Source organism: Malania oleifera, chromosome 12 (genome assembly GCF_029873635.1).
Source record: "Malania oleifera isolate guangnan ecotype guangnan chromosome 12, ASM2987363v1, whole genome shotgun sequence".
Classification (NCBI taxonomy): Eukaryota; Viridiplantae; Streptophyta; class Magnoliopsida; order Santalales; family Ximeniaceae; genus Malania; species Malania oleifera.
In genome coordinates, this window is record NC_080428.1 from 57,417,476 (window position 1) to 57,489,564 (window position 72,089).

At 35.4% G+C, this 72,089-nt stretch overlaps 5 protein-coding genes and 1 non-coding gene across 19 annotated transcripts in view; 4 read left to right on the forward strand and 2 right to left on the reverse strand.

Annotated features, from left to right (window-relative positions):
* Nucleotides 1-7,082, forward strand: part of LOC131144155 (uncharacterized) — a 91,236-nt gene extending 84,154 nt beyond the window's left edge. The window contains exons 14-22 of the mRNA XM_058092595.1: nucleotides 674-820; nucleotides 946-1,005; nucleotides 1,129-1,233; nucleotides 1,835-1,996; nucleotides 2,369-2,442; nucleotides 2,962-3,085; nucleotides 3,873-3,964; nucleotides 6,376-6,496; nucleotides 6,607-7,082. Coding sequence (XP_057948578.1) covers nucleotides 674-820; nucleotides 946-1,005; nucleotides 1,129-1,233; nucleotides 1,835-1,996; nucleotides 2,369-2,442; nucleotides 2,962-3,085; nucleotides 3,873-3,964; nucleotides 6,376-6,496; nucleotides 6,607-6,759 — 1,038 coding nt within the window. The 3' untranslated portion in view covers nucleotides 6,760-7,082. The remainder of the gene's footprint in view (nucleotides 1-673; nucleotides 821-945; nucleotides 1,006-1,128; nucleotides 1,234-1,834; nucleotides 1,997-2,368; nucleotides 2,443-2,961; nucleotides 3,086-3,872; nucleotides 3,965-6,375; nucleotides 6,497-6,606) is intronic.
* A 2,329-nt stretch (nucleotides 7,083-9,411) lies between these two features.
* Nucleotides 9,412-33,115, forward strand: LOC131144156 (protein EIN6 ENHANCER). Of its 14 annotated transcripts, none has more exons than XR_009133729.1 (10): nucleotides 9,458-9,683; nucleotides 12,149-12,323; nucleotides 12,780-12,847; nucleotides 14,755-14,914; nucleotides 15,278-16,026; nucleotides 16,694-16,788; nucleotides 27,123-27,303; nucleotides 30,833-31,150; nucleotides 32,336-32,408; nucleotides 32,543-33,115. XR_009133729.1 is itself a non-coding variant. In XM_058092596.1 (4 exons), exons 2-4 carry the CDS (start codon nucleotides 12,149-12,151, stop codon nucleotides 14,884-14,886), a joined length of 375 nt encoding a protein of 124 aa, XP_057948579.1. In that variant the 5' UTR covers nucleotides 9,412-9,683; the 3' UTR covers nucleotides 14,887-15,068. The 14 variants fall into 14 exon arrangements, 1 of the variants encoding a protein (XP_057948579.1); XR_009133731.1 differs by having other exon boundaries at nucleotides 32,828-33,115; XR_009133730.1 differs by having other exon boundaries at nucleotides 30,833-31,048.
* Nucleotides 33,116-34,688: 1,573 nt separating this feature from the next.
* On the reverse strand, nucleotides 34,689-34,760 carry TRNAT-UGU (transfer RNA threonine (anticodon UGU)). The gene has a single exon. It is a non-coding gene; the product is annotated as a tRNA-Thr (tRNA).
* On the forward strand, nucleotides 34,698-41,109 carry LOC131144157 (uncharacterized). The gene is made up of 9 exons (XM_058092598.1): nucleotides 34,698-35,048; nucleotides 35,184-35,311; nucleotides 35,884-35,931; nucleotides 36,068-36,181; nucleotides 38,631-38,699; nucleotides 38,811-38,867; nucleotides 39,451-39,606; nucleotides 40,533-40,613; nucleotides 40,751-41,109. The coding sequence occupies exons 1-9, from the start codon at nucleotides 34,871-34,873 to the stop codon at nucleotides 40,814-40,816; spliced, it is 897 nt and encodes a 298-aa protein (XP_057948581.1). The 5' UTR covers nucleotides 34,698-34,870; the 3' UTR covers nucleotides 40,817-41,109.
* A 279-nt stretch (nucleotides 41,110-41,388) lies between these two features.
* Nucleotides 41,389-42,090, forward strand: LOC131144158 (uncharacterized). Its single transcript, XM_058092599.1, has one exon. It carries the CDS (start codon nucleotides 41,540-41,542, stop codon nucleotides 41,993-41,995), a length of 456 nt encoding a protein of 151 aa, XP_057948582.1. The 5' UTR covers nucleotides 41,389-41,539; the 3' UTR covers nucleotides 41,996-42,090.
* Nucleotides 42,091-43,994: 1,904 nt separating this feature from the next.
* On the reverse strand, nucleotides 43,995-44,616 carry LOC131143940 (uncharacterized mitochondrial protein AtMg00820-like). The gene is made up of 2 exons (XM_058092294.1): nucleotides 44,521-44,616; nucleotides 43,995-44,288 (listed from the first exon to the last, which is right to left on the reverse strand). The coding sequence occupies exons 1-2, from the start codon at nucleotides 44,614-44,616 to the stop codon at nucleotides 43,995-43,997; spliced, it is 390 nt and encodes a 129-aa protein (XP_057948277.1).
* Between the last annotated feature and the right edge of the window lie 27,473 nt (nucleotides 44,617-72,089).

The window sequence follows — 72,089 nt, forward strand, 5'->3', positions numbered from 1 at the left end:
ATATACATGTCAACGGTATAATAATCATCTTTCTGAAATGCCTATCAGGATTCCAAGTTAAACCAGACATTGACATGGGAATGTTGTTTACATTCTTAGGAATCTTACAATGTGAACAAGCAAAAACTTGGGCAGGCATCCCATTCCTAGGTATGAGATTCCCGGAATGTCCATGGGAATATTTTTTATGCTGCAAACCAAATTCCTGCCCAGGTTTAGGTCAGATCATGTTCTAATACCATGTTGAAGTATTGTGTAAGTTTGGATAACCTAATCGCAAGGATAGTCTCTTTCTCTATTTATAATATGTGCCAAGTACCTTGCAATGACCATAATAGTGGTGCTAACTCATGCTTACCCATGCATCAATAATGCCTGAATATCAAAAGTAACTGGTAACAGACAAATAACTTGAATTCAATTTTTTCTTACCATGTACATGTTTATGTTTAATTCAACTTTGTGGTGTGATCTGTGTTGCTGCTATATTTATTTTTCATAAAAGACAAATAAATGGTGGATGGCACTGCATAAAATTTGAGTATTGTTTTTTTTTTTTTCTTTTATGCATTGATGTATTTGGAGGAAAATTTTTGAGTTATTGATAGTATACAATGTTGGCATTTGTATGCACATGCCGTGTTTTTAACTTTCTTAATGTGTGATTTCTCAGCGCCGCTGGATTGTGGTTAGCAATCCTAGTTTGTGTGCTTTCATCTCCAAATGGCTGGGAACAGAAGCATGGATCCGTGATGTGGACCTCTTGACAGGATTGCGAGATTATGTAGGGGATGCTAATTTTCAACAAGAATGGAAGATGGTATTTATTGTCTCCATATGCAATTAGGCATTGTCAAAGTGCCCTAGAAACAAAAATTATTCTGGTATTTCTTTTTCATACATTAACTGATTTAAACCATTAATGCGTTAAAAATTTTCTCATAGGTGAGGAGGGTTAACAAAATGAGGCTTGCTGAGTATATTGAAGCAATGAGTGGTGTGAAGGTTTGACTAACACTTCTGTTGAAGTTCAATCTTGTTCTTTTTTATTTGTCACATCATTTTACAAACTTTTAGTGGATGCTTTCTTGTCATTATATCTTGGCAGTGTATCACCTTTAATTGCAGGTCAGCTTGGATGCGATGTTTGATGTGCAAATCAAACGGATACATGAGTACAAAAGGCAATTGCTTAACATACTAGGCATTATTCATCGATACGACTGTATAAAGGTAAATGGAATTCTTCTGTGTGGAAGGATTTTTCCTGTTAATGTATTAGCTAAAAAATGGAAAAAAAAAACAGCTGCTGCAAATATAAAGGTTTATCTAGCTCCATTTTCTGGCGCATATACAAATAAAAAACCATGTGTTGTCTAGAGATGATTGTCCATCCTTAATGATCACGATGGTTCCTGCAAGTAATATGCGGTATAATTTTTCTCCATATTGCTTTGATTGAGACAGACCTAGAATTAGTCACTGTTAATAATGCACCAGTGAAGAGGTGTGAATTAGTTGTTGTTAGTGGCAATAGGAATGGGAGGGTAGACCATGAATAACTTGAACCAATACAGTAAGTATTTGGCAGCACCCCAACATCTTATTTGTGTTACCATGTGAGCATATAAGGGCTACAAACAAATTCATAGGTTCAACTAATTTCCGACACCTTATTTTTGTTTTATGTAAGTAGTTCAAATTTCTTATTGCTCAACTAATATATACAGATTGACATTAGAGTTGACATAGATTTGTTTCCAGAAGTCTCAAGTGAACTTGATTGGAAATTTTTGCTGAATATAGGACTGTTTCCATTGGTATTCTGCTGCAGAATATGGGGAAGGATGATAGGAAGAAGGTTGTACCTCGCGTTTGCATTATTGGAGGGAAAGCTGCACCTGGTTATGAGATTGCAAAGAAGATTATCAAACTTTGTCATGCTGTGGCAGAAAAAATTAATAATGATACAGATGTTGGAGACCTTCTAAAACTGGTAGATTGTTTGTATTATTATCTAGAATTGGAATGAGAATGCCTGAATGAACTATCTTGTAAACATGCAGAGAATGTAACTAGACAACTTGTAAATGTGGAGGATTGCCCAGATGATTTTTCCCCATCGTCCTTTAGTGTTCCTTTTTTAACATGCCTAAGTCTGATCAGTCGTTCATCTTAGTTATCCCCCATTAATTTGACTCAATATAAGATCAATACAAATATAAAAGCAGTTTTGAAAGGGTTTGGCACTAGGCTTAAATAGATTCTATGCATCATCAACTGGCTTAGTTTTGTTTCTATTGCAATTTGGATTTTTGTTTCTATTGCAATTTGGGTCATTTTTTTAACTTCTTTTCCCTATCCACAGGTTTTCATACCTGACTACAATGTCTCTGTGGCTGAATTAGTAATACCAGGGAGTGACCTTTCACAACACATAAGGTTGGATATAGCCCTTCCATTCTGTTGCAGGGACCTCTACTTTAATACTTAAATTTTTACCGATAGACTTCCTTCTTAATACACTCTTGTTTGGAAGATTGTGAAGAAATGTGAAATCAGCATGTTTCTTGATTTACACTAGTTCAGAATGGTTTACATTTTCTGCTTGTCATACATGTTTTTCCATAACAAAACTTAGCATGAAATGTGAGTAATAGAATTTAATTGCTACAAGGTTCTTGGATATTGATGTTTTTTTTTAACTGTGTTTATTTCACTTTATTACTTGTGATATATCAAATGCTTTCACTCATAACAGCAGTAATTATCCTAGAAAACCTTCTGCAGAATACTGGATTTAGTGGGCTTTTCCCCCATTCTTGTATTGTATGCCTTTTTTCTGCACTCTATTTATATGCTAATTTAGTTAAATAAAACTAAAAATTATATTGCGACATAATGGGTTCTCATCTGCTCAAAATCTTTACATATGCTGCATAATGTGTCATGACTTTGCAGCACTGCTGGACATGAGGCATCGGGAACTGGAAGCATGAAATTTTTGATGAATGGATGCTTGCTTTTAGCTACAGCAGATGGGTCTACTGTAGAAATTATTGAAGAAGTAGGAGCAGAAAACATGGTGAGTTCCATGTTAAATAAGATTTAAGGATAAATAACAACAGCTACAACCAAGCCCAAGTCCTATTAAGTGGGGTCAGTTATATGGATCCATTTGGTCATTTTGGGGCATGATCTAGGGCAATATTTTCTAAAAATTGAATTCCAGATGAGAGTTATGAGGACATCATTTGAAATTCAACTTCTATGGATTCTATAGAGAGTTAATATGGATTCTATACAGAGTTAATGACGTCAGAATGGTAACCAGGATTTCATTTAGCTGACCTCAAGTTGTCACCATAGACTTTGTTGAGGTGGACTTTGGTGTGTGTTCGTTTTCTCTTTTTAAGATTGACCAAAAAAATAATTAATAAAAAAAAATGAAAGAGAGTGGTGTGCCACTAGCTCCCTCGCTGTATCATTTATTTTTGTGAGCTCTAACCTAAAGCACTAAAAAAATTTAATGCAGAAAATTGGGTCCTTCATTCTTCAATGAACCCTTTAAGCATTTTAATGTTGTGCTAGAGTGCTGAGTATTGTTGCTTTAGATGGATTTGGTTTTCAAAAGAAGGATTTTTGTTGACAGACTTAATCTCTTGATGCTTCACATCCTTCCAATTTGCTTTCTTTTGTGATCTGCAACCCTATTTTAAAATCCCAAGTCCCAGAGACCTCCTTTTTGTTTTGTTTTTTTTTTTTTTTTTGATTTTTTGTTCTCTTTTCTGATAAACTGTAATTTAGGTTACGTACACACAAAACCTTTAAAGCATGTTAAATTTTTGATTGAATCTCTTCTGCTCCTCCAGTTTTTGTTTGGTGCTAAAGTGCATGAAGTTCCAGCGTTGCGTCAGAAAGGAGCTGCTGTTAAGGCATCACTTCAATTTGCACGTGTTGTAAGGTATAAATCTACCACCCCTACCCCCATCACCTCTTGTAATATCATGTGATTGTCAATGGTAAATATTACTATGTATGTAAACTTCCTCCCCTTTTCTCTCTTTCTTCATAGAGAATTAGGTTACTTTTGGTTTGTGGATCGTCTATTCCTAGGATTAGAATATTATAAGATGAAAGTGTTATAAAATTTGTATAGGGGTTAATAATTTAGAAAGGGAATCACTTATACAAAAGCTTGTGTTATCCCATCCAACATGAAATAGGACCCACTTTGTTTTGTGGTTGCCTTCAAGTTTTTCTTTTTAATTTTCTATTATGAGTATTTCTATTTGTTGTTCTCCCTTGATTTTAATTCCTTCTCTCTCATTATATCTTTTAAACTTAAAAAAAGTACAAATAGAAGGATAAGATATCTTCCCCAATAAAAAAAGGAGGAGAAAACGAAACAAAACAAGTTAACAAGTCTCCAATCACTCTGAATATATGGAAGGCGGACTTCCTTGAAGAAAACTAAAAGCATGATACTACATGGAAGAATATACTCTTTCCCAATGCAACTGCTAAAACAAAATTCTCTTATAATTTTGGGCATTCTTCTTCAGCTGAATACCAAACCACAGGCCAAAATAAAAAAAAAGAAAAAAGAAAAGAAACAGGAAACAGAGTAAAGCAAGCGAAACACTGCCTAACCACATCAAAAACAGCACACCACCATAAAGTCATTACCTCCTTTTTCCTCCTAACACCTTTAAACATTATAAGCAGGCAAGGCTCCCAACTTGTGGAAGCAAACTCTTCTCATGATCCCAAATACCCCAAGCCATGGAATAGTGCAAAAAAAGGTATTAGAGTAGATTAGAGTGAGCCTTTCCACTATAAAAGCACAAAATGTACACATCTGGAGAAACAGCTTTGTAGGCTCTTAATAGATTGTTGCTGTTAACTTTGTTGTGGATTGCCAACCAAATAAAAGCTCTCATCTTAGAAGCCAGTTTAACTTGCCAGTTTAGGCTTTTACCAAAGGTCATGGGAAGGAAAATGATTTAAATGAGAATAAGATACTTTACGAGAAAAACACTAGAATGGTGCAAGTATAAGTCCTTGTATCCCTTGAAGTATGATGAAACCCCTCAAGCAAACTAACAATAGAAGATAAATCCTCCATCTCCTTGTCATTGTAATTTTTGAAAATAAATAAATAAAAGTTCTATACATCACCAAAAAAAAAAAGAATAAATTGGAGTGTCATGAAGATCAGAGAGATATACAAATGAGGAAAAACAAAAGTAACAGAACCTCCACCACCCACAGTTTTTCCCAAAACTGCAGTGCCCTCTCCCTCTTCAATTCTGACAAAAAGAATAGATGGATACCTGTGAGGTAAACTTCCAGGGGATTACATGAATAGAATTTGTGCAGAATGTCACAGCCACATATTCTCTTGACGACCATACTTCCGACCACTCCACATCAACTGGAATCGGTCTCCCCTTTAAACGCCACAATCACCTCCATTCTAGAGAGGTTTTCAGACACCAAATTACCTGGGACCTAAAACCCCAACATCTGTAGACCTACCTTCCAATTAACTAAATAACCTCTCTATCCCTGCCTTTGGGACGAAAGAAAATCCTTCTTAAACCTCTCTAATCTAACAGCCACACCAACCAAAAAAAAAATGATCAAGGGGAATGGAGAATAGTGAAGCCCGAGCCGGAGTGACCTATGGACCAGAAACAAATGAGGCTTACTACGATCAAAACATTTGGAAACCTTAGTGAAACCAAATCCCGAAAAGTAGATGACAAAAGATTTAACACCGAGAACCTAAATGCAAGCCATGCACAAAACCTTCAACAAATGCTCTAGAAATCCTTCTAATCCAGGACAGTGATAAAGAAAAGCTGCAAAAGAAGATCACCCTACCTAGATCCTATAGGAGTTTTAAACTAACTTCTAGGCTCCCCTTGACAATGATAGAAAGAACTGTAGATGACAAACAGCCCCTCATTTTCCCCCTCCATTTGTGATAATAAAACCCTTCCTATCCATTGTTCTGCTTGATGTGACATTGTGCCAAATGTTGAAATGGATGTTTGCTGACACTTTTGAGGAATATTTAACTTAATAAATGCTTAATACTAATTAGTTGCTAGATCTTTCATTTTTCTATGAACAATTCCAAACAGCAGCAGTTTTTTTTGTGTGCTAAAATTTTATGTTTTAGAAGTTGGAGTAGAAAATATTCTTCCTTGGAAGTTATTCTATCCTGATATTCTTTCTGCATTGTGTGCTAGATTTTTATAATGAACTGCATGATGCAACTGTGATGTGTGCTGGTGAGCTAAGTGATGCCTCACATCGTGACTGTCTTTTCTACTGTACTTCCTTCTGATGTGATAACATGCATAGGATGGTGCGGGATGGCTATTTTGGCTTCAAAGACTACTTCAAGTCATTATGTGACAGTGTAGATGGTACACGTGACTACTATCTCCTGGGTTATGACTTCGCAAGCTATCTTGAGGCACAGGTAACTGTCTCACACTGGAATCATGGATCCAAGCACTTGGAATGTAATCTTAGGACCCAGCACTTGGGCTTTTATCATTTGGAGTGGTGTTTCTAATTTTAACTTCACAGGCTGCTGCTGATAAGGCATTTGTCGACCAAGCGAGGTGGACACAGATGAGCATCCTCAGCGCAGCTGGCTCTGGGAGATTCAGCAGTGATAGAACAATTAGAGATTATGCAGAGTGGACTTGGGGAATTGAACCATGTAAATGCCCCTTCTAAGATCTGGCTGCAGGGGTGCAACACCAGAACAGAGAGCAAGGCATCAACTGTGGATCACTTGCCTTTGCTTTGAAGCGCAATTATTGTGGCGCATGGCAGCTGTGATTTCTTATCTGTTAAGACGCAGCTTCTACTGCATCCTTTGCAATTCAATTTCTAATTCAGCTTGTGGTTCCAGGATTCTTGAGGTTATCTTACGTATATCGATAGGTTACTAGTGGCAGAGTGTTTATGCTGTTTCACAGATCAAATAAATTATGAGGAACAGTTCATTTTCAAAAAAAATAATGATAATAACAACAATGACGTTGGTAATAGAGCAATGTCCTTGTTATGTTTTGCAGAGAGAGAAATCATATCGAGAAATTTATGAAGGCATCAAAATGAAGACATGGTTGCCCAGATGCTCCACAAATGCTGACATAAAACAATATAAATGTTAGATTTGACTATCTATATTTTTTGATAGGTCTATGTCCCAGGAAGCCAAATGATAGACAAAGCTGTTGAAATTGAATGCCAGCCTATGCATCCAGAGATTGGCAAACATTAAAAACTAAAACCAACTTGAGATGAAATCTGCTAGGCAACAAATGAACGAATAACTAATAGTTCTAAATCCCAGTGGCATTGAATCATCCTGTACCCCAAGAATAAAAATGGCTTGTTACCTAAAAATAATTTTGCCCATAAGTTGGTAGAGAAAAAATGAGTAGAATTTGTCACTTGATTTCTGCATGCTCATCTGATTTTACTCAGTTTCATTCTTGTGTTATTCAATTTTGCAAATTAAATATAACATAAAGTTGCAGCGAAGAGGAAAAAAGAAATTGAAGGAAAAATAAAAGTAGCAAAGTTACATGCATATTCAAAGTTGCATATTGCGCGTTTCATTGAATAACTATATCATGCAATCAAACAAAATACTTTGATAATTTTAGATCTTGGACGTCCCAAAATGCAAGTTTGGTAGTGAAAGGAAAGTAGGTCTAGTAAAATGAAGGATTGCATTTGGTCTATATTATGTGATGTACTCTTAAAATTAAAAGAAAAAAAAAATAGAGCACTATTTATAAAGATAGAATGCAAAATGAATGTCTGTATTAAATGAGTAAGATCGTCAATGAGAAATAATAATTTAGTTGATGTTAGCTCTTGTATATTAAATGGGTATGATATCCCTAAAATAAATTATTGAGACGACACTTAGAAAACAAAATCAGCTTAATAAAAAATTTATACCTTTTACAAAAACCATAATATATAACATTATATCACTCTCTTTGAAATTTTGGGAGGGAGTTGCTTTGTATGAATATCCTTCTGATAGTGGTCTAAGTTTTAGTGTATTTGGTGGAGCTTCTTAGGCTATGTTAGCTTCAACAAATGTCAATTCATATAAATAGAAATGATATGAGATAAAAATGTTATAAAAATTATATAGATGTACGATAGTTTAAAATAAGTCCTAGCTACAAAACTTCGTCTAAATTTGAGAATAATTATTTATTGTCTATTCCATATTATGACTAGTTTTATAATCTATCACAATTTGTTACCTTTATATCACTGCCATTGTAATGTTAAGAATAGCTATTTCACTCGCTCTATTTAAGGTCCGATTCGATTAAGGGTTTCTTTTCTTTTTTTTTTTTTAACTTGAGAAAAGAAAAATAAAAGAAAATAAGGAAGAAACTCATTTTCTTTCTCTATTAAATACTATCAAAAATGAAAGTTTGTTTTAATATATCTAAAAATTAGAAAAAACTAAATATTAATTATGCATAAAATTAATTTTTTTTTATAGATTTGGTATATTTTTTACATAAATGACGATTCCTTTATATTTTTCTTTTTTTTTTTTTTTTTCATTGTTTTTTGAATTCTGAAGGGGGCCTTAAAATTTTTAAAAATGTTGCAATGCTTGTGCCATGTCTCATTTAACAGGTGTAAATCATATAAGATCCTTCATACAATTTTGCCAACAAGAAAAAAATTACATAACCCTTACAACTTCTAAGGGGGTGTTTGGTTTGCGACATATTTTAATATTTTTAAAAATGTGATGTCTATATTTGTTTTAAAGTTAAAATTTAATGTGACATAAAACTCATATTTCTTAATATAAAATATTTGTACGAAACAAATAAGTTTAAAAGAATCTCATTCTCATAAGAATTTTCTTTCTACACTAAATTATCCCGACTATTTTGACTAATTTAATGTTAATGCCTTTATATATAGTATTACTATATGTTACTATTATATTTATGATAGTAAGTTATTATGATATAAAAATTCAAATCAAGAAAAATCAAACTAATAGTATTATGTGTTAAATCAAATTGCTCTTTTTATTTTGATCAATTAAATCATTATGAGCAAAATGTTTTATTTGTGATTGTTGAAATTTGTAAAACATAGATTTAATTTTGTATATATTCCTGATAGCTTTTTGTATTTTTTTAATATATTATTTATGAACATATCAATACTATAATTGCCATATTTTAAAATGTTATTAGCTTCTTTTTTTTTTTTTTTTTTTTTATGTTAAATCAAGTTCCGAAAAAATATATATTTTAAAAAAAATAAATAAATTTTGTGTAAGTTCTGCATCTAATTTTTAAAAATGAGATTTTTGAAATTTTTATAAAATATATTTTTAACGAAAAGAGTAGATGAAGGAGAGCGGGTCTCAGCCGCTCGATCCTCTGATCCCATCACGTGAATCCGTGATGGTCAGAGTGGCGCACAATGGCATTACCCTATTTTTAATCATGCGAATCAAAACACCACGAATAAACAATTGATTCAATCATCTGTGTTCAGTGCTCGCGTGTGCAAGACGAACCAGCGCCTACACCGCCAACACCGATCGATCTCCTCCGGCGACTGCGAACCACCTTTCCTCTCTCCTACTGGTGGCTTCTCTTCTTCTTTGCTTTTATTTTATTTCTTCGATTTCCCCCCTTCACCATTTTCCCGTCCCCTTCCATATTTGCCTAATTATGCTGCAATTGCTCGAGCTGGTTTGTTTCACTGATTTAATAATAATCCCAAGCAATTAGTAGAATGCTTTGAGCACCACCCTGTGCTGTTTAGATTGCTGTAAACCTTGACCCGGTTGTTCATTGGCCTTGCGCTCTTTTTTTCTTGTTTTTTTATTTTTTTTTTGGTTTTTGTTTTTGTTTTTGTTTTTTTTTTTTTTTATGGGGTGGGGAATACCCTCTATGTTACAGGTTAGAAATGTTACTGTATTTAATAGATATTAATGTATTTGTCCATTGCAGTTAAAGGGATTTTCTGTAAACAGTTGCATAAACCCTTGTTGGGTTTTTCGTATATAGTTTCATTTTGGGTTAACATTTTTATTTTGGGGGTGTGGGGGGTTACATGTGTTTTAAATCTTGCTATGTATACAAGTATGGAATGGATGACAGTTCTATGACCCTAGATATCTTAAGTATCACAGTAATATAGTTGTAGCAACGTGTGGTTAATGGCACAACCACAACTAAATCCTTTATCTCAAGTTCTCAACTATTTGGGATTGGCTACAAATATGGATTCTTCATTCAATTCAGTCAAGGCTATTTCTTCTGTAGGTATAAGTTTCTGTGATATATTTTTTTTACTGCATTGACACGTCTTTTTTTTGTCTCCCCCTTATCCTAACACTGTCGCACTCAACGAAATCACTTTCAATAGACATTGTATTGCACATCCAAAATGGTTACATTGTAATAATAAGAGTCCTAATTCTTCTTAGAGAAAAAAAAAAAAACCTTTAGAAAATGAAATTTAAACTCAGAAACTTCATATAGGGGGAAAATTTATGTATTCTTTTTATTGATTTCTTAGCTGCTGACATTATTGTGAATTATTATGTTGTATTTGAAGCATTCTAACTTATGTAAATATCAACCCTCAATTTCTATGACCTGGATTGAGTTTTTGTGATTACAGTTCTTCATGGCTGTGTTTTCCTGCTCGATGAAATTTTAGCAACACCACATTTCATGAGCATCAATGACACAGTTGTGTTAATGGCTGTGGGTGGTGCTTCACTGAAAAGTGGGCATATTTTTTATCCATGATTTTAAAACACAGACTAGTGAAGCCATTGGGTCTATTGGACTGGATGGTGAGTCAAACCAGTGGTTGAATCGGTTATCTCAGCATGACATTATATGCAATATGTGTTATAATGACACAATATTACACTCATCAAAGATATTATTACAAATATGTTATAGGCATAGACTCATAGTTACCTATTATCTAATTAGAATATAAATAATATTAATACAAGCTATCTTAGATAAAAATGTATTTTTTATTTTGTTCTAAGATATTCTAGAAATTCATTATTATCATAATTATATTTTTATCATGATTCAATAAAAAATTATTGACGAAGTCAATTATTTCTTACTGATGTATAGGCATGATTCACGTGGAAAATTACCAAAGAACCATGTTTGTCTTAGTGGTAGTGCACTCCCCTTCCCTCTGTTCATCTGCTAGTTTCAGTCAAGTTACACCATTGAGCCTCCGATTTTTGTACAAGGGGATGGTTGATTCGCAATTGACCCCAGGTCTTGCTGGTTTTGACTGGGTCATTTGGGTCAACACTTGTTCATTGCAATTCAAGTTTCTTGGTTGTGACTGGATTGGCCTGGTCATGATTTCCAATTGGGTCAGACCGGCCGGCCCCTCTAGTTCTTAAAGCCATGTAATTGTCCATGCACATTTTGCTGGTTTGGCATTTTATCCTTATTTTGCTTTTCATTTATTTATTTATTGTTTATGCATATCAGTGTCAATTTTTGTTAATGGAGCAATCTATTGATAATCAACTGATTAGTTGGAGAAATCCAGAACATAAGTTCTTCTTAGGGCAATGCATCCAAGAAGTCAATCAATGTGGCAGACAAGGAATTAGAGTATTGCCAAATCTTGGACCAGAGTTGATGAAGCAACCCAACCTAATTTTCGGTTGCATATTCATCAAAATATTGTTGTCCTCTCTCTCAAATCCCCCCCCCCCCCCCCCAAAAAAAACAAACACACACACTTGCACAAGAAAAAAAGTTCTCAAAGATATGAGAAGAATGTACACCTCCAATCCTCTTCTTAAATCTCGACTTTAAACCATCATATCACTCATACGCTCTCTAGTCAACCACATCCTCCTAGGGAAAGAACTTTCAATAAGCTTTATTGTTTTTGTCCTTATTTTTCTCAAAAGCTTTTATCTGTTTGGAAATGAGCCAGCCAAGTTGTGTTCTAAACAGATATACCATGGTGAAATATATTTACTCTGGAAGAAGATATTCTATATATTGACGGGTTTTTTATTGTGTATTTACTTGTTTGGATGCAGATGGAGCCAGAGTTGATTGAAGCTGAGGTAGTGTTACCAATTCACCTCAGTTTTAAGAAGATCCAAATGTATGAAAAGTATCCAAAAGGGCAAGCAAGGGGTAGACACTGGAAACATCTCAAACAGATCATTCAAGCTGAAAATTATCAGAATTACCCCCCTGATGAGCCAAATTGTGAGTCAAAACAATAACAATGCTCTTTATTATTATTATTATTATTATTATTATTATTTTGCATGTAATTTTATGTCCCTACAGAAGAGAAGTTTCTCCAGTTTGGGATATGGAATCAGATTGTATAAATGATTGGAATTGGATTCTTAAAAGAATGGTGTTTATTTGTATACTGAGGTTTTCAATTACATGATGCATCTGTTATGCTTGCTTCATTAGTTGTGTCTGTTTGTTTGCATACAGTATAGCTGTTTAGGACGTTCCTGATTAAAGGAAGGGAGTGGTTCTACCAAGATAAGGTGGTATATGCATCAACATTTCATCATTTTTGTTTTTGTGTGACAATCCTTTCTTTAAGCTTATACTCATAGCTCACATTTTACTTTTCTTTTGCTATTATGATATCACTGTCTAGCTGGGTTTAATATTTTGACCCTATCTTGCATGGTTTTGCAGATGTTAATATTGAATCAGCACCTTCTATGAAACCAGGCAAGAGAATCTGTGATATAACAGGATACGAGGTATGTGATATTTTTGACTAGTTGTGGCTCTTTGTTTCTTTCAACATGTTGGCCCAATTTTATATAGCCACTGAGTAGGAAATTTAAGTTAGGATCCTTGCTCCCCGAGACAGAGCATAAATTTGTCATGATTTGTTTGCAAGCTGTTGTGAGTTATGTTTCTTATGTTGTTCTATGCATCCAGATTTTATTTAAAACAAGGAAGTTTCTAGTTTAAACGAAGTGCTGCAAATTGTTTTGTTCTTCTTCTTTTCCCTTTTTTTTTGGGGGGGTGGGGGTGCCGCCCCCCCCGGGGGGGGGGGGGGGGGGGGGGTTGGTGTTCAAACCTCTCAATAATAGATGGCTGCCACCTGCTCCCAGGCAATTTAAAATGCCATTGCATTATTTTCACAGTTAGGAAACCTGAGAGGAATCAAATTCAATGTTATATTTTGTCATCATTCATATGATTTAACTAAGCAAGGGCCTTAGGTATTAATATTGTGGAGGTGGTTTTTGAGAAGGGAGGAGAGCTTTGTTGTGCACAATTAATGGATGTTTTGTCGAGGGCCTACAGAGGAGAGCCAAGCAGTTCTTGAGAAGTTCAAGCATGGATTGTGGCAGGTGAAAATATTCCGATGGTTGTGGAGATTTCCTAAACTAGTGGGAATCCAGAGAGAGAGAGAGAGAAAGAGAGTGATCAATCTAGGCCCTCCCCAAAACATCAAGCATGGATTGTGGCAGGTGAAGATATAATGGATTCTCACTAGTTTAGGAAATCTCTACAACCATCGGAATATCTTTACCTGCCACAATCCATGCTTGAACTTCTCAAGAATTGCTTGGTTCTCCTCTCTAGGCCCTCCCCAAAACATCAAGCATGGATTGTGGCAGGTAAATATATTCCGATGGTTGTAGAGATTTCCTAAACTAGTGGGAATCCAGAGAGAGAGAGAGAGAGATTAGGGGGTATTTACATAGGGGAGGCAAGATGCTGCAAGGTGCCATCTTCTAATAATAGATTGGCATATCTCATCTCAATTAATAAAAAAGAAGATTTATTATTTGAAAGAATTTGGCAATGACACACCGTTCGAATGAGAAAGAAAGGAAGCACGTGTCTTTACTGACACCTGGACACTTGAGCAACTTAAGAAAAGGCTAAGGGGTTGGAACCTACTTTAGCCAATTCTGACTCAAGCCTAGCAAGCCAAAACTCTCTAGAAAATCCCAAGACCAGAATTGGTAGAGACCCTGTCATGTGTCTCTATGGTCAATCCCAGCATGTGCCATTGATATTGACCTCCTACAAGAATGCAAACATGATATAATTAACACTTAATTTAATTAATATGTAAATGCATCTTTGACATTGATCAATTTGATAATTTAGGGCAAAGTGGTAATTTTACACATTTACAAATACTTAATTGATTTATTATTTAGGAAAGTTTACTTTTTTACATAGTTAAGTCATCTACATTATGAATAAATTTAAGATAATTTAATTACAGTGAAAATTTAGGATTTTTGTGAAGCAATTTAATTACTGTGAAAATTCTGTGTTTAGTCCAAATTCTGCGGTTATATGGTTGTTTGTGAGCCCATTGGAGTCATGTTACTCAAACTTGGGCTTCTCTAGCATGGTATCAAACTGTTACCTTGGTTTGTTTGAGTGGGTCACTTGAGTTGAATGAGGTAATGAGCTGTACCCCTGTTCAAGAGAAGGTTATTCATTCTACTGCCTCTAATTTCTTGTTTCCAATAAGATGCTGTTTAATGTTATGCTTATTCTAAATGCTTTGTGAAACAATATGGAACAATGCAATTTCCATTGTTTTGCAAACCCTCTTTACTCGCGTTATAGGTAATTACTTTTCTAACATTGTTCCTATTTCTGAAGTGAAATTTTTATTTTTCATGTGCAGACTGCATACTTTGATCCAAGGACCAACATTCGTTATGCTAATGCTGATGTCTTTAAGCTTCTAAGATCACTTCCCAATGAGTATGTTCAGAGATACCTGGCTCTTAGAAATGCAGCAGTGGTTCTGAAGTAACTTCGGCAGTCCAGGGATAAAAAAAGGGGTGCTGCTTCTGTGTTTTGAACTAAATATTGTAGAAATGCCAATTAAGTTTATTTGAAGAGACTTGTCTGCAATTCGCTCATTGGGCTGTTTGGTGTAATATATATTAATTATTAACTAATGGAATGAATGGAGAAGATTGATTCTTCTGATCACACCAAGCCGCTCTGCGGTTTTAGTAAGATATTTGTTTGCTTTGCAGATAAATATGTGTTTGGCTGTTTGAGATGACTTCTAAAACCTGTGACTTTGACTAAAATGATTTTTTCTTGTTTAAGTTATTCAGAAAAAAATTAGTAATTTGAGTCATGAATGATAAATCATAAAAAAATCAATTTTGTAAGTCTTGTCAAATATCTTGTAGGTGTTTTGTGGCTTGCATTAATTATAAGCAATGGAAGTGTCTCATGGTGCAAGAGATGTATGGTGGGCTCAGACAATTGCCCGACTATCAGGCTGTTTATTTGAATCTTCTCATGTCGTTTCCTACTTTTCCCCATGTATGTACAAAGAAGTTTTTATGTTCAGTTATTTACTATTTCAGCTACTAATATACATTTTAGGTGGCATGGGTTCATTAATCTTTTTAGAAGAATGGATCATTGTTACTGAAGGAAAATGGGAGGAGTGGGAGGTAATGACCTACATTAGATTTGGTTCGGAATGGACTACAGTGAGAAGAGAATATTTTGTGTAGAAGTGTGATAGTTTACCAGAAAAAAATTGGTTCTAATCTAAAGAATTGCTATTTCACCATAAAATGTCTATTTCTATGCTATTTCATGTTGGTGCCAACTGCCAACATCTGCAGAGTTATTTTCCTGTGCTCATATGTGCACGTGCAATAGTTTTTTCGTTCCTACCTTATTTCATTGATAACTCACAATGCTTGGTATGTTAGAATGGAATGAAATGGAAAGTCGATTCAATCATTTTGTTTACATTCTTATGTTTCGGTTTATCTTTTAGAAGTGAGAATAGACATTCCCACAATAACAGAGAATGGCCATTCTCGCGAGAAGTCTGAATGGATCCACACAAAGATGTGAGGAATGTCATCTCTTGGCAGTTTTATCATCTTCTTGCTTACATCTTTGGCTAGATCCGGCCCAGGTATGCCATTGTGATCTTCTTCTTCTTTTTAGATCTCTCTCCCTCTTTTTCTCACATTTTGATATTTATTCTTGAAAATCATCTTCTTTGCAGGAGTCTGTGTGATCGGATAGAGGATAAAAGAATGGTCCCTGCCTAGTTTGGTTTAATAAGATAGAGTGTGGAGAGAAATATGTGGAAAGGAGATCAAAATCAATTGTCATTTACAAGAATGTTTCCTGCACTGTCACTTTTAAAATTTTCCAACGGTGTTTTAGTTTTTTTTCATAATTTTTCTTTAGTTCTCTCTGATTTAGGAGTGAAACAAAGTGGGTCCTTCTTCACCCTCCTTTTTTTTTTTAAAAAGAAATCTCCTTCTCTCTCCACTTTATGTCAAAGGCATCAAACAAGCAGGAGAAGTGGAGGCAAACTCATTTCTTTTCTCGTCTTTCCACTTCTCTCCATTCTAATGGACTCCTAATCACCATCATTATCTTTCCTTTTTGTTTTTGTTTTTTTTTTTTTTTTGGGGGGGGGGGGGGATGAATTTTACTACTGCATAGAATCCTAGATCGTAATTTCATTTTGCAATATCTATTACTGTTCTTTCATTGATCATGTTGGTACATGTTGATATATTGTAACATTTTTAAAATTTAATTCTGACATCTGTTTATTGGTAATTTAGGCAGTTGAAGGAAGAACAAGAATGTGTTGGGAGAAGGCTGTCAAGGAGGAAGCAGTTTTTATGGAATGATATCTGTTTTTAAGTTGTGTATTGAGGTATTTATTTTTAAGTTGTGTTTTTTCAGCATTCAATTGTGGATCTTGGGTGGTTACCAACTGGGCTTTCAACAATGAACAAATGTCATTTTTTTTCTTTTTCATTCTGTTTTCTACAGTTTGTGTAAAGATGTTATATTTCAATCCCTTTTCTTGCAGTTGTGTTTTGACTGTAATAACCCATACATACTGTAGGTTTTTTTTTTTTTTAATTGTTTTTTTTTTAATTTTTATATGAAACCTATTTCTGTCACATTTTCAGATTTTATTTAGCTTGGACTGTATCCATAACATGGTATTAAATAACGGCCGTTACGTAACGGAAAATCATCTCTCCAATTCTGTTACAGCCCGCATTAGCGGTGAGCAGAAAATTCATGTGCGTAACGGCCGTTACACTAACGTTACGACCCGTAACGTCCGTTACAACACATTACAGCCAACAGCCCCTTACACTACTGCGTACCTTTTGTGCGTCTCTCTCGATCATCTAGATCTCCTCATTTGAAGCCTCCAAATGAGGCTTCAAATGAAACCTCCAAAGAAACAAAAGAAACGAAAGCAGCTTCGAAGCCTCCAAAGGAAATCATCTAGATCTCCTCATTTGAAGCCTCCAAAGAAACGAAAGCAGCTTCGAAGCTTCGATTTGTTGTGTTGTTCCCTCTTTCACTCTTCGTCTCTTTCGTACAGCTTCAATCTACGGATCTGAAGCTTCAAAATCCCCAAAATCAGCTTCGATTTGTGCCTTGAAGATGTTCTTTGCAGTTCGCAGCCATCGCAGGTCAGCTGACTGGCAATTCATCTTGAAGGTGTTTGATTTTTCCCTTGAAGGTGTTTCGATTTTTCCCTCTTCGTCAGTTCGTCTCCTTTGTCCCGTGTAAGAACCCAAAAATCAGCTTCCAATCTTCGATTTGTCGCTTGAAGGAGCTGTGCTCTGCAGGTCGCCTCCATTCACAGGCTCGCAGTTGCAGCTCAAAAAATAAGTTTTGAAGCCTTCGATTCCCCCAAATTTTGGGGGCTTGCAGGTTGCAGCTCTCTTGCAACTTCGGTGGGGACTCGGGACTCGGGAGTGGGCATGTTTCTTCAGTTCTTCTACTTCATTGGTTAATGTAATTGTAAATTACCAATTTATTCTAAACTAATAATTTAGTTTATTTTATAATTTCAGTTTATATTTATTATTTAATTAGTATGCAAATTTATAAATGATTATATAAGTAGAATTTATTAATTAAAATAAAAAAATTAGTATAAAATTATTAAAACATAAAATTTATAAAGATAGAGAGTTAGAGTACAGATTTAGTAAAAAATTATTAATTAATATTCTACATAATTATTTTTTTAAATACCTTGACTATTAATAATTTAATATTAGATCTAAAATTTATAATAAATCCTAATTTCTACACAATTAGTCAAGTCTCAAGTGACTCAAGTACACTACCATTTAAATAATTAAATTGTAAGATTTACAATTCCATATTTATTTTTTTAAATTGTAAATTGTAATATAAATTATTGTATTGTAATATAAATTATTGGGTCTATTGACTCATTTTAAGTAACTTTATGTCTTTAATCATTTTAATTACATTTCTACATCTTTTTTACCCATTAAACTAATGCAAACTTTAAAAAAAATAAGCCTTTTTTTGTAAGCAGCGCACTAAAATTAATATAAAAATCATAATGCCTATTAAAAAGCATTTGTAGGTTGAATGAAGGTTGTCAAAATTCATTAAAAATCATGCATTAATGGATTTCATGCTTATTTTTCGATTTTGGCATGGTTGTGCATGCGTGAAAAAAATTCACAGCCGTTACGCCCGCTTCCCGTTACGTAACACCCGCGTCTCCCGCGTCCCTCGACACCCGCGACCGTTACGCGACGTTACCCGCTACCGCGATTTCGAACCATGATCCATAATTAACATTTTCTCATTTGATTGCCTCAGTGACTATGGATCTCTTCCGCCTTTCATCTGGTACATTTATCTATGGCAGTGTTCTCACCAGAATTTATTTTTGTGGGTGACAAGTACACAAAAAATGGTCAAGAAGACTCGTGGCCACTTTTAAAATTACCATTTTATTTCGTTAACATTTTGTGTTGCTTTTTATGAGTGTTGAAGCAGCGTGATGAGGTGTTCTGAGTGAGCTGTAAGGACAGGATGAATGCGTGTGTGTGCGCACATGCGTTTGTGTATGTGTATGTGTGTGTGTGAGAGAGAGAGAGAGATAGAGGTAACCATTGAATGTTATTTTGTCCCAATCTTTGTTGCATGGGTTTGTCCCAGAAACAAAATGTGAGACCTATAGTCAACTAATGGCCTTCTGATTGAGTTGTCAACACTTTTTTTTTGGAAGTCACTCTCTTGCCAGTTTCCAAACAAACAGAAGGGACATAATGCAAAGTTCTTACAGGTCTTGACCAGTATATCCCATAATTCCTCAATTATTATAATTCCTGGTGCAATTAGGCGGGATCCATTTTTCTAATTATAAATGCTAGAGCAACCTATGGCTCACTTCTTGATGTAGGACAAGAACCAAGACCTTGGGAAGATCCATGTTGGAGAATAATTAAGAAGAATTGGGTTAAGGAATTGTTGGGTTTAGTTAGTAGTTAATTGTGTGTTTAGTTTAGGACTTTAGGATTATGCGTATTTGGATGCTCATTTGTAATATTTGTGTATCTTAGGGTTGATTTGTAATTTCATGTTGTTTTAGGGCTATATGTGTAATTTAGTTGTTAGGGACTTCATTATCAATAGTGTGTGAAAAACATTGTAAGCAGTTATTAATGAATTTGAATTTGAGAAGTGAATGTGAGTTCCCCCTTGTATCTCCTCTCTCCTCCCTTCCTCTTCCTTCCTCTCTTCAAGTTCTTCTAATCTCTCCCATGGCTGCAGATCCTTGATGCTATCCCTGCATCATTTGGAATCAGAGCCCAATATCGATCTTCGTTTCCACTTCAATCCCCCATTTTCCCCTTCTTATCCTCTTCTTTTCTTCTGCCTCCTCTCTTCTTCTCTTCGGATCTTTCTCTGGTTCTGTTCCTAATCCTCTGGTGCCCAGCAGCATTCTTTCCTCTTTCTTCTCCTCCTCCTCCTTTTAAGTTGTGTCCCCAGTTTTTGAAACCCTAATTTACAGCACCACCACCATAAAAAACAGAACCCCTCAAACCCTTTTCCCTTGAATTTTGTCACCATTCAACCATGTGTGTGGTCTCACGCACCATCACTAGGTTGTTCAGCTGCCAACCCCTTCAAAATCAAGCTTTTCCAGAGTTATCCAGCCCCAAATCTACTTCGTCGGCGCTCCACATGCCAGAAACCTGCAAGTGGAGAACTCCCAGAATCTTCTGCTGCCAGAATAGTGAGAAATTTATCCAGCCATAATATTTTGGGTTTTCTCCGTGATATTTCAACAAGATATTTTGATTGTGGATACAGTATTTTGCAAGCAAGTGCGATAATTTGCTAGCAACAGCAAGAAATTGTCGCTGCCTGCATAAAAAATCAGGTTTTATTGCTGCAATTTGTGAGCTTTCTAAGTGAATTTGTTTTCCTTTGTACGTGATACTCAAGATTAAGGGTGACTTGAAAATTTTTCTTAAATAATTGAGAGTCAACTTGGTTTTACATGAATAGATTAAAAATTGTGGTCAAAATATGTTCACTTTTGGTGATATGTAGTTGCAGTGGGTACATGTATAAATCCAAAAATATGGGGTGACAAATTATTGGGAAAAGAAGAATGCCATTTACCATATCTTGGGCACACTATCAAGCTTTTCCACCTTTCTCAAGTGTGGAGAAAATGTCAAAATGTTTACAATCTCATCATTGATGGATGATTCCCTATGAATATGGTTTTTACAAATGGAGTCACTCATGTGCAACTTCATCCAAAATCTCACCTGGAGCCTTTTCAGATGTCTTGGATTGATAACACTACCTTACATGTTTGTGAAAGGTGTTTGATTCATATCAAAATGGGTGACTGTTTTGATAGTGTTTGGTTATGATATCATACCTTGGAAGATTGGCCATGTACTTCTTGGTTCTCCTTGGTTGGACGATTTGGGTGACACAAGGACATGAAAATACATGTCTTCCACTATAATGGGAAGAAAATCATTTTGAAGCTTGCTCTACCAACCAACCATGACAAAGAATTTAAGATTAGTGATCATGTCAAAGTTACTCAACTTGAAGACACTACAAGCAAGGCAATGAATGTATTTGAAGACATCCAAAGTCTTTTAGACATTCCTATTGTTGAGTTTGTCTTTCCCGATATGTTTATTGATGCTAACTCTCAATTCAAGTTGATGATGCTGCTAAGATTTTGGTTTCTTGTATCAGTCAAACAATGGCTTCGAAGAATATAAGTTTGCTTCTCACCTCTAATCCTCCAATATTTCAAAATTCGAGGCTGAATTTTTTCTAATTGGGCAAGAGTTGATTTAGGGTAAGAAGCAAGACTTTGGAAAGATCCATGGTGGAAAATAATTTAGAAGAATTGTGTTAAGGGACTCTTGGGTGTAATTAGTAGTTAATTGTGTGTTTAGTGTAGGATTATGCATATTTGGGCGCTTGTTTGTAATATTTGTGTATCTTAGGGTTGATTTGTAATTTCATGTTTTTTTAAGTGTATATGTGTAATTTTCTCATTGTCAGTGGCTTTCTTATAAATAGTGTGTGAAATCCATATAGTAAGCAGTTATGGTTGAATTTGAATTTGAAAAGTGAATGTGAGTTCCCCCTTGTATCTCCTCTCTCCTTCCTTTCCCTTCCTTTTCAATTTCTTCCAATCTCTTCCATGGCTGCAGATCCTTGATGCTGCCCCTGCATCATTTCTGCATATCATTTTTTCTTTTTCTTTTTTTTGAGGGGGGGGATGTTGGGGCTACACGTGCACACTGTATCATGGTTTTAAATCGCAGTAGCGGGTAGCGTAACGTAATGGTAACAGGTGTAACGGGAAGCGGGAGTAGCGGGTGTTACATAACGGGAAGCGGGTGTAACGGCCGTGAACTTTTTTGAAGCACGCACAACCTTGTGCATATTAGTGTACTTGCATGTTTTAAGCTTTTGGCCATTCTTAGAAAGGGTTTTAGTGTATTTTGGACCCTTTAGTTCGAGTAACTAAGTTATTTGGTAAGGGCAACAAGTTTACATTTGTTTTAAACCATCATTGATAGAAAATTACGTGTGTGTGCTTATTTATACTTCTCATTGTTCTTATCTGTGATAAATTCTTATGTGTGCTAAATGAATTAATAAAATAAAATACATTATACACTCCATTAATCTATTAGAAACATAAGACATACGAATAATATAAATATAAAATAGTTAGAAAAGAAAAAAGGTTGAAGTTGAAAAATAAAGAACATAAATATCACATTACTAATATTATTCAAAAAAAAATTCCTAACAAGTTAGTATTTTGAAATTGTTAATTAATGCATCAATTGTGAGTATTTAAAGAAAAAGTAAATTTTGTATCATTGTCATCCTCATTATAATTTTTTCCCCCTCTTGCCACTTGGTATATTGAGAATGATATATGAAAGAGAGAAAAAAAGTGAGAAGAAAAAGTAAAAAATAAAATATTTTTTTGGTGTAATAGTCATGTAGCGGTTACGTAACGGCCGTAGCGGCCTTTACGTAATGGTTGCGGTCCGTAACGGCCGCTACGGCCGTGATTTTTCTTCCCACCGATTTCGCGGTGTGTAACGGTATCAGTAACCCAAAAAACCTTTACGTAACGGCGTTACATAACGGTCGCGACCTTTATTTAAAACCATGCACTGTATGCTTTCCTTGTTATTTTTTTTGGTGTATATATAGGGGACTATATCAAGTGATGCTGTGCACGTTATTTGAATGATTATAGAGAATAGCTGATATGTACTCAGTCAGAATTGATCCCTGACAAAACCTTTATTTGTGCCATGGCTTGTCAATTTTGGCATTTTCTAGGCTTTTAGTGCAGGCTGTTTTGAGGATGTTAAGCGTGATTGGAAGGCTTTGTTGAGCTGATTGGTTTTTATTTGTATGCTTCCCCTTTTTGTATGAGGAGTCCTTGTCCTCTTTGTTGTACTTTCTCTTTCTTAAGTCTATTTTCTATCTGAAAAAAAACTTGTCAGGGCGGCCAACTCATGAGTCACTACTATTGAATTCTAGAACACTAGTTCCTTATTGTTTTCTTGGTGCTTATTTTGTTGCTCTTTGTTGATTTTGTTTTCTTTTACTTTTTGCTTTTTGTAATGGTTTTATTCTTGTCTCAATGGCATGATTTGATGAGGTGTATGAATTCGCATATTGTATACATATGTTTTGGGTATAGTAATTCTATTGGATGCAACCTTCAAGATATTTTATCAAATTCTCTCAAAAACCCACAATTAATAGAATTCCTCTTTCATCTTTCATCTACTTTGATTCAAATTCGTCTTCTTTTTCTTTCATTTACTTCTACGTCTAAAGGTTTCTTTTCTTTTTGCTTTTACTTCCAAAGGTTTCTTCTCTTTTTTATTTTTATTTTTTCATTTTATTTATTCTGGTCTTTCCTTTTTGGTTTTGTTTTCTTACCAACCAAACAGATCCCCTCTCCGAACTTCCTTTCTTTCCTTTCTTTTCTTTTCTTTTCTCCCAAAAACCCAAACAAATTCAAGGATTCTTATTTCTTCAGCCCTAAATTCATGAAGAAGCAATACAAATTTTATGGGTTGAGTAATCTTGTTTCTTCAATATTTTTGGATTTTGAATCTTGAATTTAGATTGAAGAATTTTGCAATCCCTCGTTGCTTAAATATTCTTCGATTGATTTTCGTTAGTAGCATCAAAATTTCCTATAGAAAAGGTTACATACTGTACTATTTTCCAAGTAGTTGTCATTACCTTTTTAGTTTCAGTCACCAGTGAGATCTTCTCCTCTCTTGTTATTTCTTTTCTTATTACTATTGTTAAAAAAATTTCTAATAGATGGTTAGTAGTGGAGATTTTGTGTTTATGATTGTAGGCTAATTATATGCATTTAATTTTTTTTTTTAATGCATTTGTATTAAAAATGGTGTGTATGGTTTCTACTTGTTGTAGGGTGTGATTTAGAAATTTGTCAGTGGGAAAAAAAGAACTCAAATGTGTACCTCATCTGTGTAACACAAATTCTTTGTATACACAGCCGGTCCCAAGCCCAGATAAAGGAGCAGGATTGTGTTAGGTAGCTGACAACCAGCGTAAAACTTTATCAGATCTTGTTATCATAAATTTTTACCAAATTCACCTAAGTCAAAGGAATTGATCGGGCCAGTATAAAAGGGAGAGGATAAATAGGTTAGCACAAGAAACTAAGATTAGATTTGTAGCTTGGAATATGGGGACCCTTACGGGAAAAAGTATGGAAATAGTGGAAATAATGTTTAGGAGGAAAATTAACTTAATTTTCCTTAAAGAGACGAAATCGGTAGGAGAGAAAGCTAGAGAAATTGAAAAATTAGGATTTAAACTTTGGTATACCGGTAAAGAGAAACATAAAAATGAGGTGGGTATTATTATAGATAAAGACCTAAAAGATAATGTAGCAGACGTTAAAAGAATAGGGGATAGGATCATTAAAATCAGGATAGCTTTAGGCTTGGAGGTAGTGAACATTGTCAGTGTATATGCTCCCCAAATAGGACTAGAAGAATATCTTAAAAGACAATTTTGGGAAGATATAGATAGTATTTTACGAGGAATACCAATGTCTGGAAAGACATTAATGGGATCCGATTTGAATGGTCACATTGGAAATGATAATATAAGATATGAGAGGATACATGAAGACCATGGGTATGGTAAAAAAAATGAGGCCGGTGATACAATCTTAGATTTTTCTATTTTGAATACTTGCTTTATAAAAAGAGAAGAACACTTAATAACCTTCAAGAGTGGGTATAACCAAATAAATTTCTTCTTAACTAAGAACGTGTATCATCTATCTTGTAAGGATTGTAAAGTTATTTTAGGTGATTTGGCTACACAACATAGAGTCTTAGTATGAGATATACATATAAGAAAATGGAAGAAGAGTTGCATAAATCAACACAAGAGAGCTAGATAGTGGAACTTGAAGGGAGATATAGTAAAATTTAAAGATAGATCAAAGAGTGTGATTTGGATAGTAGGGAATAAGGTTGATGCAAATATTGCTTGGAATAGAATGGCAAATTCTATCGTAAGGATAACAAAGAGCTTTTAGGTGAGTCCAAAGGAAGATACTTGGGTAGTAAAGAAAGTTGGTGGAATCAAGAAGTCCAAAAATCCGTTAAGACAAAAGGAAATTGGTATATAATGCGGAAAAATTGTAGAAATATAGAAAATCTTGAAAAATATAAAGAAGCAAGAAAAAATTGCATAAAAGACTATTAGTGAAGCTTAACATAGAGCTTATGATACTCTATATACTAAATTAGATACAAAAAAAAAGAAGAAAAAGACATTTATAAACTTGCTAGAGTTAGAGAGAAAATGCTAAGATTTAAGTCATGTAAAATGTGTAATGGGCAAGAATGATAATGTCTTAACTAGAGAAAAGGATATAGAAGAGAGGTGGCAGAGATACTTCTTGTTTAATGAAAACCAAAATGAAAGATTGAACTTGGAAATGACAAATAAGGAGAAGACTAAAAATAGAAGATTTATTCACAAAATTCTAGTCCTTGAAGTTAAGATGACATTAAAAAAGATGAAAAGTGGGAAATCTATAGAACTGGATAAAATACCAATTGAAGTTTGGAAATATTTAGAGGATAGAGGAATTAATTGGTTAACTAATCTATTTAACACTTATAAAAAACAAGGAAATGCCAAAAGAATGGAGGAAAAGTATATTGGTACCTTTGTACAAAAACAAAGGGCGATATTCAAACTTGTAATAACTATCGTAGAATTAAGATTATGAGTTATACAATGAAATTATGGGAAGAGTAATTGAACATAGAATAAGATTAAAAACGAATATTTCAGAAAATCAATTTGGTCTTATGCTTGGGAGATCAACAACAGAAGCTATTTATCTTTTAAGATTAATGAAAAAGTTTAGAGAAAAGAAGAGAAACTTGCATATGATTTTTATTGACCTAGAGAAAGCTGATGATAGAGTACCTAGGGAAGTTCTTTGGTGGGTCTTAGAAAAGAAGGGAGTTTTTAGTAGATATACGGAGGTCATTATGGATATGTATGATGGAGTAGTGACTAGCACTAGGGGACTGTAGGAGGTGAATCTAGAGGTGAATCACAGTAGGTGTACATCAAGGTTCTACTTTGAGTCCTTATCTTTAGTAATTAATGAACTAACTAAGAATATTCAAAATGAGATCCATTGGTGCATGTTGTTTGCAGATGATATCATGTTGATTGATGATAGTAGGAGCAGAGAGGAATCTAAGCTAGAACTTTGAAGAGCCACATTAGAGTCTAAAAGGTTTAAGATAAGTAGGAATAAGACAGAATATACGAAATGTAATTTCAATAATGTAAGGAGTAGCAATAGAAAGAAGATTAAACATGATAATCAAGAGGTTAATAGCAGTAATAGATTTAGATATCTTAGATCTATTATGCAAGCTAAAGGGGAAATTGAAGAAGATGTAATACATAGAATTAAAATAGATTGGGTAAAATGGAGGAGTATGTCAGGTGTGTTTTGGATCGTAGAATATCCTTAAAATTAAAAGGAAAGTTTTATAAGACGGCTATAAGGCTAGTTATGGTTTATGGTTTAAAATGTTGGACAACTAAAAAACAACCATGTACAAACAATAAAAGTAGCTGAGATGTGAATGTTAAGGTGAATGAGTGGTTTAACATTAAAAGATAAAGTAAGAAATAAATGTATACGTAATAATTTAGGCACAACACCGGTTGAAAGCAAGATAAGGTAGGGGCGGCTTAGATGGTTTGAGCATTTGAAACATGGGCCTAGTAGAGCACTTGTAAGGAGATGTGAATTCGTTATTGTGTTTGGCATGAAAAGGAGTAGGGTTAGGCTTAAAATAACTTGGAATGAGATAATGAGGAAGGATTTAATTGTCCTCAATCTAATAGAGGAAAATGCTCTTTGATTGGGCGAATTGGCGGAAAAGGATCCACCTAGTGGGACTTAAGGCTTGTTGTTGTTGTTGTTGTATGTTTTGGGTGTAGGAAGATAGTTGATCAAACCCTTGGAAATAAACTCCATTTTTTAAGATTTTTTTTTTTTTTTTTTAAATTCTGGTAACTAATCTCATTGCATTCCATGTTCAAGATCATGTAATTTATATTGGTTTTTACCAGGTTGTGAGCTGTGTAGTAAGGGGTGAGAATTGAAACTTGATGGTGTTCATTTACTGGATGTGCACTATGTAGCTGGTAGGTGATTTCAAACTGTTATTTTCCAGGTGTGAGCTGTTCCAGCACACACCCCAGAGCACACCATCTATTGCAAGCAGCTGGGCTTCTGTATTGAATAAAGAAGGTATGCTTTTCTTCCATCTCTCCTTTCACCAGCTACTTACATTGGAAAGGACATGAAATTTTGCTAAGAACAAGCTTCATTCAAGGATTGTTAACTAGAACTTAATTGTTACAAAATATGGGAGAACCTTGTTTTTGAAAAGTTCCTGAAGCATTTCCTTTGCCATCTATTTGGTTAGGTGAGAAATTTGGAATGTCATGGCAAGAAGAAAAAAATTAGACTTTGATTTTCACTACAATTTGAAAATTTGTCTAGAATTATAATTTGATGAACTATTAAAAAGGGTTTAAGGGTTGAGGGCCTAGATATTCTGATTTTATTTTTTTTTTTTCCTAATTTCAAACAGGAGGTAAAAGTTCTGAAGTTTATGTTTGTCTCTTATAATATTTTTTTATCATAAGGAATTTTGAAGGAGAAATATGTGTGAACGGGAAACAAATGCAGATAGTTTAAACTATTTAGGGTGTGGATATTTTATATTTCTATGCATTATTATGAAGTTGTGGTAAATATTTTTACCTTCACCCATTTGGCAGTCCTGTACACGCTGATATGGTAAATTGCAGTACACATCATCTTCTTATTCTTCTATAATATTTCGCTGTGCATATCCCAATGATTGTACATAATCTGCTTTGGCTATGTATAATCTGCATCAATATTTACTGTTTCCATATTTAGAGGTAGTTGTTAGTTAAATTAATTGGCTGAAATATCTTCTTACTCTAAAAATTAAAGATTATAGATCAATGAAAAAGAAAAAATTAATTGAGGCTGTTATTAATTTGCACGACATTGGGAAAAATAATGCTGACCGGTGCTTCAATTCATCTGAGTATATGATAATATATGTGATAATTTTAATTTACTATAATAATTTAATATTATTCCAATTGTATTGTATATCTATTCAAATCCTGTACGTTGCAATGAATGTGATAACTTATTCCAATAATTTACCTTGATTTGACTCTGGTATATATTTGTTAGGACTATTTTTGCGGGTAGTCTTGAAAAAATAGGAACATACCGTTCCATCCTTATTATTCATAAAAACATTGGAATGAGAATGGAAATGCCCTTATTCCAGTCTCCATTCGTATCTAATTCCAGTCTTGTGTACCAGAAGAGGGGTTAGTTTAGTACTCATGCAGGCCTCTTGCTTTTGTTTTGTTGATTGACCTACGTTATGCAAATATTAATGTTGGTTTTTTGTTAGAGCTGGCAGACTCCATTGGGTGCTTCAAGAAAATTATTTCCGTTCAGTTTGGAACTCAATATGTTTGGCACAGATCTGGATTAACAATTTAGAAAAATAACAATTAGGGCTTTGAAGTTTGACCATGGTTAGCATTATTTGTCAGTGATGATTTTAGTCTTTGCTGTTATTAACTGTTACAATGCTAATGCTTGTGATTAGGCGGCAAAGATTGGGACATATTCAGTTGTGGAAAATAAGACTGTTCTTTAATTTTCTTAAAAAATGGAAAAAATGAATGAAAAATGTGCTTGGTTGCAAGAAGACAAACACTATTTGAAAGAACAAAGGTCCAAAAATTAGCTTTTTTTTTTTTACTTCTCTTTTTTTTATATATGCACATTCTTCTCTCTTCTAATGAAATCTTTTTTTTATTCCCCCCCCCCCCCCCCCCAAAAAAAAAAAACTTACTTTGAAAACAGAAAAAAGTTATTAGTTTTTAAATTTTAAAAAATGCAATGTTTTGAAATTTGAAAAATATGTTTTTCTGGCCACTATTTTTCTATTCCAAGTGTGCCCTCATTTGATTTTCTGCAATTACAAGCGTGCCATTATCATTTTCAATTTCTAAGTCCATGCATCTCTCTCTCACACACACACACACACACAGCAGATTTTTCTTCATCTAGATTGTTCTGTTTATTTGATACTCTTATTCAAGTTTTTATTTTTGGACAAAATAAGGAGTAGAAAAAATGACTACTGTCTTCTGTTTGTTTATTTTCTTAGTAATACAAGATGTATCAAGCAATGAATTTTGTTTGATACTCTTATTCAAGGTTTTCTCTTCAATCTTTTGTTTTAATTGTATTTTCAATGATAAGCAATGGAGCACACAACATTCTTCTTGGATTCTGCTTGTCTATATCCATTGGTGCTCCTTATGGAGTTTGCTCATTCTTCTGATCTTTATCTATTCGTGTTTTATACTTTTTTGATAATGTTATCTATTCAACAGGGTTCAAATTTATGAATGTTTGATCTTTGCATAAAGCACCTAGGACCGCTTCATAGGATTATAATATTTTTTATGACTTCTTTGAAATGCTATCAGGAATGAACAGAAATGTGCTTCCAATTAACAGTTATAAGTAAATTCTGTGTTTTCAAGTTTCAGATCCAATTTCTTTGTTTTAAGTTAGTTAAAAGTGCAACATTCATTGATATTCCTGGGAAGTTGATTTCTCCTTTCAGAAATTCTTGGGCTTGAAACTAGCAAGAACATTCAAGCCTAGGATCTTTCTTGACATGGAAATTAGATGGTCCACTGGAATGCAGCTAATATCAACTTTCGAATTTGATAGATGGCCTAGGAAAAAGTTCTTATGTTTTGTAAGTTCGGACATAAAAAAAAATAGAAATAAAAAAGAGGTGGACTGTTGTTTGAAGGTAGCTGCTCTTGTGCACTGGATTTTAGACTTCTTTTATCCTTTCTTTAAGTTAATCGATTCTTTCACTTATGGGTTTGGATTCAAGTTTTATAGTCTCAACTGGTTCATTGGATGCAATGCTCATATCTGCTTGTGTTTATTGTCATTGAATATGGAACATGTCTGAGATTTTGGAGGACAAGATTTCTTAGGTTCGTGTAATACACTGAAATTTCTAGTAAAGCCTGTGGCATTTGATCCACAGCATCTAAGATGGCCAGCTTTAACTCAAGATACAAGATTCTTGGTAATAGATAACATGTGTGGTTTGGAATCATATTATTTGCAGATTCCTGGACATAATGGTATTCTCATATATGGTTTATTCTTATATGATAAAATAACTTTCTATTTCCAAAATATCTTTAAGTTGGACAAGTGATACTACACAAAAAATTCCTTCTACCTAATATTTTAGCACACAATTCAATGTATAAAATGAAATATTAAAAAAAAATGACTTTATTTGTTCAAGAAACAATATCTAAAGCAATATCCTCGCCTATTTCACTTGAGCTTGGGGCAAGTATAGACTTGGGCAGTCCTTTACCTTCTTGGGATTTTCACTTCAGGAGAGCTTTGAATGATAGGGAAAATATTGACTTATCTCCTTTGTTGGTTATGTTTAATAATTGTAGTGTAATTTCAGAAAAGTTGGGTTCTTTGGGTGTTTATTCTTGTAAATCTTTCAGTGGATTCTTGGTTGGTACCAATTTCTCCTTTCCACTCTTAAAGTTATCCGGAAGCTCAAAGTCCCCCCTAAAAAGTCAAAATGTTTCTTTGGTTGGTTGGTTTTTTCTTTGTTTGGTTGTTTAGAATCTGTTCACATTTTTTCTTGCAGTGTGATTTTGCATGGAAGGTTTGGAGCAAGCTGTTCAATTACTTTGAGGAAAGCTGGGTTTGTCCTAGAACAGTGGCGTTCTTGGCAACATTTTTGTGGGGTTGGGAGGAAGAAGGAATTGCATTATGGAATTGTGCTTTATTTGCAGTGTTCTAGGGCTTGTGGAAGGAGCATAACTTGCACATATTTTCAGGGAAGAAGTTACCATATTGGTTGGTATGGGAAAAGGTTCTTTTTATGGCTTCTTTATGGTGTGTGGGCAATTTCAAGTGGATTTGTATTTCAGATGTTCAGGGCAATTGGTAGTCTCTTCTTAGGGTGTGTTGATCTTCTTTTGCTTTTTGTTATTTTTCTTTTTCTTTTTGGTTTTTCTGGAAGGGATGTGTATTTCAAACTTAAATTGCATGTCCAGTTGTCTCCAGAGGTTTTGTTGCGTATGTTCCCAAATTTGAGTACTTTCTTCCCAAACAACCTCTCATACTTGTCCAGTAGCTTGATCCAAACTGGTGGACCTTGAACTATCATAGTTCAATTTATAATATGCAGCCTTCTCTTTTTGGCAGCCAAGCAAAAAACCTACTGAATCTTCTGAAATAGAAGGGCAACATTTCCCTACTGTATCTTTGAACATAGAATGGGTGACTTTCTCATACAAAGGGACAAGATTTTTAGGCAAAAAATTTGAAAATTTCAGAATTCTTGAGAACTTTTGGTGATTTCTCCAAAAAGATAAAGATATTAGCTCTACCATTTTTAAAGTAACAGCATTGCTCCTACAATCCCAAGTGTTCCACTACAAAAACAAATCTTAACAAAATGACCAGATTCAATTAGCTATTGTATATGTGTCCAACTTTTATTGTTTGATAAATGATTTGTCTTGGACGTGTTTCAACAAGTGTATGTTCATATTCAGCTTGCAAACCACACCTTGTCACTTACCTGATACAATGAACTGACCAGATTTAACTAGTTATGGATATTATTCCTACTGAATATTTGGAATTATAATGCATTGAAGGTGGTTTAATGAAGTATTAAGGTGGATATTATTTTATTCCGACTCTTTTGTTCTTTGAACTTATTTTTAAATTGTTTTCTGGTTTTGATGCGTCTTAGCTGCTGCTTGTGTTTTGGAATTGATACATTATTCCATAAGAATTTGGGGAAAATGGGGACTGAGTTCTGGGAAAATGGAAAAAGAGGACTGAATTCTGGGGAAAAGTACAACTCTACAAGATGAATATGAACTGACATGTCCTTCAATGCAAGTCATCTCTGCTGAAATTTGGATTATTTAGCTTTATTAAGTTGTCTTGGTTTTCTATCACTGTTCATGTGTTTGGCTTTATTATACCAAATTTTTATGTCCATAAATTGAAAATGTAAGATCTGCCCTGTTGTATTGAAGTTGGAATGTGAGATCATCCGCGAGGTTGAATCCCACTGCATTTGCTTTTGCATGTCATCAATATATTCTATTTCCATTCGTTTGTCCATTAGGTACCATTTGAAGATTCTCTTTCTATGGTGGAAAAGAAAATCAGGAAAGAAGAGTGTTCAGATGCTTTGACAGGTGGGTCATTAATATTATGATTGTTATGTTAGCCAAACTATGGTATTGGTCTATTTTGCTAGCCTATTAGGTGCCAACTGCTTTGGTGAGAGTTGCCTAACCCATCTTTTCCTGTCATGTACATATCAAATAAGGGCCATGTTTGGCTGATGCCAATGAAACAATGCTCTGCATTTCTGAGGATGGATTTTTTTGGGGGATATTGTCTGCTGACCAGAAAGCATGAACTTTTTTTAGCTGCAAAATTTATCATTGCACAATGTGATGGAATGGGCTTTCAGTGTGTTGGAAGGCTAGATTCCCATTTGGAATGTGATTCTGAATTATCACTTGAAATTGTGTTACACATTATACATATTTATTCAAATGCGTGATGAAGTGAATGGTGTTTTCACAAGTATCGAATTTGAAGCTTTCAGAATGAAGAAGGCGAGATGGATACAATGAAGTCAAATGATTAAGGCTGTGCATGGAATTGACATGAGATTGCCCATATGCAGGTTGGCAAGGGAATGATCAACTTGGGGCCTCAACACTTTAGGCTTCTTTTTTAAGCTTTTATGTAATCTCTTGTCACTGAGTTTTTGACTAGCTGCTAGAGATGCATGTACTTCAATTTCTTGTGATCAATTTTAAACTTTAGTTGACATAGATGTGTGAATATATATTTCAGGTTCTTTCAAATTGATATTTTGTGGTGTGTGTTTTATATTCCTTGAACAATAAATATTTTTTGACAAGATATGTAGAATAATCATATTTTATGCTTCATTCAGGTTAACAATCGACTTACATAAGTCCCAAGTGGGCAACACTTGGTATTTGCATTAGTAGAAAATAATGATCCGTTTGTTTTGTTGGAATAGTTATTCTTTCGAATAAATTTTAGGAATTAACAGAATAATTATTTTTTCTATATTTCTATTTATTTTATGTTGACATTCCTGCGTTGAATTTGGGAATAGTTATTCCTTATTTATTTGTTATCTTATTGGATAGCAATGTGACCTTTGGAATGTTGGACATTTTTGTTTAAGAATTCTTGAGAATCTTATGGAGTGTCATTGTGAAAAATTGTCAAAAAAAATAAAAACTGTAATTCAGTAAAAAATTTAAACTTGATCGAGCCAAAAAAAAATGCTCATTTTATCTGATTTTTAAAGAATTTGATTTCAATACTAAAAAAAATACAAAATAATTTGAGTTAAGAAAATATTATAATAAAAAAATATAAATTATTATAATTATTTTACTTAGTTATTGTATTTCAAAAATCAATTATTAGTGTTAAAATAATAATCTAATCATATGAAGACTGATAAATAGTATAATGTTTTAAATGAATTATTCGTTTTTTTTTTTTAATTTGAATATTTAATGGACATTTTATTTTAATTTTAAATCAAACTTTTGTATAAGTGAATATTCATAAGAGTTAATTTTAGACATTAAAGTGTTTAGGTTGCAAAGTAATTGAAAATTATAAAATTTAGTTTTTAACTTTTTTCAAAAGAGATTGAATAAAAAATAATAATATAAAAATTAAAAACAAATATAACACTCTTAACATGACAAGTATTTTAAGAAGTATTCAAAGCTTATTCTCTTGAAATATTAATCTTTTTTATTTAGACATAAAACTTACAAGAAGGCGATTTTAAGAGATTATTTAAGGTGTTGGGTTGGGTACATAAGTAATAAATTAGGGAATGTTTGGCTTTGGTTATCTTGTAAGATTAATGTATAGCAATGTGATATTTGAAATGTCGATATTTAGTTTGAGAACCCATAAAATTTTTTTATGGCAAACATCTTGAATTTTTTTGAAAAATGAAAATGGTATTAGAGTTTAGTTAGATTAAAGATTTTGTTTAGAAAAAGATTAAAAAATTATTAAATACTATTAAAAATAAAAGTTTATTTTAATTTGATTAAAAATTTAAAAAATCAATTGTTGGTTATGAATATTCGATAATTTTATTCATTAGTTTGCTATATATTTTATTTCATTTCTCATTTTCCTTCATAACAAAATATGAATAAATGAATTCTTTCAAAAAAAAAATTCTTTTTTGATATTTTATAAATTTTAGAAAAAGTCTCAAAATTTACCTCTTTGTAATCGTAAACAGATAAAATAGTAATTTTAATTTTGGACTTAAAATTATAAGAAGCGAAGCTTACCCTGATTCCTGAAGACACCGCCATAATTGGATGAATCGAGCCAGGACACCCGAGGTAATCTTAAAAAAAACAAAAATTATATATAAAAGTACTTGGTGCCTCCATGCAGGATCGAACTACAGACCTTCAGTTTACAAGACTGACGCTCTACCACTGAGCTATGGAGGCCTGCAGCGGTCGTACAAGAAGGCATTCCAAAAAGCACAAATGGCTTTGCCGTGCGACCCAGCCGTAGTTCAATTTCTCTGGTTCGCCGTGCATCGAACGGAAGCTGCGAAATGGCAGCTCTCATCATTCTTCTGCTTCTTGCGACAGTCTTAGCTCTCGCAGGTCTTTCTCAATCTACCCCTCTTCTTCCCCGGATCGATTCTCAAACCTCCTCCTGCGCGGACCAACATAGGAGCCATCCTTTGATCTGCGAATTGCAGGATGCGAAGCTCAGGATCGCCCGTCTCGGTAATATTTTGCATTTATACGTGTGTGTTGCATTTAATTTTCATAATGTTTTTTGGCTGGGCCATTAATGTTCAAATTGTAGTGTTCTAGGTTGGTGCTTGGGTTGTTGTTCTCGCTGACTACTGTAATTTGCAGAAACCATTCTTGAGGAAAGCGTTCAAAGCTTGAATGCTAGAATCCTCCATATTCAGGAACGTGAGAAGCTAATTGTGGGGATGGGAGTTAAGATTCAGCAACTACAGTCTGACCTACTGAGTATTAAGGTTTGTTTCCTACTGCAAAAATGGTACCAGGGCGGGTTTTCAACTAATTTTTTTAGTTAAACAGCTTAATTTACAGACCTATAGCTAATTTGCGAAGACATGGATTTTTAACTTCACTTTATCAGTTGGCAACTTGTTTCTCGGCAGCATAACATTCTGCACCATATCCATAAGGCATAGTTGTTCATGCGTGTTTTTTAATTGAACTTTTAATATAATTGGTATGCGTTCTTTCTTGAGAAGGCCATCTGCTGATCTCCAGTCTTTACTGGTTAGCCAATGTTTCTCTTTATTTTTGGTGCCAAAAAGAGAAACTGGCAGTCCAGGATAGGCACCTGACATTGGTTACCTAGATTTCAAAATTTGGGGCTTTTATCCATATTCCATATTTCTTAATTTTTCTAGATAAAATTTTGCATTAGTTGATTATACACCAAGGGTGGACTTCTTTGATGCACCTGGGCCATTCTCTCGTTCAGAAAGATAATGACCCGAAAAAAAAAAAAGAAGGCATGCATACTTATCTTATAGAGACAATCTTTGGCGTGATAAAATATCAGATTTAATTGCAGGATAACTCGTCTCGTGCTGATGGAAGAGTTGATGCACTAGAAAAAGAGGTTTGGTTCTGCTCTCTTTAATTTGCATCCACCTTTTATACACTCCTCTCTTCCAATGGGCAATAGTAAAAGGAGAATTGGAGATCACTTGTGTGAAAGCTGACCTTAATTGAAAAGTAGACTTGCGGATGCTTAGGTACAACTTCTTTGGGCTGCTTCAAGAAAGAACAATTTTGACATTCATATTCTAGAATCTAAAGTGCAAGATGCTGAGGAAAGATTGGAAGAACTTTCTTCTCAAGTTGAAAAGGTCTGTACTTATAATCTTCTACATATATTTTTTCTGTGTAGGACCTAGCTGTTGTCTTCACAGATGATGCCAGTTTCTTGTTTGAGTTGTTGCACTGACACTTTTTGTTCAGCTCGAATGAACATGTAGGTTTGTGTAGGATCCTTCCATGTTTTGAATGCTTAGGGGACTATGCAGTACATATATATTTTTCTGGAGATTTTAGAGTTTTCCATGAAATATGGGAGCAGCTGTGAAGCTTTCTTATGAATTAAACAAAACATCATTGAGACTTAAGGATAGCCTTTTTTGGGGACTTTAGTTTGATTATTCAATTTATTCAATAAAAAATGCAGTTGCACATGATTTCATTGCTTGATATCTGAAGAATTTAAAATATTTTGGTTTATCTGAATTTGAAACTATGTTCTAAAGTCTCTCACTCAAATTGGATTTTTTTTCCATCCCCGCACCAGGTATATTGGTATAAGATGTTATTTTTGCTGTGTTACAAAATCATAAGACTTACAACCAAATAAAATGCAACAACAAACAATAACAACAAAACCAAGTCTTAGTCTCACTAAGTGGGGTCGGCTATATGAATCATTTTTCGCCAATTTATGTGATCATTAACCATTTCTTTTGATACATTCTAGGATATTAAATCCTTACTCACTATCTCCTCTCAAGTTATTTTAGGTGTACCCCTACTCCTTCTACTACCCTTCACAGTAACTAAGTCGCTCTTCCTCACAGGTGCACTATGTGACCTACGTTGCAAGTGTCCATACTATCTGAATCATCCCTCCCTTATCTTCTATAGGAGCTACACCTAACTTACCACGAATATGTTCATTCCTTAATTTATCTTTCAATGTTATACTACTCATCCATTTCAGCATTCTCATCTCGACAACTTTTACTTTTTGGATATTATGTTTCTTTGTCTGCTAACATTCCGATCCATATAGCATAGCTGGTCTTATAGCTGTCCTATAAAATTTCTCTTTCAATTTTAAGGGTATTTTACAATCACAGAGCACACTTGAAGCACTTCTCCATTTTACCCAACCTGCTTTAACTCTATGCATTACATTATCTTGAATTTCTCCTTCAGCTTGCATAATAAATCCAAGGTATCGAAATCCACAAGTGCTATTTATTTCTTTATGATCAAGTTTAACTTTGTCTCTAATATTCCTCCTATCATTACTAAAATTACATTTCATATATTATGTCTTATTTCTACTTATCCTAAAGCCTCTAGATGCTAAAGTTTCTCTCCATAATTCTAACTTAGCCTTTACTCCATCCCTACTTTCGTCAATTAATACAATATCATCTGCAAATAACATATACCATGGAACCTCCTTTTAAATACTCTTAGTTAATTGGTCCATCACTAAAGCAAAAAGATAGGGACTCAAAGCAGATCCTTGATGTACACCTATGGTGATTGGAAATTCTCTAGTTTCTCCATCTATAGTCCTTCACTAGTCATTACTTTATCGTACATATCCTTAATGACATCGGTATACCTACTACATACACCCTTTTTTTCTAAAACCCACCATAGAATTTCCCTAGGTATCCTATCATATGCTTTCTCAAGGTCAATATATATCATATGCAAGTCCCTCTTCTTTTTCCTAAACTTTTCCATTAATTTTCTTAAAAGATAAATAGCTTCTGTGGTAGATCTCCAAGGCATAAAACCAAATTGATTTTCTGAGATCTTCGTTTCTAACCTTAATATTTGTTCAACTACCCTTTCCCATCGTTTCATTGTATGACTCATAAGTTTAATTCCACGATAGTTATTACAATTTTGAATATCTCCTTTATTTTTTTATATAGGTATTAAAGTGCTTTTCCTCCATTCATCTGGCATTTTCTTAGTTTTCACAATTGAAAAAGTTGAAATTGAATTTAAAGGGTGATAATGTAATGTGGCTCTTTTTAGGAATTAGCTATTAACTTATTAGTCATATATGCAATGCAATCTTGTTGGTCAAATGACCATCAATTATTATGACAAATTGAATTATCTTAGTGTACACAGTTAATATTAGAAAAACGTTGTATTTATATACTATAGTTCTTTGTTAGTGTTATATTCACTTTACACAATGAAAGGTAAGAACCTTATAAATCAATGACTGTTAATGCCAGGTTAAAGACAGATATCCAATGCATGAACACTTAATAAGTCCTTCCACCCCACCCCACCCCACTGCCACAGAACCTCTTTTATGTTTTCCCCTTTGTGTAGCAACCAAAGTGCTCCATTTATACCATTATGCTTGCATCTTAAATTTAAAGCTTGAAAATCTGGTCATCATTTTTATTGCTTGATAGATTCCATGTGAATAAATACTGGCTGTTTTATGCTACTTGTAATTTAGACTAGGTCCATGGATTAGTTGGCAAGTTATTTTTTATTTGTTTTCTTTTTTTTTGCCTCCAGATGGCTAGCATTGTGACGGAACGATGGATTCAAATCCGGCAACTTGAACAGGCTCTTCAAATCACACAGGTATCATTCCTTTGAGACAGTTCCAGTTACATGTGCATTTCATCAGGAACAGCAAAGCTTTCATTATTTTACTATGTTTGTAATCATGTTGTGAATTTTTTTTTAAAACAGACGAGGACTTTGAAGGCTCAAGAGCTAGCAGGCTCTAAAAGATGTATATTCTTGAAGGTAATTTGCAACACACCATGCACAAGGCACCCAAACTTAATTGGGGATCTGCAACACCCAGTGCACATGTCTCCCACATCGTATTGTGGATCTGGGATAACACAATATATGTAGACTGCATTTTGAGAGGCTGTTTCTATGACTTGAACCATGACATTCATATTTGAGCTTAACACTCAATACCCATATCATTGAGTCAAGGCTCATACCAAGAAAAATTTTAATGAAGTATTGTAGAGGCTTATTTAGAAGGGGCATGTATCACAGTGTACTTGTTGTACCCATCATCCTACTTTGTCAGCAGTAGCAGTGATGAACACAACTAAGATGAGTGCCTGATTGAAAAAGGGGAGTGCAATTAGTGCCTTCTTGTTATAATACAGAGATTCTTTGTGATAGAAATGTCAAAAAAATAAAAAATCCTGAGACTGGCATTTCAGCAACTACGCAACTCTTGACCAATGTATTGCCACAACAATAGCAACAAGGACTCTTTAAAGCAAAGTTTTTTTTTTTGGGGGAGAGGAATATTTGATCTTGCCTGCAAGTCTTAACCAGACCTAATGCTGTCTGTGGTTTATAGTTCATCAACAAACTTTACAGGAATTACCTTCAAAACTTGTCTGAGATGTTAGATCCATATTTGCCTGGAAAGGAATTTGCCATAAGTTCCTACATGTCCGAAGCTCTCCATCGAATTAAAGTAATACTGTCAGCAGCTAAAACGTATCATCATCAGGTTTGTATTTTACTCTCTTGTTTTTCATTCAAGGCAGTCCATAAGGAATCTTCCCCAATTAGGCACTAAATTACAACTCCTTTTCTATTGTGTACAGTTCCTCAATCATGTAGGCACAAGCGTCTGGGTTAAAACCCCACCAATGTACCATTTAAATTTTTATATATACAACAAGAACAAATGTATAGTATTAAAAGACATTTAAATAAAATGTAATGTCGTTCTGAGTTACCTGCTTTAGATCTGTTTTTGTGAACTGTTGAGTTAAAAGTATTTTCCTTGTATAGTAGTCTGTTCCACTTCTCAAAATGATAAGGAGTAGGCTTAGAAAATGGCCTCCTAATATATTTGTGAAAAGGCTCTAACCATGACCATAAGATTGTGGAACCCTGTCTGTTTTATCTCAGTGAGCTTTTTCTCAACTCTGAAAGCCTGATGGTTATGCAGCTTGCTTCATCTTGACTATGAGGAAATATGCTCTGATCTAAAATTTTTTAGGTTAGAAGCATAATTTAATGAAAATTTTTAGTGACCTTGCTAATTTTAAATGCACAAAACCTGATAGTGTGTGGACATCCTTTTTGGAAAGAAAAATTCCTTCACCTTAAAAAACATTCGTCTCTGATAGTTATGCACTTGAATTCTTTTTTTTTTTTCCTTTCTTTTAGTTATGTCTGTGAAATATACTGCCTTTGTTGGTACTTTTTTGTGCTCCAAACTTGTTACAAAGTGTTGGTTCTTGAGTAGACTATTGACCATTGTTATGAAATTGCATATATCCACGTCTCTCTCATGAGGTAGCTTCATTTGGCTATGCCTAATAAGGCCTAGACACATTAAAAATTGTTCCAAGTATTTATTGTATTTTCCGATTTGCAGTACATTCAAAATTGTTCTAAGTATTTACTGTATTTTCCAATTTGCAGTTGCAAGGTTACATTAAACAGGAAATGGAAAGAAACGAATTTACGGCAGCACTTGCCAATGAGGAATTGGTATTTTTTGTGGTATATCGTTAACTACTTGTTGCCCCATTGCTTTTCCAAGTTTTCTTTATGAATGTATGTTCATCCAAGCAGTGGCATTTGCTCTGCACTGCCTTTTGGTGGAATCACTTACTGTGATCAAATGTGCAAAATTCCAGGCTTCTGCTATAATTACCTTCCCAATAATGAGTGCTTGGATGCTGCTCTCATCGCAATTCGCTTAGCTTGAAAACTGAAATGTCCTTTTCTGGAGAAGGTGGGTGCCATCACATTCCCATTGAAGAGGCTAATGCCCAGACTGGATGCTGGAGGATGTCTGCCCTCTGTCTCTAACTGTTCACTATCACTGCTTTGTTCTGTTATGGTAAATGTTGACTGTAATTTCGCTTGTATGTCCAAGTATTTTTCAAATATAGGTAATTATTCTACGAAGAACAATGTATCAATCCTACTCTCACACATCGCAACTTGTTCGGAATGCACTGTGGTATGAAATCAAATGACAAATTTAATCTAATTACGTTGGATTTTATTTAATTTTATTCCGAAGGAAGAAATATACAGTCAATGCAATGGTTCCGGCGTTGCTCCTGAATTTAATTTGTTTGGGCTATTGCTTTGATCAACAGAGGACCACTTGGGTTCTCACATTGTAGGAAGCCAGAACTAAAATTTTCATGAAATTTTGAGGGTTTTTACTTGAAAAGGTAAAAATCTTAAGTTCACTTTAAAGAAGCAATATAGATACATAATAAGATAAAAATTTTGAATGAAATGTTGGAACACACAGTTGGCGGTGAAAATTTTCAGCTTCTGTTAATTTTGCAATCCCCCACCCTTCTCAGCCGTTAAAACGGACGTGGACTCCCAGGACATCACCTAAAAAAAATATAAGCAAAACCTTATCCCTGCCTCAAGCACTCTCTCTCTCTCTCTCTCTATCTCTAATGGAGGAGACGACGTGGGAGCAGAGGCTACAAGTAATAACCCACATCCTAACCAGCCCCACAGCCACACCCTCACTCCACTCGCAGCTCTTCGTGTCAGCTCACATCCCCTGCTACCTCAATTGGGACTACCCACCCTTCCTCTGCTCCTCCTCTGCCTTCCCTCCACTGCTCCTGCGATGGGGCTTCTCCCTCTTCCTAGAGAGGGCCTCCAGATTGGGGCTCCCCAAGACCTCCTGGCGCTCCAAGTGTCCGTACCAGCTGCCGCCGCCGCCGATTATGGCGGAGGGAGTGGAGGAAGCCGTCTGGGGCGATGAAGAAAGGCGAGCCTACGCGAGGAAGAGGATGAGCAGGAAGCGCCTATTCAACCGCATCAACCCTCTGGTCCCAGTCCTCGTTCCCAATCTCTTGCTTTTCTCCCTCCTGCTTTGGAACCCGTTTCCGCAGTTTCCCTAGTTCTCAGATTTACATTTTTAATCTTCCAGTTTCCAATGTCGTCTATATATATTCCCTTCACATAAAGACTAAATAAAATCAAATTTCTCACTTAATTTTATATATTCTTCATTTAAATTTCATACTAATTATTGTCATATTTTCCTTCTCAATTGCGGTGATTCTTATTCTCTTTCTTTTCCCGCTGCTCAGAATTTGGGATAATGAATGTATGTTGGTGCAGCTAAATTATAATTTGCATGATAAAAAAACACTACTTTTTTCAAGATTTGGCGAAAAAAAATATATTTTCTAAAGTTTTAAAGACTTCTATTAAATTTTTAAAAATTTCACAAATTATCACTAATGTTTTCTTAAAAACATAAACATTTCCCTTATATTTGGTAAAAAGATAAATAATTTAAGGGGTATAAGTGACTCAAAAATTAATCTGAAGAAATGTATGTACGACTTTTGAAATTTCGTTCTTATTTTTTAATTTCAAGAAAGATTAGTGTATTTTATCATATTTTGTATTGAGGTTTATATTTTCATATAGATTATAATATCACAAACTATTGTGGCGAGCAAATAGAGTATGGACCTTGGCAAAACTGGCATTTTTTTTCCTTATTATTTACCACATAAATATTACAAGTATGAGAAGAGATATTTGACTCTATTTTTGGTAATTTACAAAAAATTAAGGTTAGGATTATGGTTGGAATTCTTTGACCCTTAATTGAAGGGATTTGTATCCTTTCCTTTGTCTCTCTAATTTACAGTTCACGCCAACACTCCCCTCAAGTGAATGCATCTTCAACGTCCAACTTGTCTAGTGAGTTGTAGAACTCTTTGCTTGGTACTGCCTTTGTCAGAATGTCTGTTAGTTGGTCTTTAGACTTCATGAATGGAAATCGAATTATTTTAACTTCTAAATTTTCCTTGATAAAGTGTCTGTTAATCTCCACGTGTTTGGTCTGGTCATGTTGCATAGGATTATGCGCACTAGTAATGGCGAATTTGTTATCACAGAAAAGATCCTTCTCGAAGGTAGGAGCAAAACCTATTTAAGACAAGTCTTTTTAGCCACAAAAGTTCGCATAGCCCTTTTGGCATCCCACGAAATTCTGCTTTGGCACTTGATAGTGCCACCACCTTTTACTTCTTACTTCTCCAAGTGACCAAATTTCCCCTAACATGTAAAGTATCCTGAGGTTGATCGTCTGTCTGTAGCATTTCCTACCCAGTCCGCATTTGTATAGCCACTAATCCTGAGATGATTATTTTTTGAGAACAACAGTCCCTTTCTTGGATATGATTTTAAGTATCGTAAGATCTAGATTACTGCTTCCATATAGTCTTTACTAGGCCGATGCATGGACTAGCTTACTACGCTTACTACATAGGCAATATCCGGGCGAGTATGTCAGAAATAGATAAGTTTGCCAACCAATCTCTGGTATTGGCCTTTGTCTGTTGGAATTTGGTTTGGGTGTTCTTCAAGTTTATGGTTTTGAATAATTGGAGTGTCTACTGGCCTACATTCCAACATTCCAACTTCACATAATAGATCCAGGATATATTTTCGTTAGGAAAGAAATATACCTCGTTTTGATCTAGCAACTTATATTCTCAGAAAATATTTTAGCCCTCCTAGATTTTTCATCTCAAACTCAGTGGTCAATTGCTCTTGTAGCCTGGAAATTTCCTCATTGTCATCTCCTGTAATAATCTAATCGTCAACATAAACAATTAACGTTGTTACCTTGCCTTGTTGATGTTTCAAGAATAGTGTATGGTCTGAGTTACTCTGACGAAACCCATATTTTTTCATTGCCAAACTAAATCATCCAAACCATGCCCGAGGTGACTGCTTTAATCCATATAACGCTCGTTGCAATTTGCACACAACCTCAGTTTTTGAGGAGGTTGTATATCCTAGAGGTATATCCATGTAGACTTCCTCTTCGAGATTACCATGAAGAAATGCATTCTTTACATCCAATTGATGTAAATGTCAGTCCAAGTTAGCAACAAGAGATAGCAGAACTCTAACTGTATTCAATTTTTCTACAGGTGAAAATGTCTCTTGATAATCTACTTTATACGTCTGGGTGTATCCCTTCGCGACTAGCCTCACCTTGTATCTCTTTATATATCCATCTGCCTTGTGTTTCACATAGAACACCCATATGCATCCAACAGTTATCTTCCCCTTGGGTAGTGGAGCCAACATCCATGTTTGATTTTTTAACAATGCTCCCATTTCATCTTCTATAGCCTGTGTCCATTTAGGATCAACTAGTGCTTCCTGAATAGTAGTTGAAATTTGGAATGTGGATAGGTCTTTGGAAAAAAATCTTGATAGGTTCAGGTAGCTTTTTCGTGGACATATAGTTAGTAACTGGGTACCTTGATCTCATTTCCTCTATGTATGGTGAGTATTTATTTGGTGGTTTACCATGATTGTGCCTGAAATGTAAGATATATCCTGCAAAGGATTCTATATTATCTGTAGAGGAGGGTGTAATAGTATGGCTTACCTCAGGAATATTCTCAGAAGATAAGTTCGTGGATACTGTAGGCAAGGGGGATTCCTTATTTGGTGTAGACCCTGTGATCATGTCTAGTGTTGCCATGTAGTCGTAATTATGATTATTCTGGTCTTCAAGCCAATCAAAACTTAACAACTTCGTCTCTTCACTTGACTTCTCCCCCTAAAGTGAGGGAGTGGAGTGGGATGAAGAATAGAAGAGTTTAGATTCCATGAAGGTAATATCCATGGTAGTATGAAACCTCTGAGTAGTGGGGTCATAACATTAGTATCCCTTTTGGTGCGTACCATACCCTAGAAACAAACGTCGAAGAGCACATGGTTCCAATTTGGTACGTTGATTCTTTGGAAGATGAACATAAGCCACGCCACCAAAGATCTTAGGAGGTAGCATTAGGATAGATGGTAGTGAAACGAAGTTTGGCAGAACTTGAAGAGGAGTCTTAAACTTCAAAAGTTTAGGGGGGAGGTGGTTGATAAGATGCACATCAGTGGTCATAGCATCTGGCCAATGGTGAGCAGGAACATGGGCACTCAAAAGGAGAGCCCGAGCAGTTTCAAGGATGTGTCGATTTTTTCGTTCGGCAACTCAATTTTGCTACGGAGTTTAAGGGCATGACTTCTCGTGGATGAGACCATGTTTCTAAAAGTAAGACATGAACTAACGATTTACATATTCCCTACCATTATCCGAGCGAAGGACTCAAATTGAGGAAGCAGTTGTGTCCAAACCATAACATGAAAAGATTGAAAAATACTAAACACTTCATCCTTACTTTTCATCAAATAAAGTCAAGTCATTCTAGTGCAGTCATCAATAAATAATACAAACCAACGCACTCTAGAGATAGTAGGTAAAGGAGAGGGACCCCATACATCAGAGTGAATTAAAGCAAATGGAGTATCACTTTTATTCAAGCAGAATGGATAATTGGCACGATGACTTTTTGCCAAAATTTAAGCATCACAATGAAATGTAGATAGATCCATATTTGAGAATACATCAGGAAATAACTGTTGTAAATACCCAAATGAGGGATGACCTAGACGACGATGCCACAACCATATTTGTTGAATCTTGGACTCCTGAGAGGACACCTAATGTGCATGACCCAGACTAAAGTCTTCCATGTAGTATAACACCCCCTTCCTAGTACCATGTGTAACGACCCGAAAAATTTTAACTATTTAAAATAATAAGAAATAAAATAAAAGGTAAAGGGGGAAATAGAAGAAAGGGAAAAGAAATTTTAAAAGGTAATAAGCAAGCGCTCATCGACGAACTTTATTTTCTCGTCAACGAACAATCTTCTAAGCCTCGTCGCCGAGTATGCATGTCTCGTTGACAAGGATGTACTGAGAGAGGTTCTCATATTTCTAAATTTCGTCGATGAGGCCATGTGACAAGTTGCCTATAAATAGGCAAAAATTAGAATTTCAGTGAAAGAATTCATTTTCTTTTGTTTCTCTCCCTAAAATTCATCCCTCCTACCTTCTCTCTATGATTTCAGTCTCGTTTCTCTTCGGTTTGACGATCAGAAGCTACCACATTGACCTTGGGGAGATTCTCTACAACTTAGTCGGAGCATAATTTCGATTTGAGAAATTTGGGAACCATCCCAAAAGCAGGGTAAGTAGGGTATATTAAGTTATATTGTTAATATTGAATGTATAGGGCCATTGTTAATATTGAATGTATAGGGCCTAGGGAGTGATAAAATAGTATTTTAATGAAGTTTGGGTTACTAAACTCAGGTTTTTGAATTAGGGTTCGGGTGAGTACCGTCGGCGTCGTTTCGGGGGTTTTTGCAGGAATAATTTAGAAGAACAGGTAAAGGGAATTTATTATAGTATGATTTTTATTAAAGTTTAAACTGGTTACTTTGAGAATTATATATATAGGTATAATTTATTTGAACAGTTGAACATTTGGGAAAATAATGTTTTGATATATATATATATATATGGAAAAGAAATTGTGTCGCAGGAATAAAATTTTCATAATTTTAACTGGCTGATGTGAGTACAAAATGATGAAATTACTGTTGATTTGTGAACTACTGTTTAGTTGTGAGTACAATTTATGGTGACTATTGAATGTTGTGAATACTAGCTACTTGAGATTGTTACGTGATAAATAATGTGATTTGTGTGTATGGATTTTTGTGTGGTTATTCGTGTGTATCACAATATAACGTTGGTAGGCCTCAGGAGTTCATTATATTGCCTAAATGTAATCACAATATACGTTGGTAGGCCTGAGGAGTTCGTATATTGTCATTATATATTGGGATAGAGCATTGGCAGGTTTGAGGAGGTTGTTCTATTGATATACTATGGGTAGGTCATGAGGATTTGTACTGGTGGTTAGTGGTGCCTGTGTGGGTCACAATGTGATATGCGATGATGATTGTCTTGTGTGGACCATGTATGTTATGAAGATATTAGTCCTGTGCGGATGGTGTTGTTTATGCGAAATGTTTATGTGAAATATGATCTGATAAAATGAATGATATAATAATTTAATTATATGTATATATATATATATATATATATATATATGTATATGGTAAGGTAAAACTTTCTGCCAAGAGCTTGCTAAGAAAGACGAGTGCCCTGGTATTTTCAGTTTGAAGCTAGAGTAAAGGGAAGCTACTTGTATGAGAGGGTAATCTTCCCTATTCTTAGTAACTTTGTCTATATACATAACCCAAGGGCTTACTGAGTAAGGTGAGTGCCCTGACCCTGGCATTAGAGTAGAGGGAAACTACTTGTATGGGCGAGTAATCTTCCATATTCTCGGGTATTATTATTAAAAGTAATTATAAATGTGAGTATGGAATCAGAGGTTAGAACTTATGCATATTAAATGTGGGTAAGAACTCAGAGATTTATGTTGATATTAATGATATGTTTTCTCAGCTAGGGTTGATGATGATTGGCAAAAGATTGTATATTTTGTAATATTTAAACTCTCTGCCACACACTGCTATGATTTGTTCTTTCTTACTGAGATGTGTCTCACCCTAGTGGATGTTTATTTTTTCAGGCCTATCAGGAGGTCGAGCTTAGGGCTCCAGGGCAGGGTAGTATTTTGTGGTAAACTTCGGAGTGCTCGTAATGGTAGTTAGTATAAAGTTATTTTTTTAAAAAAAAAAAGTTTTGGAATGTAATATAAACAACTATTGTAAATGTTTCGGGATTTATAGATAGACTCTGGTATTTATATTGAGGTTAATTATTTTACTTCCGCTGCATGATTGTGGTATATGGTGTCAGAAACAGGTGAATGTAACACATGACCTCCGAACCCCACTTGGTGGATCTAGGGCATTACAGTTGGTATCAAAGCATAATGGTCTTGCAGACTTTAAGGATAACAAATACCAAAACATAGGTTCGAGTTAGGATAGGAATAAGAGCGGGTAGTTTAGGATGAATAGTTGTTTGGAAACTTGGAGGTGGAAATCCATTGATGGTCTTCTGTATTTTTCCAGGGGTGACAATTTCTGGAAAACTATAGTAAATCCATTAATGGTCTCGCTTTTGGGTCGAGAGAATGGAATTTGGGCACGTAAGTTGGAACGATAGGTCAGTTGAGCATGTGGTTGTGTTGGTATTATGATTTTGTAGTAACACGGTATGAATGAATCGTGGATTATAACTTATATGTTATGGTGATTTTTCGTGTTAAACTTGTTTCAATTCTAATAAATGGGGATTATAAGCTTACTTTTATTCTATCTTCAGGATGGATCTTAGGGGGAAGGTCGTTGATACTGGAGGAGATATACATGTGGATACCTCTAGTGAGGATGACGTTGACGTTACGGCAGTGCTGCGTAGCATAACTCGTCATGATAGGAAGGAAGCACGGAGAGAGCAAGGACAGCCATTGGCAGTTGGGGGTTGCACTTTTCAGCAGTTCACCTGAAAAAATCCGTCAACTTTCGAAAGGGGTGAAAATCCGATCGTAGCTGAGGATTGGATTCAAGAGATGGAGGAACTACTAACTGTGCTACACTATAATGAGGAACAGAAGGTACAATACGCCCCCTTCAAACTAGATGGGGAGGCCAAAATATGGTGGAGGTCAGCAAAAATGGTGGAGGAGTAGCGGCAAGGGTATGCATCTATTACCTGGAGTCATTTCAGGGAGGTTTTCTTCGGCAGATACTTCCCAGTTGCTACCCGAGAGGAGAAAGCAGAGAAGTTTCTACATTTGACTCAGGGGTCCATGTCGGTGCAACAATATGCAATCAAGTTTGTGGAGTTATCATGTTTTGCTCCACACATGGTTCTAGACGAGTCGTTATAAGCCCGGATGTTTGAGAAAGGATTGAGGTCAGGGATACGCGCTCAGGTGGTGGCATTGATGACTCAGAGTTTCTATGAGCTGGTGGACAGAGCCATGACAGTTAAGATCAGTATACAGAAGTGTGAGGCAGCGGTGAAATAGAAGGAGAGATCCATATCTTCCAGTTCATATACTAATGTCCAACGGGATTCCAAGAGAGGAGAATGAGATACTGGGGGTTAGAGGTTGGATAGGGTTGATCGGAATTACCGGGAGAATTCATTTTGTCCCCTTTATGCTAGATGTAATCGGAGGCATTGGGGAGAATGTCGTCGTGGGAGTAGTGTGTGCTATAACTATGGCAAACCTGGCCACATAACTCGTGATTGCCGTGCTCCACCAGCCAATGCACCCATCCCTAATCAAAATAGAAGGAACAACCCATTTATATATGGTTTAACTATAACAAATATTTGTCTTTAATTTCCTTGTAACTTGTTCACTCATTACCCTTGTTTCTAATACTAGATGGGCAGCTATTATTTATTTATTTTCATCTTCATTGGATAACTGAATATTATTTCTTCAATAGCTCAAGCATTTATGAATGCATACAAACCTGATCCCAACGAGTCATCTTAGAGACATTGTCATGTCCTGAACCCGGTAATGGGACCAAGGGGTGAATTAGTAATCTAACATGTCCCTGTATTATACAAAACATCAATGATATAATAATGAATGAGGGTCCAACCCCATGGGGTTCTCGTGCACCCTATACACATTCACATACATGACATATGCACATCATAAATTATTCTTTCTATACATACATTGTGACGACCTGCTTAATTTCCCCATATATTTTTTTTCCAAAATATAATAAAATCAATGTCACAAATCTCGGCAGATCATAATCCACCAGGAGCCGTGGGTACCAGGGATATATCAAAACACATAAGGGAAGCCTAAGCAATAGGAAACATACAATCACAATATTATAAATACGAAAACATCCATCACATTACCATAAATAGCAGAGTCACTATATCCACTGTATTTCAGTATATACATCCCAAAAACAAGATCTAGGGACATTTCCCACAAAATTCAACTATCCCTACTAAAACTTACCCTTCAAAGAGGGCAGACAAACAGCACTAGATCAGCGGGGTTTTTCCCGCTCTCCTATCTAGGGCTCCTGAAAAGTTTATAAAACTTTGGGGTGAGACACCTCTCAGTAAGGGAAATAAACTAATACTAGTGTGTGGCAACATGAGTATTTTGTGTTATACATATACCATACAGAACATATTCAGTAATTGTTTTGTCAAATCTGAGAAAACATACATATCATAAAAAACATGGCAAAACATACTGCATTTTCATAAACATATTTTATTTTATAAAATATAATACAAAAACATTCCTGGTAGGTTAGCTGTTTGTTGTCATGTATAACCCCCACATAACTGGGTTGTGTGGCCCGAAAGCGGGACCTGACAATGGTTGGCCAACCACTGCCAAGTCAAAAGTACAGTCTGTAAGTCTGATGGGTCTGCTTGACCTGATCCGTACACTAAGGGCGCTCACACACTTCTTAAAAACCACATCGATCATCTAATCACACACTACTCTGTACAGCGGCATTAACACAAATATCATGATCATGATAACCATGGACACATAGCAATGGTACCGTGCCAGTGCTAGCCTAGACCAAGCCAACTAGGTTCTGATACCATATAACATATACTGAAACTGTGATACATGGATATTTCATATCATTAATTATCAAATCAATCATATCATTTTGCATATATACGTATATCATAAAAATCATCAGCTTATATGCCAGTATTTCACATTTTATCATAGTTCGGCTCGTACGCCGGTAAATCATAGCACAGCCCGTATGCTGACAAATCATTTCCATAGCTCAGCCCATATGCCAACAAACATATCCATAGCTCAGCCCGTACGCTAGCAAATCATACACATAACTCAGCCCGTACGCCGGCAAATCATACACATAGCTTGGCCCGTACGCCGACAAATATATCAAAATCTCGGCCTATACTCCGGTTTTCCATTATAAAAATCCGTATCATTCACACATTCTCAGAAAACAGTATTTCATAACAATTTTTACTCATGCCACACTAATAGGTTTTTCACATATTCAACATACCATCATTTTCAACAGTATTTTCCCATATATAAATCATATATAAATATATTTATTTCCTGAAATCAAATGCTATAACAATATACATATTTTCATAAAATACTAGCTTAGTTTATCCTCTTACCTAATTCCTAAAAAGCCTCTAAGAAAATATATCCCGCACTCGCAGGGTTCCCAACTCAACACCTTGAAAATGGAATTTTCCAGAACTAAAGTTTAGTATTTCTACGCATATAACACGTTTTACAACTTCCAAATAACCAAATACTGAGTAGAAAACCTTACCCTGGATTTGGGATGGTTTCCAACTCTGCCCCACTGATGATCCGCTCTGGCAGACTTGTAGAGAACTTTCCCAGGAGCGTCGTGGTGGCTTTAAATCCTCGAACCGGTGGAAATCCGACTCGAAATCGAAGAGAGAAGGGGGCAAGACTGAAGGATGAGAGAGAGAGAGAGAGAGAGAGAGAGAGGGCTTCTGCGCAAGAAAATGGACTGAATATCATGTTTAACCCTATTTATACTGCGGGATTCGTCGACGAGTCACGTCACCTCATCGACAAGTCCTGTAGAAAGTTCGTCGACGAACTTCAACCCTTGTCGACGAATTTCAGGCTTCCAAAAATCCTCTCTCGGTATCTTCTCATCGACAAATCCCATCCTCGTTGACGAGCTCCTGTTATACCCTCGTCAACAAGTCCCCTATATTCATCGACGAGGAGCTGAAAAATTCTTCAGGATTATCCTTTCCAAAATGCAACGTCGTCGACTGCGTCCTTCTGTTTTTGGTTTTCATTTCCCTTTCTTTTTATTATTTAAATACCATTATTCTTCGGGTTGTTACATACACAGTACCATACCAGAGTCTATACAACAGGAGTTTAAGCTCCATAATACAAAACATAAACCCGAGTGTCAGCCAAAACCCAAAACGACAACCCAATAAAATACTAGTACTTATACAAGTACTTCACGCTGTACACTGACTACTACACTCCCAACACAAGGGCGCTAGTTCCGGTTACTCGAAGGACCTGAAAACATGTACGTACAATAGGGGTGAGACACCTCTCAGTAAGGCAGATTCAGGTTATATCAGTGTGTGGCATATGAGTGTTATCATGACATAAAACATACACAGTTCAATACAGTTCCAGTATTTTTACAAAACAGTTCCAGTATACCAACGATGCAAAGCAATACGATCTGGTGTCGTGACACCCTTCGGCCTAAGCTGTACTGTTTGTTGATATTTCACACCTTCGGCAAAAACTGGACTAACTGGTGGTATTTCACACCCTTCAAAAAAAGTCGGTGCCCCCTGTAACCTAGTATAGCATAAGCCCACAGCGTTGAATCGGTGCAAATCTGGTGTTTTCACACCCTTCGGCAAAATCCAACCGATCTAGTGGTATTACGCACTTTTCGACAAAAGCCAGACATTAAAACTTGGAACAATTCGGAGCCCCGTTTCTATCTCATTTCATCAAAACACAACTCATGCGTGTTCATATAACAATTCAATCCACACTCATTTGGTAATCCAAAAATCATGATTTTCCAAAAATACAGTTTAAACAAATCAAGACACGACCATCTCTGTAACGTCCCTCAATTTTTTAACATAAAATATCACATAATAAATAAAATGGTCAACCCGAACCCGTGGGTAGCGGGGACACCTGTCATACACAGCGGAAAACCTAGCAGCACTACACATAAAATCTCAAACATCCAGTCATAAAATATAATACCAGAGCTTTCTATAACATTATGATACTGTACTACTATACATCCTCATATACATCAAAATATCTCTAGGGTCAAACACAAAATAATTCTAACCCTAGTACAAAATCTTACCCTCCTCACGGGGTAATCTCACTAATCTCAACGGCGGCCCTGACCCGCCGGTCTCTCAGGGACTCCTGAAAAATGTAATAATATTGAGGGTGAGACACTTCTCAGTAAGGGAAAATAAACTAAATACAGCTGTGTGGCAACATGAATATTTAATGCATTTATACGTATATAGTACATTTCATAATTCCATAAACATCATCATATCGTACTGGGTAAACATATATTTTCACATCTGTTAATAATTCATATCATACATAAAATCATTTGTTATAACTGTAGTACTAAAAATAAACACAGGATGAATAGCTAGCTAGTGTCATGTATTATCCCCCATGACGGGTTGTGCAGCCCGAAGACGGGACCCGACAATGGCTGGCCGACCACTGCCGAATCAAATATGTCTGTAAGTACGATGAGCCCGCCACACCCTGGTTCGGACTGCCAGGTGGACGTCCACACTCTACTGAAAGCCACATCGACTATCCATCTCCCATCCTCTCGTGGGACGATAGCACTAATAAGGCCTCGTGCCAAAATGAACCCATAGCTACGGTACCGAGCTCCTGGTCTGAACTAAACTAACATCCTGGTTGTGAAAACATATAATACATGATCATACGTAACATCATTATGGCCTCGTGCCGAAAACATAGATACGGCCTCGTGCCGAAAACATAGATACGGCCTCGTGCCGAAAATATAAATACGTGGCCTCGCGCCAATAACATAAATACGGCCTCGTGCCGATAACATAAATATATGGCCTCGCGCCAAAAACATAAATACGGCCTCGTGCCGATAACATAAATATATGGCCTCGCGCCAAAATTGTTCAGGTATATATATATATACTGAAAATATCTCATTTATCACACAATCGTCAAAACCATCACAACATAACTCATATTTTCATAAATGCCTGAAATCATGCTTGGTTCGTAAAATCTTTCACATCATAATACATTTCACATAAAATAATATTCATGCCACACATATGCTGTTAAAAGTCATACTTCATATTCTAAAAACGTGAATTATTTACATCTCATACATACATATACATTTTAATCATCATAGCAGTATTTTCCCAATCGTACATTTCATGCGTAATACACAATATAACATATGCTTTTCTGAAAATAAATTTACTCATAATCAATAATAATTTGTATGAAAAATTACTGCTTTAATTTATTCCCTTACCTGGCTATTGAGAAATTCCTTAGGACCCAAATCCTATGCCCTTAGCGCCCGAAATTTAATTCCTGCAATTTACATTTTTCCTTAATTAATTAATCTATTTCTCCAAAATAATACTCATCTAGCCTTCCTTAGGCTCCAAATACCTCAAATTAATATTTAAACTATTATTTAATATCCCTACTTAATTTTTCAAATTTTGCCTGTGGGTCCCAAAATTATACCCGCGGCGCTCACCCGAGCCCTAAATTTCAGAAATCCTATTTCAGTCGCAGATGCTTAATATTTTAGCATTTCTAAATTAATGCTAATTAATTAAAAATAAGCCCCTTAATAATCGCCGCACCTCAAATTTGGAGTTTTGGCCCGACACCCCCACGAGAATTTCGTCCCACTAGACTTGTAGAGAATCATCCCTAGATTCTCGTGGTGGTGTCCGTTCGTCAATTGGGCTTATATTTTGCAAGAAATTAAATAAAAAGGGGGAAATGACTTACCCCAAGGAATATGCCTACGCCGCTCCTATCACCGATCCGCTTCAGTAGAAATGACGGCAGCAGCGAATGGAGTCCAGTGGTATCTTCGGATTTTCGATCGGACGAAAATCCGTCACGAAATCGAGGAGAGAGGGAGAGAGAACGTGAGGAGAGATAGAAACTTGCAGAGCTGCGAGTTAAATGAAAAGAAAAGAAAAGAAAATAAAGAAAGAAGAAGAAGAAGATAGGAAGAAAGGGGGGGGGGGGGAGTGGCCTGCCAACCAAATGCATTCCTGAAGCTTCTAGCCTCAGGAATGACAATAATAATAATAATAATAATAATAATAAATATATTTAATTAATAATAATAATAATAATAATAATAATATTTTATTAAAAAAATAAAAGTTAATTTTAATTAATTAATTTTTTTTTCTTTTTCTTTTTCTTTTAAATTCGATTAATTAATTAATTATTATTTTTTTCTTTTTTTTCTTTTTTTAATTCGTTTAATTAATTAATTAATTAATTAATAATCATTATTATTTTTAATTTTTAATTTTTATTTTTATTTTTATTTTAATTTTTTGAAATCAATCCGCTAATATTTTATATCTCTTTTTGGGGTTTTTACAATCTCCATAACACATATATAACACAATATATATCCACAGTTTTCCAATGAAACCAGAGATACAACCTAATGCCCCCCTTTTCCCAAAACTGTAATATGAAAATCCCGTAATTTTCATCCGTTAGATTCCCCCAAATGAGTAGCCAAAACACACATAGGACCGCGAATCACAGTTCTACCGCATCTGATTTCGAAAATAATTGATATAAATAGAATCCCCAGGTACTTATGGAAAACCCTATTCATCAAATCCATGAATATTGCCGGAGCATTTGTCAACCCAAAATATATTGACTCGGCCCTTTATACGGATCCAAGTGTCACTCACTCATACAAAATACTTGTACCTGTTCAAGATACGTAAACAACCCACCCTAACCAGGGCCATACGAGTATAAATCATACATAATTTCGATGTAAACGTCGCGGAAAAACATAAACATCCATTGGGATTTCTATTAGTCTTATACCAGAGTTTACTGTTGTATCCTCAAATACATTTGCACAGACTTAGAACATATCCTATTAATACAACCCCAAAAGGATATTCCAACTAAGTTCAATATACACATAAGCCACTTACGTATGCTACAACCAAAAACAAATCTCCAAGTCCCTTAAGCAACTAGGACCGACGTCCTGATGGACCTAAAAACAAATGTTGTATAATGGGGTGAGACACCTCTCAGTAAGGAAGAAAGTATTACAAACAGTGTGTGACCGCAAGTGAGTATTTCAATTTAAAACGTGTATCCATATATATAAAACAAAGGTTTTCAATACTGAAGCACCACACATATATCAATATAGACAAATACCGTTTTTCCCAAATCAGCTTTTAAATCATGTATATGAATATAGAACGACCAATAGCTTTGTATCACATATAATGTCTATTTTACCCCGTGGCATGGGTTGTGCACTGATATCTCTAAAAATGCCCTATTCGTGCAGACATCTGCCAAGTATCAAATATATAGTCTAACTGCCCCCATCTGGTCTATTATTTCACCAGTGGTTAATACTCCTGCTAGCCGACCATCTATGTACCCACACTAATTTAACATGTGTGGTTGCATTGTACCCTTCCAGCTGAGGAATTTCTTGCCACTTGGAGTTTCTTTCACCTCCATTACTGAAGCTTTTTCAACTTCTTACATTGGAATATCTTTCAACCGCTATTTCTGGAGTATCTTTCAACCCCTTGGTGACAAGTTGTGGTTCCATTTGTCATATATACAATTTATAACAAAACATAATAACCTGTGCAATTTCAGTATTTTCACAAATTCAGATAATCACATTGGGTATAAATCGGCGCCTATCCACTCAGTTTTCCCTTTTTATATGTAACGACCCGAAAAATAATGGTATTTAATCTCAGGAATTTTTTAGCTCCTCGTCGACGAATACAGGGGACTCGTCGATGAGGGTATAACACGAGCTCATCGACGAGGATAGGATTCGTTGACGAAAATATAATTGGGCTCGTCGACGAGGAAATATTGAGGGGATGATTTTGGAGTTTTTGAATTTCATCGACGAAGGGGAGAGTTCATCGACAAATTTTGCATGACCTCGTCGACGAGGTGACGTGGCTCGTCGACAAAGGCCACAGTTTAAATAGGCCTAAAACTCATTTTTGGCCGAAATTTCTTGCGTAGCACCTCTCTCTTTCTCCTACCCTTCGGTCCCTCCTCCTTCTCTCTTCAATTTCGGTCCGGATTTCCGCCGGTTCGAGGATCTGAAGCCACCATGACGCTCCTAGGAAAGTTCTCTGCAAGTCTACCAGAGCGGATTGTCAATGGGGCTGAGGTGGAAACCATCCTAAATCCAAGGTAAGGCTTTCTACTCAATATTTGAATTTTTGGCTGTTGTAGAAAGTGTATACACGTAGAAATACTGAACTTTAATTCTGGGGAATGTTATTTCCAGGGTGTTGAGTTGGGAACCCTACGGGTGCGAGGCAGATTTTCTTAGGGGTTTTTCAGGAATCAGGTAAGGGAATAAACTAAGCTAGTTCTTTTTGAGAAATGTATGTATATATAGCATTTTATTTCAGGAAAGTAAATATGTTCATATATATATGATTTGTATTTGAGAAAAACACTGTTGAAATTGATGGTATGTTGAATATGTGGAAAACCTATTAGTGTGGCATGAGTAGAAATTGTTTTGAAATACTTTTTTCTGGAAATGTGATTATGATACAGATTTTTATAATGGAAAATCGGCGTACGAGTCGTGCTATGTGTATGATTTGCCAGCGTATGGGTTGAGCTATGGATATATTTTGCTGACGTACGGGCCGAGTTAGGAATGTGATTTGCCAGCGTACGGGATGTGCTATAATTTGCCAGCGTATGGGTTGAGTTATGATAAAATGTGAAATACTAGCGTACGGGCCAATGATTTTCATAATATACGTATATATGCAAAATGATATGATTGATTTGATAATTAATGATATGAAATATTCATGTATCACAGTTTCAGTATACGTTATATGATATCAGAACCTGGTTGGCTTGGTCTAGGCTAGCACTTGCATGGTACCGTTGCTATGTGTCCATGGTCATCATGATCATGATATTTGTGTTAACGCCGCTGTACGGAGTGGTGTGAGATTGGATGGTCGATGTGGTTTATAAGAAGTATGTGAGCGCCCCTGGTGTACGGACCAGGTCTGGCAGACCCATCAGACTTACAGACTATACTTTTGATTTGGCAGTGGTCGACCAATCATTGTCAAGTCCCACCTTCGGACCATACAACCCAGTCATGTGGGGGTAATACATGACAACAACCAGCTAACATACCAGGAATGTTTTTGTATTATTATTATTATTATTATTATTATTATTATTATTATTATTATTATTATTATTATTATTATTATATGAGATGAAATATGTTTATGAAAATGCAGTATGTTTTGCCATGATTTGATGATATATATGTTTTCCCTATATTTGACAAAACAGTTACTGAATATGTTATGTATGGTATATGTATAACACGGAATACTGATGTTGCCACACACTGGTATTAATTTATTTCCCTTACTGAGAGGTGTCTCACCCCAAAATTTTATAAACTTTTTAGGAGCCCCTGGTAGAAGAGCAAGTAAAGCCCCGCTGGTCTAGTACGATTGGTCTGCCCTTCTAGAAGGGTTACGTATTTTGATAGGGTCGGATGTATTTTGTGGAAATGGCCCTATGACATCTTTTTGGGTTGAGTGTTGTGTATATATATACAGTGGTTGTAGTAACTCTGATATTGTGATGTATGGTATAATAAGATGTATATGATTGTTTGTTTCCTACTACTTAGGCTTTCTTTAAGCAAGACGTCACATTATATATATACAGCTCAGTGTATAATAGGCCTCTGTTTTCCATATTTTCAATATAACAAGTTTGAACTCCATTCCCATAATCCATATCAATAATATCAAATGTTCCCAAGTTTAATTTCATCCACGTGTCACACTAATTTAAACAAAAATTCACTATATAGTATATGATATAATAAACTCCATTTTTATATAAAATAAAGGATTCAAGATCTTCTACATACATAATAGTCCAAATAAATAAGTTTTAAAACATTTGGAGTCCATACACCAAAATCCATATTTTTTTCAAAAATTGTAAAATCGCAAAACCGGCATTTCTACTCGGTGAAATTTAGTAAATAAGTAGTTAAATCATACATATAAGCATAACCTAACTTTTTAGTGGTTTAGTTTTTCCAAAAATAACTGTTGTAATCAAATTCCCCTTACCTTAATCTCGAAACAAAACTTTGTATGAAAACGATCCAAACCGACAACCCGGGATCATGAAAATCTAAAACCACAGAACATAACCTTACTATAATTTCGACTACTATCCAAATATCCAATAAAAATTAGGATTAGATCCTTACCTCGATTTTTGGGAAAACCTGAAAAATCTTCAGAATGACGATCCAAACCGCTAAAGTTGTAGAACTTCCTCCTCTGATCCCCGCAAGAACTTCTGTTTTTAGAAACGGGCATTGAACGGAGAAGATCCTTAGAGAGAAAGAGAGAGAAATTTCGTGGGTAGATAGAGAGAGAGAGAGAGAGAGAGAGAGAGAGAGAGAGAGAGCTTTTGGGAGCAAACTTAGCCCTTAAGCAACAAAAATGGATTTTTATAGGGCCTTTGACCAAGTCTAACTCATTGACGAGGCGGCGTCTTTGTCGACGAATCCGCTACACATCTTGTCGACGAGGCCATCCCTTCGTTGTCGAGTTCAAGTTTCGGATATTTCTCTTATCCGCTCGTTTTCTCCTTGACGAGGTTCTGAATTTCGTCGACGACGATCTTAAGGACTTCGTCGACGAATGCGACCCTTCATTGACGAACCCAGCTTATACAGGTTTGGGTCTCTACACAAAAGGCATGACTAAAAACTCATAGTGGCCATATCTGGTTCGAAAAGCAGTCTTCGCAACATCTTCAAATTGAACCCTCGCCCGATGATACCCTGACAGCAGGTCAATCTTTGAAAAGACTCGCATTCCCTCTAGCTGGTCAAAGAGATCATTGATACGAGGCAACGGGTAACAATTATTCACAGTCACCTTGTTGATCTCATGGCAATCAATGCACATACGCATCGATCCGTCCTTCTTCTTCACAAATAAAACTGGAGCTCCCCAGGGCGAAACACTCATCCAGATAAAGCCCTAGTCCAGTAATTCCTGAAACTTCAACTCTTGAAGTTTTTCTGGAGCCATCCGGTACGGAGCTTTAGAGAGCGGTGCCTTTCCAGAAATAACTCTATTGCAAACTCCACCTCACGATCCGGAGGTAAACCGGGTAAATTTTTGGGAAACACATCCAGGAACTCATTAACCATTCGAATATCCTCAAGTTTCAACTCATCCCACGGTCGTTCCCTCACGCAAACTAGGTACCCCTAACATCCATCCAAGAGTAACCTCCTCATCTGTAATACCGATAGAACCTGTGGCATCGAACACATACACAATCCTACAAACTCGTACTCCTGCTCCCCAAGAGGTCTGAACACTACCACCTTTCCACGACAGTCTATCACAGCATAACTGGAGGATAACCAATTCATCCCTAGTATGACATCAAACCCAGACATGTCGTATACCACAATATTTTCTGGTAGCAGTCTTCCTTGAATTACCACTAGGTAGTTTTCTAACATCCTCCTACAAAACGATACACTCCTAGATGGTGTAGCTACATACAATTCTTCATTCATGACTCGGGTCTCAACCCCACATAGTTTTACAAAGTTAGCAGATATAAAGGAATGGGTCGCACCCGAATCAAATAAAACCACTACTCTATTTAAAAGCAACATCATAGTACCTGTCATCACATTCCCCGCATGATCAGCATCCGTTGGAGTAAGTGAGTATACCCTTGCTGGAGCTATGTTCACTTGATAAGTTCCTCAAGATACCTGATTCTGACTCAAAGTGGGCGTACCCCTCTTTGGTGCGTGATAAACTCGATCCATGTGACCTGACTGGCCACAGTTGTAGCAGTTACCCCCAAAGGGCTGGCATTCACCGTCATGCCATTTGTGGCACCTGATACAACGATCACGTGATTGATTCACCTGAGAATCCTAACGCTCGGTATTCTAATGGTAACCCGAGCTCTTGTTCTTCTTCTTCTTCCATGTTCCCTGGTGAGATCCAGACTGAGAACCAGAAGGTACTGGCCTCTTCTTTGGTTCCTGACCCACCTCATCCTCCCGGATGCTGGTCTCGATCATAACGGCCTTATCCACCAAAACTGAAAACTCATGGATCTAAAGCATACCCACTAATATGTAGATGTCTTTCCTCAGGCCCTTCTTGAACCTCCGAGTCTTCTCGTACTCATTTGAGATCAAATACGGCATGAAACGGGATAGCTTTATATACCGAGCAGCATACCCTTGCACCATCATATCTCCCTGTGTCTGAGTAGAGAACTCATCCGCCTTTACATCATGCGTGGAGGTCGGGAAGTATCTCTCAAAGAACACTTCCTCGAAACGGTTCCATGTCATCTTTGTAGGACTGGTCCTCTGCTTCTCTAGCAGACTCACAGCAGTCCACCATCGCCCCGCCTCTCTAGACAGCTGGAAGGTAGCGTAGAGGACTCTCTGCTTGTTTGTGCAGTGTAGGACCTTTAGAATCCTCTCGGTCTTCTTGACCCAGTCCTCCGCTATCATCGGATCGGGTCCTATTGCAAATGTTGGAAGGTGCATACATATGAACCTCTCGATGGTACACCTCGCAGCAGTAGGAGAGCGTTTGTGTGATGACCCAAAAATATATATATGATTAAAGCACAATAATAATAAAATAATAAAAATGGTCATTGAGTTAATATCAATACAGAAGTGTTTTTCTGTAGGATCCTTGATTCCATGTTTGATGCCTAAGAAAGACCTTTTCTAAGCGAGTGCTCAGAGACCATTGCGGCTCAGTCGCTCCCTGGAGGTCGGCCTGGTCAAAATGGAATTTCATAGAATAAATAGGATAGACACTGTTTGTACATATAAATAAGTATATATACATAAAATAGTGTTTTGACAGACATAATTTGTAGATATATATATAATAAGATGATAATAATATAGGTATCATATGTGGGGCCCACAAGACTGTGGGGTCCACATGAGTTCCGGAGCCACAAGACACTGTCTATATACGTAAATAAGTACATAAAATAATGTTTTGACTGATATAATTTGTAGAAATATATGATAAAATAATAATAATATAGGTATCCTATGCGGGGCCCACATGAGTCCCGAAGTCGTATGGAGGTTTACACAAGTCTTAAAGCTATGTAGAATGCATAAAATCGTATAAGAGTTATTCGAGTTAAGTAGGATCCATTCGGGTCTCGAAATTGTATGGAACCCACATGAGTTTTCAAAATTTAAATTTAATTCTTATTCAAAAACAAATAATAAAATAAATAAATACTAAAAATAGTTTAAAAGTAATAACAATGATAATAATAATGATAATAATGATTAAGAAAAATAATAAAATAATAAAATAATTAATTAACTAATTGATTAATTAATTAGGTAAGTAGTTAATTAAAAATTTATTTAATGGGAATGGTGGCAAGCACTCCCACATGGCCTCCATCCCCATCCCATACTCAACTCATACCTTGCCCATCCCTTACCAATTCTTTAATTTTAAAAAAATTATAATTTCACTCATCTCCCCATACTTTTATAAATTTAATTTCTTCCCCAAAATTTTCCTATAAATAGGGAGCTCTCAACCTTCATTTTTCACAACAATTTTCCAAGGAAGAGAATGATTAGTGAGTGAAAGAATTTGTGGCGGAGAGAGAATTTTGAGTAAGTTCTCACTCACCCACTCTTTCCGATCTCATTTCTTAAAGATAGTTATTGTATTCGTAGCACACGGTAAAAGAAGAAGGTAAGTAAATTTTGATTATGTTAGTTTTTTTATTTAAAATTTATATCCGAGTTTATTTTATAAGTAAATTTCAATTATGTTAATTAGTTCCATAAAATTTCCATGAGTTTATTTTTACGCGTATTTAATTATACCAGTTCTATCTTTAATATACTTGCATCTATTTTTAGGTTAAGAACTGTTCTAATCCCCTCGGGTAAATTTTCAGCATTTATTTCTATTCAAAAATAAAATTATATATATTTTTAACACAAAAATTGTGTGGCATAAGTTTATTTCTATGTTACATTTTTATGAAAGTATGAGTAAAGATGAGATTTTCACAATATTATTTTAAATTGCATAAATCATAATAAGATGATTTTAAAACCCCTTATGGCAATGAAAGTTCAAAGTTACAGATGCTCGGTACCGCAGCTTAAAGTTTATACGGATCAGAGTGCACCCACACTGTTTACAGAGTGCTTATTTATGTTAGTGGATTTCTCCTGAGTGCACACCTGGTTCCGGACCAGGATTTAATAAGGAAAATCTCACTTAAAGTTGACATATGTTGATTTAGTTTGGTTGGCCAGTCAACTAAGTTTAGTTTTCGGACCGCACAACCCAATCTTGGGGGTAAACATGACTTACGCCAAACAGGCCTAAGGGTGGTTTTTTTTACAATATATGTTTATACATATTTAATTACGTGTACAAAGTTACTGATGATTTGAAGGAAAAGTGTAAGTTTACGTGAAAAGGATCATTTTGGTCCTTAAATGACGATCTAACAAAAACGTATAAAGAAAAGTATATGTATGTTTATCATTAAATGTTTATACAATTTTAAAGTTAAAAGTTTAATTTAACAGTTATAGTATATAATTATAAAATTTTACTTTTGTAATATTTATGTAGTAAATTTTAAATTTATATTTATTCTAAAAGCAGTTTTGAAGTTATAGTATTAAATATTATTTTACGAAATTTTTTTTTAAGCTCATTTTGGCCACACACTAATAATAATCTTATTTACTTACTGAGCGTCGTCTCACTCCAATCATATTTTTATTTCAGATGACTCTGAAGAGCATGTCGGAAATCAGGCTTAGCAAGCACGTGGGTGGGTATAGAAAAATAAAGATTGATTAGAAATATTAGTATGATGCTAGATATTTATGTTGTGAAATTTTTCTTTTTTGAAATAAATGAGTGTAATATAGATAATTAGCGTTCTGGTATAATAATAATTGAGTTTATTTGCTTCCACTGTAAATCAATGGTCAAAAGTTAATATCCCAGACCCCTCGGGGTTGGGGTGTTACAGTTTGCGTCTCCTAACACTCCACCCGATCTCCTACATAACCTGCCTCGTCAACCCTCAAGGCATAGAAGAAAACTCATCACTTGTAGTCTCCTCGGAGCCACTTTCCAAGTTATTATCCTTGAGCTCCATTCTGTAAATACAATAGGAATCTATTAGCACTCCTATGTCACGTATAGTTAACGCAATCATTTACAACTAACCATGTTAACTACCATCTCACGGGTCTAGGTCTGCCCTATTACACTGACACAAAAATCATCAATGGTTTGCTGTGATTTTATTGAAATCGTCACTTTAGGAAAAAAAACATAGAACACCGCCAACAGGTCCCCGTCTAGCAACAAAACAACCCTCAACCTACTCTACCCATTTCCTACTTCCTATACTCTGGTATGTACACATATGAACGCCAAACCAAGTCTACAAGTCCTAACAACTTGGTTAACTTTGATACCAAGTTGTCACGACCCGAACCCAGTTATGGGACCCAGGGGTGAATTAGTAACCTAACCTATCCCTGTGTCATACAAAACATCAATAATACAATAATGAATGAGGGTCCAACCCTGTGGGGTTCTCATACACCCTATACACATTTACATACATGACATATACACAACGAAAATTATTCTTTCTATACTTATATGGTACCATACCAGAATCTATACAATAGGAGTTTAAGCTCCATAATACAAAATATAAACCCAGGTGTCAGCCAAAACCCAAAACGATAACCCGATATAATACTAGTACTTACGCAAGTACTTCACGCAGTACACCGACCACTACGCTCCCAACATAAAGAAGCTATTTCTAGTTACTCGAAAGACCTAAAAACATGTACGTACGATAGGGGTGAGACACCTCTCAGTAGGGCAAATCCAGGTTATATCGGTATGTGACATATAAGTGTTATCATGACATAAAACATACACAGTCCAATACAATTTCAGTATTTTCATAAAACAGTTCCAGTATACCATTGATACAAAGCAATACGATTTGGTGTTGTCACATCCTTCGGCCTAAGCTGGACTATCTGGTGATATTTCACACGCTTCGGCAAAAACCAGACTGTTTGGTGGTATTTCACATCCTTCGGCAAAAGTCGGTGCCCCCAGTAACCTGGCATAGCATAAGCCCACAACGTTGAACCGGTGCAAATCTAGTGTTTTCACACCCTTTAATAAAATTCGGTCGATCTAGTGGTATTGCGCACTCTTCGGCAAAAGCCGGACATCAAAACCTAGAACAATTCGGAACCCCGTTCCTATCTCATTTCATCAAAACACAACTCATGCATGTTCATATAACAATTCAATCCACACTCATTTGGTAATCCAAAAATCATGATTTTCCAAAAACACATTTTAAACAAGTCAAGGCACGACCATCTCCATAACACATATATAACACAATATATATCCACAATTTTCCAATGAAACTAGAGATGCAACACAATGCCCCCTTTTTCCTAGAACTGTAACATGAAAATCTCGTAATTTTCACCCGTTAGATTCCCCCAAATGAGTAGCCAAAACACACACAGGACCGTGAACCACAGTTCTACCGCATCCGATTTTAAAAATAACGATATAAATAGAATTCATATACCTTTCCCCAAAATCCAAATCCGAACTCTACGGCTCCTAAACAACGAACCAAGTTCCCAAAACCTATAAATCACGGTACAAAACCTACTTACAATTACATTCCCTACAAAACTACCAAAACGGAAATGAAAACTGAGTCTTACCTTGATTTTGGGTCAAAACCCGAAAACGCTAGAAACGAAAATCCGTTCAACAAAACTCGAAGAGAATCCTTCCCTAATCCTCGTAGTAATGTCGGATCGTCGATTCTAACAACGTATGGCGAAGAAATCTAGAGAGAGAGAGTGGGGTTCGAATTCTTAGAGAGAGAGGGAGTGAAACTTACTTACTTAGCTAAGAAGCAACCCAAATGGATATTTATAGCACCCTTGACTCGGCCAACCTCGTCGACAAGGCAGCGTCTTCGTTGACGAGTCAATGTAGACAGTTCGTCGACGAAGTGGTGGCCTCGTCGATAAGCCTGAGATTTTCAGATTTCCCGAAACATCTCGACTTCTCCTTGTCGATGAGCACCTGCATTTTGTCACCGAACAACAGAAGGACCCTCGTTGACGAATTCTGACTTTGTCGACGAAGCTTACTCAATTTACCGTTTTATCTTTCTCTTATTTATTTATTTCATATATCACGGTTCAGGTTCTTACAAACATTGTACCAAGTCACTATTTGCATTGAGAATTGTTTTTCTCCGGGGCAATTTAGTTTGAAGGACAATGGTCCTTCTGCGCCTTAGTTATGGTACGAAGGCAAAGATTTATTTTGCATTAAAAATCTCATGGTCTAAACATATTAAAGATTTTCTTTAATATTTCTTATGTTAAATAGAAGAAGAAACCTTAATATAACTTGAAGTTACAAAAACTGATCATTAAACATAAAAAAAAAAAAAAACAACAACTTTCGTTTTTCATTTTTAAATTTCCAAATTAATAATTGAAAAAAAATATCATGCTTTTCAGCATACCCAACTATTTATATAAGAAATCTAGAAAAAAAAAACACTAAAGAATGTATTTTTAGTTTTTTATACAAATCTAAAAAACTAAAAATAATATGATATTTTTATAACTATTTAAAAAATTATAAAAAGCAAAATTGTTTGCACAAGTGATCAAGGTCAAAGGATCCAATGGTGAAGTTTGACCTTTTTTTTTTTTTTAATAGAATTTGGACGCACCATGTTCATGTTTTGTCTAACATTCACACAACAATTGAAACAAATTATCATACGCTTCCATATTTAGAACTAGAAGTATGAACCAATCAATGTACATTTCGGTTATATTTCATGTATACCCTCCTATAAAGTATGAGTCTGGTTATTCATTACGAATCTGTTTAAATCATATGAACATACAAATCTTTTCTTTTTTTTTCTTTATTACATAAAAACTCCAACCACCAACGAGCCTTTTGGATCCTTTGATAAGATACTAAATCCACGAATCAGCGTCTTCCGCATTTTGATAAATCACTCCTTGCATTTTCATGTATTCCTCCTACAATCCTCATGGTCCAACAAAATGGCAGAAGGCTCCAGATCCTTTCTAGCATTGTTTTGTTTTGATTTTTTTTTTTTTTCAACTTTAAATATTGCTTTTACTTTGAATGGAAGTGGTTTACCAAAAATTCCAGCTTTGTTCCGCTCATCACGCAATAGACTGCGCTTTCCCCACAAATAAAAATATATAGCTAAACCCAACTGTGGTACATGCTAGATCTCCAAAATGAATAAAGTGACGAGGCTCCACTTAAAATTTGAAAAATATTTTCTCAAATTATAAAAATATTCCATGTCATTCTTATCGATTATACGACGTGGCAGTTTTTCAGCCTGCCACGAATCAGACAAGCATTTGGAGCAGCTTTGCCTTTTCCTATTTTAACCCTTTACTTTTCTTTTTTTTTCTTTTTCTGGGTTCAACTGGAGCAGAAGCTTCCACTCCTGATTCCTTCTTGGCTTCTGCAGGGCCAGTTGTTTTTGCCAAATCATTTTTATTTATTATTTTTCTCTCTTGCCAAACAGAATCTTTAATAGTCTTCATCACGGTTGGGAGGATCCAGATAAAAATTTTAGAAAAGACAAAAAGAAGAAGGGGGGAAATTATCAAAAGCAGCGGTCATGATTATTGCTGATCAGAAAATCAGAAACCCATTTGAAAAAAATAGTAATAATTTGGTATAACAGGAGTATAGGGTAATTTCATTTATTTATTTAATTAATGATATTACAAAAAATAACAAATTCTCTAAAAAAAATCAAATATTAATGTCAAGGTCATAGAGTAGAAAATGAATAAAATGAAATTTTGAATAAAAAGCACAACGAAATTAAGGTATAAATTTAATTTTATTTCGTTCAATTTCATTGTGTTCCTATTGCCAAATGTGTAGTAAGGATCTTTTAGTCTTTCTGTCAAATATTATGAGAACGTGAACAAGAAATGAAAAAAAGAAAAAACCAAAAATCAAAAATTAACCTTTTTTTGTTTTTGGTATTTCTATAAGTAAAACAAATTAAAAAATTAAAATTAAACAAATGCTTATAATTATAGTCCTTGAATCAAATAATAACTATAAATATGATTAAAATAATAAATGTGAAAAGAAAACAAATCAAAATGTTATAATAAAAATAAAAAAACTATTATAATTACTTTGCTTAGTTATTATATTTTTAAATTCACTTTAAAAGAATAATTTTATTGTATATGAAAATTGAAAATAATAATAAAATTTCTAAATGATTTTTTTTTAAAAAAATTACTAATATTTTTTTATTATATTTTGAATTCATATAATCATTTTATTTATGCTTAGTTAAAACCTACATACAAAATGAATGATTTTATCAACAAAATCTAATTTTAAATATTGAATTATTTAGGTAAATAAAAAGAATTAAAAAAAACTATAAAATTTAATTTTCAATTTTTTAAAGAACAACTAAAACTAATAATAGAAGTAGAAAATTAACAAGTAAATAAATGTCTTTTCAATAACTTGTTTCCTCACTACAAAGACACAAAAATAAAAAATAAAAATAATATCAAAGAAACCTTAAATTTATCAAAAGCCAATTACTCTAAAGTAACAAGAAGAATCATAAGTTCCATCAATGACTTCGCTTCTCAAAAATTTAATTTTACCAATTGATCCCAAAAATGATTCACTTCTCCAAAAGTGTGTCAAATTAACCGCCCGTGGGGGGTGGGGAGTGTTGGTTCAAAAGAGTATGATGGTATATAGCATTTCTTGTGACAAAATTTGAACCTTCATTCGTTGGGAATATGGGACAATACAAAATAAGAATAGCACTCAAAAAAATGTGTTTGTTTGTGTGTGTGTGTGTGTGTGTGTGTGTGTGTGAGAGAGAGAGAGAGAGAGAGAGAGAGAGAGAGAGTTTAGGTCTTTCTCATCTTTAAATGTCCATCCCAATTTTATTGAATACTAGTGATAGAGAACGTGTGTTGTTTATGCTTCTTGGTCATTAATTTAGACCAAGGTGCCTCATACCTCTCATTATTTGGCGGAGGTGCTTGCCTTGTACTTGTCCCTACTTTGCCAAAAGCTTGCATTGAAGACCAAGGTTCTTGTCTTAAGGTCTTGGTTACTAAGACCAAAATAGTCTTGGAGCTCTCCTTAATTTAGTTGAGGTCTCAATGATAAAGACTGAGGTGGTCTTAGATATCTCATCAGTTTGAGCTGCTTCTTCATCATTCAAATTGAGGTGGTATTAGACATCTACTCATTTAGATAAGTTCTTGCCTTATACCTCTCCTTATTTGCAAAATTACCATCCTATGAGGTGGCTTGCTATTCAAAGCTATTTATTGAGGTTTCCAATTAACTTAGCAAGTGGCCTTATACCTGTCCTCATTTGGCTAAGGTGTTCACATTATATTTCTCCTTATTTTACAAGATCATCAACCTTGGATTACTCTTTAAGGCTATTTTTCAAGATAGTCACCTCAAGAGTTAGCCAATTCAACAAAGTTGTTTGGCAAGGTTACGACCTTGGTAGGTGACTTGCTCTTCTAGGCTATTTTCTAAAGTTACCGTTCTAAGAGGTGGCCTATTTTTCGATGCTTTTTGCCAAGGTTCCCATGAATCGTAGAATGTTATTTGCCAAGATTATTACCTTAGGAGGTGGCATTCTCTTTAAAACTATTTTCCATGTGTCGCAATGTCCCGAAAAAGGGTCCGGAATGGTGAGAGATGATATTAATATCGATGGTTCGATGGAATCGACACTAACCTATTATTTTCATAGGTGTGGTTAGTTCACCTAACTACTACCTATTGACTGGTTTCTAGACTAATTTTAGGTCAAGGAACTAGAATTCTTGGTCTACTTTTACCAAAAACTGAGATCGGTAGTACAGTTATGTGAGGGAATTTATTGAAGAAACACCTCAATCTGCCCCTAGAAGGTTATGAATTGTTATATATTAGCCATATCCATTTAATTAGTAGAATTTGGTGGTTTGGGATGTAGAACCGATTGATAGGGAGAAATTAACTCCCTCTAATTGATGGTGGTGGCTTTCATTACAAGTAGGTGACAAGGTCCAAAATGGTATATAGATCATCTTTCTTTTCCTCTACATGGTGAGCCAATTTGTTGCTCTTAAAATCCTTTTCATCATGTTTTAAACCATTTCTAAAAGAAAAACCAAATTAACTTGGGAAGACAGAAAGTTGCATTCGAGAGATTCTCTCATACTTAAATCAAGGTATGGCGGAAAAAGAGAGATGATAGATGTTTCCAACAGCAATAGAAATTTCATTCCTTACCTTCACTTGACTACTCGCACATATAGGTGTTGTTTTCCCTAACTTAATTAAATGCCCCTCTTGAATTAAGGAGAACTACCTATATGTGGGGGTTACAACTCTTTCGTACCCCTCGCTAACTCTCCTAGAGTTACACTGTCACGCCCCGAACCCGAAAATGGGACCCAGGTGTGAAAATGTAAACCAACCAGTCCCTGTACCATACAAAACATCCAAAGATATAGGACACTTAAGGAGGGTCTGACCTCGTGGGGTTCCCAGGAACCCTATACATATCCAAACATAACTAAACATACGCAGCGGAATAAAGTCTTACTATATACATACAGTACCATACCAGAGTCTACACAAGAACAAAATCAAGATTCTATCAAATAACATACAAATGGGTGCCCAACATATCTCAAAACGACAACCCACAAAATACAAGTCCTAGCACTTACCCAAGCGCTACCCGCAATGCACCGTCCACTACGCTCCCTACACCAGGACGCTAGTTCCAGTTATTTGAAGGACCTGTAAAAATGCACGTACAGTAGAGGTGAGACACCTCTCAATGAGGAAGAACGCAGGTTATATCGGTGTGTGGCATTTGAGTGTTGTCATGATGTAACATACACGCAGTTAAATGCAGTTCTAGTACTAATTTCACAACAGTGCATACAAGCACACACACACATGATCAGCAATCCCAGTGTCGTCACAGGTCACACCCATCCACCCGAAGTTGGCCTGTGACATACGGCGTTGGCCCATAGCCAACCCGCGAACATGGCACCATCAACACATGGCTAGTCCTCGACTCCCATGACATCATACCGACGCTAAACTGGTGGATCCACACCCTTCGACCTGATCTGCCGGAATAGGCTCATGCCCTATGATATAGAGCCAGACACTCTGCCAATCTACGGTCAGGGATTTCATACGCCCTCGGATATAGAGCTGGACACTCTCAGTACCTAGAACAATTTGGAATCGCGTTCCTACTAACATTTCAACAAATCACACACACATGCATGCTCATATAACTAAACAAATAACACCCATTTGGTAATCTAAAATTATGGTTTTCCAAACACATACAGTTTAAACAAGTCAAGGCACGGTCATCCCTATAACACAGTATAAATCAACATATACATTCGGTTTTCAACAAAACTAGGGATGCAGCCCGTCGCCCCTTTTTTCCCAAAACTGTAATCATGAAAAACTCATAATTTTTCTCGTTAGATCCCTCCAAATGAGTAGCCAAAACACACATAGGACCGTGAATCATAGTTTTACCAAGTTCAATTTCAAAAATAATAGATATAAACATAATTCCCCTTATCTTTCCCCCAAATAGAAAATCCTGAACTCTAAGGCCCCTAAACAGCAAATCGAGTTCCAAAACCTACAACCAACAGTACAGAATATACTCACAACATTGTTCTCTACAAAACTATTGGATCAGAACTGAAAACCGAGTCTTACCTCGATTTTACGTCAAAACCCAAAAATGGTCGAATCGAAAAATCCGATCCGTAGAACTTGTAGAGAATCCTTCCACGATCCTCGTAATAACTTCAAATTCAAGATTCTAATGACGAACGACGAAGAAATCTAGAGAGATGGAGCGTAAGGAGAGTTCTAGAGAGAGAGAAAAAAGATTTTTAGATTTCTTAACTTGGAAGTAAAAAGAACTTCTATTTATAGCTCTTTGACTCGGGCGTC

Bases quoted from the DNA above. Each gene is read 5' to 3' on its own strand.
- LOC131144156 (XM_058092596.1), top strand. From the start codon at position 12,149: ATGGAGCCAGAGTTGATTGAAGCTGAGGTAGTGTTACCAATTCACCTC. The intron at 12,324-12,779 runs GTGAGTCAAAAC...ATGGTTTTGCAG, and splicing joins CCCCCCTGATGAGCCAAATT to ATGTTAATATTGAATCAGCA. The intron at 12,848-14,754 runs GTATGTGATATT...TTTCATGTGCAG, and splicing joins GTGATATAACAGGATACGAG to ACTGCATACTTTGATCCAAG.
- LOC131144157 (XM_058092598.1), top strand. From the start codon at position 34,871: ATGGCAGCTCTCATCATTCTTCTGCTTCTTGCGACAGTCTTAGCTCTC. The intron at 35,049-35,183 runs GTAATATTTTGC...TGTAATTTGCAG, and splicing joins GCTCAGGATCGCCCGTCTCG to AAACCATTCTTGAGGAAAGC. The intron at 40,614-40,750 runs GTATATCGTTAA...GCAAAATTCCAG, and splicing joins AGGAATTGGTATTTTTTGTG to GCTTCTGCTATAATTACCTT.
- LOC131144158 (XM_058092599.1), top strand. From the start codon at position 41,540: ATGGAGGAGACGACGTGGGAGCAGAGGCTACAAGTAATAACCCACATC.
- LOC131143940 (XM_058092294.1), bottom strand. From the start codon at position 44,616: ATGGCAACACTAGACATGATCACAGGGTCTACACCAAATAAGGAATCC. The intron at 44,289-44,520 runs GTAAGCCATACT...ACTACTATTCAG, and splicing joins CTTCTGAGAATATTCCTGAG to GAAGCACTAGTTGATCCTAA.